At 47.1% G+C, this 70,906-nt stretch overlaps 2 protein-coding genes across 4 annotated transcripts in view; one reads left to right on the top strand and one right to left on the bottom strand.

Moving 5' to 3' along the window:
- The window catches only part of LOC128406186 (retinol dehydrogenase 16-like), a 12,941-nt gene extending 3,028 nt beyond the window's left edge, over nucleotides 1–9,913 (top strand). For both annotated transcript variants that reach the window (XM_053373286.1, XM_053373277.1), the window contains exons 2-5: nucleotides 2,309–2,639; nucleotides 4,205–4,463; nucleotides 9,214–9,377; nucleotides 9,614–9,913. In XM_053373286.1, the coding sequence (XP_053229261.1) occupies nucleotides 2,327–2,639; nucleotides 4,205–4,463; nucleotides 9,214–9,377; nucleotides 9,614–9,831 (954 nt within the window). In that variant the 5' untranslated portion in view covers nucleotides 2,309–2,326 and the 3' untranslated portion in view covers nucleotides 9,832–9,913. The remainder of the gene's footprint in view (nucleotides 1–2,308; nucleotides 2,640–4,204; nucleotides 4,464–9,213; nucleotides 9,378–9,613) is intronic.
- A 3,039-nt stretch (nucleotides 9,914–12,952) lies between these two features.
- Nucleotides 12,953–66,224, bottom strand: LOC128406098 (unconventional myosin-Ia-like). 2 transcript variants are annotated; one of them, XM_053373137.1, is made up of 29 exons: nucleotides 66,015–66,224; nucleotides 52,296–52,455; nucleotides 50,731–50,846; nucleotides 50,385–50,479; nucleotides 48,487–48,591; nucleotides 47,714–47,760; nucleotides 46,920–46,983; nucleotides 46,180–46,278; nucleotides 45,294–45,397; nucleotides 42,647–42,794; nucleotides 40,505–40,623; nucleotides 38,986–39,072; nucleotides 37,720–37,785; nucleotides 37,237–37,341; nucleotides 35,500–35,562; nucleotides 32,916–33,116; nucleotides 31,338–31,564; nucleotides 30,770–30,970; nucleotides 29,650–29,743; nucleotides 27,878–28,027; nucleotides 27,186–27,254; nucleotides 26,157–26,243; nucleotides 25,810–25,884; nucleotides 23,345–23,479; nucleotides 21,037–21,143; nucleotides 19,203–19,335; nucleotides 17,460–17,612; nucleotides 15,345–15,472; nucleotides 12,953–14,068 (listed from the first exon to the last, which is right to left on the bottom strand). In XM_053373137.1, the coding sequence occupies exons 2-29, from the start codon at nucleotides 52,413–52,415 to the stop codon at nucleotides 13,945–13,947; spliced, it is 3,222 nt and encodes a 1,073-aa protein (XP_053229112.1). In that variant the 5' UTR covers nucleotides 52,416–52,455; nucleotides 66,015–66,224; the 3' UTR covers nucleotides 12,953–13,944. The 2 variants fall into 2 exon arrangements, with proteins under 2 accessions (XP_053229112.1, XP_053229113.1); XM_053373138.1 differs by lacking the exon at nucleotides 66,015–66,224 and adding an exon at nucleotides 65,527–65,674.
- Between the last annotated feature and the right edge of the window lie 4,682 nt (nucleotides 66,225–70,906).

Here is a 70,906-nt window from a genome sequence, read left to right as displayed (position 1 = left end):
ATAAACAGGTTATCCAGAAGCAATCCATTCACAAAATAGCTACAATCTGGAAGCATTCTGAGAGCTTAATGAGACTTGCGTAGAGATATATAGGATAAATTTCAAGGAGCAAGGAGTGATTGCTACTACGAAAAACAGTGTTCCATTATGAGATGGAAAGACATGCTATTTGGTTGCCACTGGTAAATATTTGAACTAGCATTCTTGAACTAGCTCACAGTACTATCCCTGACCTAATTGGGGGAAAGTGCTTTGGCAGAGTTGTTGCTTTGCATTTCAAATGGAGAACTGTGTCTTTGAAACAGCCCTTGCTCTGCTTGGCCAGTAACAGGCAAACAAAGCTTTTGAGCTGGCATAATGTAGTTGTCAGACTTGTCAGAGTAGGGCTGAGGGTGATCAGGGTTCAATTACTGACTTTGCCACATAGCTTTAAAGTGGCCTTGGGCCAATCAATTGTCTCTCAACCTCTTAAAGTCATTGTGAGATTTAAATTATGCAGGTGAGGAGAAGAACCAGTTATGCTGCCTTGATCTCCTTGCAAGAAAGGTAGGTCACATTTTGAAATCCTTACAAAAAACCTGTAAATAGTATGTGTTAGCATATCAGATGATGAAAGTGGCTGACCAAATTTTACCTAACAAATTCTAGGGCTAGGCGATAGCATATCTCACCAGCTAAATACGTAGTACCTCGGGTTAAGTACTTAATTCGTTCCGGAGGTCCGTTCTTAACCTGAAACTGTTCTTAACCTGAAGCACCACTTTAGCTAATGGCGCCTCCTGCTGCCTACGTGCCGCCGGAGCACGATTTCTGTTCTCATCCTGAAGCAAAGTTCTTAACCCGAGGTACTATTTCTGGGTTAGCAGAGTCTGTAACCTGAAGCATATGTACCCCCAGGTACCACTGTATTGCAAGCGAGGCTTTTTTCAGCCGGAACTCACCAGAACTGAGTTCCTGCATCTCTGTAGCGTTGCAGTGCTATTCCCTGGCATGGCGCTCGTGGCAGAGGAAGTGAGTGGCACAGCGATTGGGGCAACGCGGCAGAGATTGGTGGCATAAGCAGCAGATTGTATTTTTGCTGCATCGGTGGGACAAACGAGTGAAGAAGAAAAGCTTTTTTTTAAAAAAAAAAAGGTCCTCCCCTATAAAACAACTTTGGATGTGTGCTTCCCCCTCCTTTTCTAGAAAAAAAAAGCCCTGATTGTGTACTATTAAGTGCAATACAGTACTACAGTTGTACCTTGGAACTCGTACAATTCGGCTCCCAAATGATCGAAAACTGGAAGTGAGTGTTACAGTTTTCAAACAATTTTTGGAAGCCAAATGTCCGGTGCGGCTTCCGATTGGCTGCAGGGCGCTCCTGAAGCCTACCGGAAGCCGTGTTTTGGGTTTTGAACAGTTCCGGAATTCAAACGGACTCCTAGAACGCATTCTGTTCGAAAACCAAGGTACGACTGTATGCTGATACCTCACGAGGTCTGAAATAAGGATGGAGCTACGTATTGGCTGGCTTCATGGTTTTTCCGGCATCGTGAGTTTTGCATATCACACACGCATCATGATTCACAATATATTGCCAGGTCAAAAATTATGAAACCGATAACATGATAGCTTCAAACCGGTTTTGGATGATATATTAATATAGCGCCCAGCCCTAGCGAGTTCAGGGCAGGGGGAAGATTCAGCCTGAGGGTTTTGCATCTGTAGATCTGTCTCCTACGCCAGCTCTTTGAGAGATGAGGAAGAGCCACAGAGCAGTGGTAAACCATAGTAAAGGGACCCCTGACCATTAGGTCCAGTCGTGACCGACTCTGGGATTGTGGCGCTCATCTCGCTTTATTGGCTGAGGGAGCCGGTGTACAGCTTCCGGGTCATGTGGCCAGCTTGACTAAGCCGCTTCTGGCAAACCAGAGCAGCGCACGGAAACGCCGTTTACCTTCCCGCCAGAGCGGTACCTATTTATCTACTTGCAGTGGTGTGCTTTCGAATTGCTAGGTTGGCAGGAGCAGGGACTGAGCAACAGGAGCTCACCCCGTTGCGGGGATTCGAACTGCCGACCTTCTGATCAGCAAGTCCTAGGCCTTGTGGTTTAACCCACAGCGCCACCCGCGTCCCGTGGTAAAACATATAGCTTGGGAAATGAAGCCTGTCCAAAATCCTGGAAAGCCTCTGCCAGTCAGTGCAGACAATACTGACCTAGATGGACCCAGTGGTCTGACTCCGTATAAGATGGCTTCCTATGTTTCCCCTACTACCACCACTGCCTACAATAAGCCAATATTTGATAAACCACCTTCTTCCTTTCCAGCTGCAGCAGTCTTTGGCCATGTGGCTCTATGTGGCAGCTCTGCTGGGTCTTTATTTCCTTTTCCGACGGTACCGTGAGCAGCAAATCTTGGGCAACCTGACGGAGAAGTATGTTTTCATCACTGGCTGTGATTCCGGGTTTGGAAACTTGTTGGCCAGGAAACTGGACGCTCGGGGAATCCGTGTCCTGGCAGCTTGCCTCACGCAGCAGGGGGCAGAGAAGCTGAAGGAAGCCACATCGGAACGGCTGCAGACCACGCTCTTGGACGTGACCCAAACGGAAAGCGTGGCCCGAGCAGCAAAATGGGCAAAAGGCATTGTGGGAGACAAAGGTTAGGGCAAGGCGCTCTGAATCTGCAGCAGCATAATTTGGTGTTGTTTCTGGAAAGTGTTATCATCCTTGCGGGGTGGATTAGGCTGGGAGATGGTGACTGTGGCCCAAGATTTGCCCGTCTGACCAGGGTCTCTGTGGTTGTTTTTTAACCTCACTCTTCCAGGTCCAAAGCCATCTCTCTTATCTATAATGCCACACACCTGGCAGTCTGCACTTGTTGAGCAATGTGATAGATGTGCTCCCCTCACCCCAATTCCTTACTGTGCCTTCACAGGCTAGCTCAACCTCTATGGCCCAATCATTAGTGCTGCCAGAAAACAGCTCTAAATCAGGGGTGGAGAATCTTGGGCCTGGGGGCCAAAGTTGGACTTCCAGCCTTCTCTAACTATCCCTTGGGACCCTCCCCAAGCTGGATGTGCTGGTCCCCTCACCTCAAAAGGAAAAAAACTTGTTGGAAATTTATCTCAGGTGTGTTGGTCAGAGGCAATCTTAACTATGATTTGTTTGAAATGATCCCATGTTGGCTTGTTTCAATGGCCAGTAAAGATTAACCATTCAATGGCCATTCAATGGCCAGTATAATTAACCATTGTTTAGGGTTTGAACATGGCTCACTATGTATTTTCTTCGTAGCATTCTAACAGCCCACAGATGTAATTTCAGTATTTCTGTTTTAAAGTTTTGCTCAATGTTTTACTGGATTCTTATTTTATTTTGATACCATGTACTGACTTTTTGCTTGTGATTTCTAAATTGAGTGAACCGTTTATAGCGATTTTATTATATTAAGCAGTATATATGTTATTAAAATGAATGGATGAACTCAGTGCTGAATTCAAGCACCGCTTTGGGCAGAGAAAGCAGCTTAAGATTCTCCTTTTGCAGCTGCAGCTTGCAGTTTCAAATGGAGAGTCATCCTCTGCAATCCCAGCTTTAATTAAAGCTGGGCCTGGAAAGGATGGCTAAGATGTTTTCTTTGCATGTAGACCTGATCCTTCCTTTGAAGTGTGATGCCTTTCTGTCAGAAATGATGTGTTACATGATGTTGGGTGGGTGGGGCTTTGGTAAAAGGGCCTTGCGGGTCAGTTTGGAACAGGGCTTGTTAGGCAAGCAGGCCGGAGGGTCACCAGCTGTGGTTTAGGTTGAGAGATGATAACTAGACCATCCAGTGACCCTAATGGTTTGAATCTTCATCTTCTCAATCCTACTATAAACCTGGAGTCACCAGCATGGCGGCACCCATGGAGACAGTGGATTCTCTTCAGGGTGACACCTACACCATACATTTGAAACCCATGGATTTCCCCCAAAGAATCCTGGGCGCTACAGTTTGCTAAGGGTGCTGTGAGTTGTGCAGGAGAACTACAGTTCCCACAATTCTCTGTGTTTTACGTGTGCTTTTAAATGTATGGTGTGGACGAACCCACCTCTGCTTTGTATTCAGAGTCTGTATTGGTCAGGTTGTGCTTTGCAGAGAGTAAGAGAAGGTGCTCAGGAGGTGTGTCCGTATGGATGGGGCTCTGTTCTGTACCTGATCTCCTGTTTCTTTTTTGCCCCCTTCAGGCCTTTGGGGATTGGTGAACAATGCTGGCATTTCAGTCCCAACTGCCCCCAATGAGTGGCTGACGAAGGAGGACTTCAAGAAGATCATAGACATAAACTTGCTTGGCGTGGTTGATGTAACCATCCACATGTTACCTTTGATAAGAAGAGCCAGAGGGAGGATTGTCAATGTTGCCAGCATAATGGGGAGGATATCCTTGTTCGGTGGTGGCTACTGTCTATCGAAATATGGGGTGGAGGCTTTCTCTGACAGCCTCAGGTAACTGCTGCAGGTTGATGTATTTTCTCGTAGCATTGGCTGCAACTCCTTGTTAGTCCAAGGAGACATTTTCTGCTTGGGGGGGGGGGTGACATTGTGCAAACCAGCCTGTGCCAGAAAATGTTTTTTAAAAAAACAAAAACCGGAACTGACATACGACGTTTGCAGAATTCAGCTTCCGTCACTCAGTGTTTGTGGAACTCAACAGATCTGGTACTTGCAGAGGAGCAAACTAGCCTGTTTTCACAATGGTTGCCTTCAGATGATCAAATCTTGGCTTAATAAGACAAATGAGCCTCTGTCTGGGGCAAAAACGGGGCCTACAGTCTTGGCTTGCTAGAGCCACTTCCGGCCTGCCCAGGAGGTGGGGTTGCGGGCTTCACGCCCACCCCACATGAGCGGGGGCTGGTCGCAGCCCCCGCGAGAGCAGGGGAATCCCAGTCGGGTCTGCCCCCCCTAGCCAGCCAATCAGCTGGCTGGCTGGGGGGGCATGGCCTACCCTATTTAGGGCCGGCACGGAGGGGGCTCACCCTCTTTTCGCCGGCTCACCCCCACGTTTCTTTCCAGCATATCAGCTGTTCCTGTTTGTCCGAGATCTTATCTGCCTTGCCTGGAGCTTTCCTGCCTTGCTTCTTTGTTGCCTTTGTTCTTAGCGGCAGGGCACCTCATGCAATATGCTGTAGCTTCACAGAAAAAGCTCCCTTTCTTTTACTGAGCATGCCGGGTAGTGTCCCCTGGCCGCCCCTTTTTTGGGCGATTGGCTAAGCTGTCAGCGGGACTGCGCGCCCCGCAACACCGAGTGCGCCTCTCTAAAGTGGTCAAGTCGGACCTGAAGGTTGGGTTAAAGTTCATGGAAAAGTACAGTGGCATTTGCGGGCTGAAGAGTTCAGGAATCACCAGGTGTGCTTCTGGGCCGACAATCAAACGATTGTCAGTGTCCTGTCAAAGCAATTATCGCACTCTCCTAGAGTGGCAGATCTGCCCCGGACCTTTGTCCTTTTGTGCTTAGAATTAAACATCTATTTCTCTACCAAATTTACCTCTAGGGTTAACAATGACATCACGGATGCCCAGGCGCAGCAAATTGCCACAGCCATTCCGGGAGCACCTTTGGAGCCTTGGGAACCTGATGTCCTGAAGGGAGTATTAGCTTCAGGAGCCCCGTCCACGCTTAGATCTTACAAATAAATAAATAAATAAATAAATAATAAATAAATAATAAATGAATGAATAAATGCTAGGCTTGACACACCTCGAGGCAAATTAGGAAATCCTAGGCTTGACACACCTCCTACCAAGGCTGAAGCTCTGCAATACTTGGTACATTGGAGGGTGCTGGGTCGTGCAGCAAAGACTCTTAAACATCCAGTAGGCGGCCCCTGGTGTGGACTTCTTAGTGTGAGGGGCACTGTAGGGCTGCTGTTCAGGGAAGTTTTTTAATGTGTGATATTTTAGGGTATTTTTGGTTTCTATGGAAGCCGCCCAGAGTGGCTGGGGAGGCCCAGCCAGATGGGCGGGGTACAAATAATAAATTATTATTATTATTATTGTATTATTGTAGGGCTGGCGCAGGCTGCAGCCTCCTAAAAGTGATGGTAGAAGGCCCTTATGACATTCTATGCCAATTCCAAAATAAATAATTAAATAAAATTAAAATAATAAAAAATAAAATAAAATGAGAAGTATCTGTTGGTCCGAGGACAAGGCCCAGTTATTTTCAGCTGCATAGTCCATTGCCTTTGGCACTATGCGCATTGGCGAAGTGGTTTGTAAGGGCCAACCAGAATCCGCTGCCCAGGGTTAGTTTGAGAGACCTGACCTTGTTCAGATCCAATTTAGTCCTGCATGTCCAATGTTCCAAAGCCGATCAGCAGTAAAGGACACTAAACATTTCATGTACGTGAGAACAACCATCTCAGGTCCATTCCTTATGCATTTGGTTGGCTCCCGCCTTGCGCAGCATCAGTCCACGCGCGTTATGCGAAGGGAGATTGCTGCCTGCGGTTTATCCTCAGCTGAATTCGCGGCTATCTCCTTTAGGATTGGGGCCGCCACCACAGCACTGGCATTTGGGACTCGCAGCTGAAAGGATAAAGGACTTGGGGGCAGTGGAAGTCTGATGCATTTAAGGGATATATACGTAAGACCTTGTGACTGTTCACAGTATACCTGACCTGGCTTTGTTACCTTCTTTTGCTTTCAGGTGACGTTGTGCATAATTGGATTATAGGCCCTGCACCGTCCACTGGGATAGAAACCAAGCTGTTAACGGGGACCTAGGGTGCAGGAGCTATGAGGGCGCACATCTGGATAATCGGGCACAGCATTGTGCATTGGGCCAGGGCCCGCGCCATCAATTCCGGTCTCGGGCCGCACCTTAACTACATCAATATATCTTGGAGCTATCGGAGGGGAATGCGCTGGGCCGAAATGTTGCCCGCGATTAGGGCTAGAGCGGCAGCGGAGGGACCCCCAGATGCTTTAGTTATCCACTTTGGCGAAAAGGATTTAGCTTACAGAAAGGTAGTCGACTTGATGTGGCATATCTTTAGTGACTTTGAGGAACTTAAGGCCTCTTATCCAAACATCACCATTCTTGGGGGCTTGTTGATGGAAAGCCGGGTTTGGAGAGAGAGCAGGTGCCCGATAGCCGTAATAGGGCTAGGAAAGCCTTGGATCGGGCGGTGGTGCGTAGAGTGGCAGCCCTGGGTGGGTGGGTCATTGACCACCCGGGCAACTGTGAGGCCCTCTACCGGCTTGATGGCGTGCATCTTTCGGATGCGGGAAATGATATTTGGCTTGATGGCGTGCATCTTTCAGATGCGGGAAATGACATGTGGCTGACTGATATAGCAAAGGGGGTAGGGGATTGGTTTCAGGCATGAGAGTATTGGCGGCGAGCGATTGCTCGTGTGGCGGTAGGCATTGGTAAGAAGGGGTTAAGAGGATGTGGGGGGGGGGAGGAACGCCATCACCTCCCCCCAGCGACCGAAGGGTGGTCCGTTAAAGGACTCCGGGGGGCGTGGCCCTGTCCGAAGCCTATGGAGGTGAGGGCCAAAGGCACGCCCCAGAGCGGTGACCCGGGGGAGCTCCTAGTCGACGTGCCTTGGCAGGAGACTCCCCCGATATAAGGTTAACCCTTCCCCGTGTCTCCAGCAAATGGGCTGGAGCCGGATAGTCGTTAGGACCAATGCCTAAGCCAATGCCTCTCATTCCTGAAATTCAATAAAGTTGTGGCCTAATTCGCCCAATTAACCTTAAATTATGGTGTCTCGTGTCTTTATTTATCCTGGTGGGGGGCGGGAACTCGCCACGCAAAGCCACTTCCGGCCTGCCCAGGAGGTGGGGTTGCGGGCTTCACGCCCACCCCACATGAGCGGGGGCTGGTCGCAGCCCCCGCGAGAGCAGGGGAATCCCAGTCGGGTCTGCCCCCCCTAGCCAGCCAATCAGCTGGCTGGCTGGGGGGGCATGGCCTACCCTATTTAGGGCCGGCACGGAGGGGGCTCACCCTCTTTTCGCCGGCTCACCCCCACGTTTTCCCACCCTCCCTCCCTTTAACTAGGCTTAGGTAGGTCTTTGACTTTGCTATGGACTTCGGTCTGTCGCCGCAAGGGGCATGGTAGGAATTTTTCCCAATTGGCGATTTCTGGCCTTTTGGTTTTTCGCCTACCTCGTAGCAACTCGTCACAACTTCTTGGCATTGGCGGTAGGCATTGGTAAGAAGGGGTTAAGAGGATGTGTGGGGGGGGAGGAACGCCATCACCTCCCCCCAGCGACCGAAGGGTGGTCCGTTAAAGGACTCCGGGGGGCGTGGCCCTGTCCGAAGCCTATGGAGGTGAGGGCCAAAGGCACGCCCCAGAGCGGTGACCCGGGGGAGCTCCTAGTCGACGTGCCTTGGCAGGAGACTCCCCCGATATAAGGTTAACCCTTCCCCGTGTCTCCAGCAAATGGGCTGGAGCCGGATAGTCGTTAGGACCAATGCCTAAGCCAATGCCTCTCATTCCTGAAATTCAATAAAGTTGTGGCCTAATTCGCCCAATTAACCTTAAATTATGGTGTCTCGTGTCTTTATTTATCCTGGTGGGGGGCGGGAACTCGCCACGCAACCAGTCTACAGTTTTTGCTTGATTCCTGGTCTCCACCACTTTCTGGCATGTGTGAAAAGCAGGCTTTTGCACAGCCCTCCCAGGTCTGATGGGAGAGTCTGGTGAGGACAAGTCAGGGAGTATTTAAAAAAGCCCCTTCAATCTTTTTTTGACCTGGGCACATGCAACTACTGTTGTGAACCAGGCATGCATGCATTTGAGCACTCCTTCCCCTTGGCATGCTGCTACCAGTCAGCACAGACAATATTAAGTTAGATGGCGCAATAATCTCATTCAGAATAAAGCCACTTCTCCCATGATCTTGTCAATAGCCCTTTCCTTTGCCTTCTAAAGTAGTTGTTTTCTTAATCGTCCTATATAACGATAGTGAGTTCCGTTCTCCCAGAGTGATCGCTGTGTAGCCAAAAGAACTGTCAAAAGGGGTCATCATCAGTGTATCTGCCAAACTAGTGACAGGAGTTGCTGTGTGCCGTCCTCAGATGAAATTCACTGGCCACTGTTGGGAAAACAGGGTGCAGGACCATTTGCCTGATCTAAAAGGGCTTTCCTATATTTACTGTATCATGTTATTATCCTCTTCACATCTCTATCCCATGGGTTACTGGTACAGAAGGCAACTATTCCTTCCCTTCTCCCTTCTCCAGGCTTGAGCTTGACGCCTTTGGAGTGAAGGTCTGTATAATAGAACCAGGCTACTTTCGAACGGCTATCACAAATGAGAAGATATTGTCAGACAACTTCCAAAGCCTCTGGAAGCAGGTCCCAGAGGAGACCAAGAAAGCATATGGGGAGCCTTACTTAAATCATAGTGAGTACTACCTTCCTGTTGTCTTGAATTTGATTCTGCTTAACAAATAGGCTTCTAGATGTGCTAATCTGTATTTGATAGCTTAGCTGTGGGTGTATGGCGTGAACAGGGACTGGGCAATTTGTATTCCGGAGGAAGGAGTGTGTGTAAGCATAGGGTTGTGATGGAATTAGTCCACACTAATGGTATTCAAAGGTGATTGACCAGCTTCTGGCCTCTTTCTCTTGTTCCAATAGTGCTTGATTCAACCATTAAGATGCAAAAAGACTGCAATCCCAACCTCTCTCTGGTTACCGACTGCATGGAGCACGCTCTGACATCTGTGTACCCCCGTACTCGCTATTCAGCCGGCTGGGATGCCAAGCTGTTTTTTATCCCTCTGAGCTACATGCCAACATGGCTGCCACACTGGATAATGACCCGCTCTTACCCCAAACCAGCACAGAGTTTTTAGAGTGATTGTTAAGTGTGGGAGGGGCTGGAAAGTAGAACCTCTTTTCCAGTAAAAAATAAAAATGTTTAATAGACTCCTTTTATTATTGTTTGTGAGATGCCTCCTTCTCTTGCTGCAATGAAGCCTTGTTTCTGAACTATATCCAAAGCCAGGTGACACCTAGTTTCCTTTTGCAGTTAGCGGGAGGGGATGTTGGACCATCCCTCCTAGTGCTTCCTTAGCCACTGTCTGTTTCCTCTCCCCATCTCTTCTAACAGGTACAGGTGTGGTGGTAGTATTCTGGCTTTGTCTCTCAAGAAAACCTATCCTTGGGCCGTCAAACAATTTCTCTAGCTTTAAGGCCCCTGGCAAACGTCCCCTTTTAAGTCTTTGTAGCTTGAGAGAGTGGGCTGAAAAGCAACAGCGAAATGCACTGACGAGTGTGGGATGACAAATGACTAATAAGGTGATATGTAAACACCCCCCACAAAAAAGCAGAACAGCATGAATGGTGAATCAATGGGTTGTCTGGAGGAGCTCTCAATCTGCTGTTCTATCTAAAATCCTTTGGTGCAAGCTTCCTATTGAAACCATTTCTACATTTGTAGCTTATTGACTGGTTCTTTAAAGGCAAGGAATTTAACCATGCTTAAATGGCGGTTGGGACGCGGGTGGCCCTGTGGGTTAAATCACAGAGCCTAGGACTTGCCGATCAGAAGGTCGGCGGTCTGAATCCCTGCGACGGGGTGAGCTCCCGTTGCTCGGTCCCAGCTCCTGCCCACCTAGCAGTTCGAAAGCACGTCAAAGTGCAAGTAGATAAATAGGTACCACTCAGGCGGGAAGGTAAATGGCGTTTCCGTGTGCTGCTCTGGTTCGCCAGAAGTGGCTTAGTCCTGCTGGCCACATGACCATGAAGCTGTACGCCGGCTCCATCGGCCAATAAAGCGAGATGAGCGCCGCAACCCCAGAGTCGGCCACAACTGGACCTAATGGTCAGGGGTCCCTTTACCTTTTAAATGGCAGTCACGCTGGGTCTGTCCTACACCGTGTGATTCCAGCTTCGCATCATGCGTTCACACACACTTGTGAGTGGTTAACGTGCACTACAACTGGTTATTGTGCACGTTCACCAGGCCTCATGGACAATGTGCTTGTGCACAATTCTGGATATAGATATAAAACTCCCAACAGGCTGTGGGGAAATCTGCAAAGGTTGGCTGCATTGAGCAATAGGAACATTATCTTGTCAGTATGCATAGTCTGTAATTAGCATGCCTTTCCTTGCCTGAGTCTGCAGTTTACAGTCCTTGGGCTAATTGTTGCCCATTGCCTAACCTAATGTGGCCTACAACATACTGGTCCATGGATCAGTCAAACAGCAGGAAAGGGAACTACAGTACAGATAAATATCAAGCTCTTATGCAATTCAGTTCCCTATTCACCTCTCTCAACTGTTCCCCAGTCAGCAGAACCACACGGGTTACAAGGACAGTTTTAAACCTTCCCTTCCCTCTCTCTCCCACAAAAGCACATATTTTGCAATTCAGAGTGCAATCCACTAAGGTTTTTCTTAAGACTTCTGAAGGCAGCCCTGTTTTTAACACTTGATTGGGAACCGCCCAGAGTGGCTGGGGAAACTCAGCCAGATGGGTGGGGTATAAATAAATTATTATTATTATTATTATTATTATTATTAAGCAATCACAACCACAAATGAAACTCCCAGTTGAAATGAGTATCAAGTATGTAGTATGAGTATCAAGTATGTAGCATCTAAAACACAGCTTGCTTAGGAACCAGGGAGTGAGGCCCCTTATCATATGTTCTTGGCCTAACACACATTCAGAGCCTTATTGCAGGTACTACGCAGAGACGCTAAGAGGATCATTATACGCCTTTATTATATACCTTTAGGCGCCAGGCAAAAACGTTCCTCTTTAACCAGGCATTTGGTTGATTTACATCCTATGCCCTTTTAAAATATTTTTTTGTGGGTGGGGGGGTGGTACTGGGTTTCTGTTTTTATTTTTATTAGGTATTTTGTGGTTTTATATCTTGGTTTTATTCTGTGAACTGCCCTGAGACCTCTGGGTATAGGGCAGTACAGTGGTACCTCGGGTTAAGTACTTAATTTGTTCCGGAGGTCCGTTCTTAACCTGAAACTGTGCTTAACCTGAAGCACCACTTTAGCTAATGGGGCCTCCCGCTGCCGCTGCACCGCCAGAGCCCGATTTCTGTTCTTATCCTGAAGCAAAGTTCTTAACCTGAAGCACTATTTCTGGGTTAGCAGAACCCGAGGTACCACTGTATATAAATTATAATAATTAATTAATATTTTTTTTAAAAAAAAAATTAGGATCCAGGAGCAGTGACCTACTTACCCACTGCCACCTGACAGAAGAGGACTCACGTTTCATGTAGCCAGGAAGAGATGGCGCAAACTGAAAAGTTTGAGGCCTGCTCTTGTATCACTAGAAGACAGGCAAGGAAAGGTTGCAGAGGCCAAAATATGGTTCAGCTGAAGGATTTGAGGCCTACTCCTGCAGCAGTCTCTTTGCAGGCCAGGAAGACATTTGTCTCCAAGTCTTTCTTTCCTCCTGTCTGGGTAACCTTCCCCAGCTGTTAAATCTGCAAGTCCCATGGTGCTTGACCACTTACTGCTATCAAGCTTTTTCCTATGCTGATATAGGAGCATATATGGAGGCAAGTTTCCATCAGACCCATGAGATGGGGAGGAAAAACTCAAAACTTTCCCTGCCCTTGTACTGTTCAGCAGACCTGGCAACAGCTGAGAATGGTGAGAAGGAGGCTGAACTGCAGGAAAAAGTTTGTCTCTTATCATTAATTGCTCAAATTATCTTCCCTTTAACATATATAGCTCCAATCCCCATCCAGTTTCATCCAATCAAGGCAAAAGTATGAATCAAGCAGCACAAGGACACAATGGGAAACTGCACTGAGGTATATCATTCCCAGGCTGGTGAGGGCATTCAAACAGCAGTTCACTTTGGATCCAATCAAAATGATGTTCTTGTTGATGATGATTGGAAAAGGAAACTCCAAAATGTTGCAGCTGCTTTAAATCAGTGTCACAATTGAAATGTTGCAGAATAAATAATAGAACACAATGTAAACTCAGCTGTTTGGAGTTAGAAGATTTAAAATACATAACTTTATTTAATGGGGGAATATTGCAGCTACCTGCACATGCTCTGGCAGCTTCTGTGCAAGGTTTGGTGAGAACCTACAAATGCTTAGGGTTGAGATATTGGACACATTTAACCCTGAAAGCTTGTTTAATGTTCTTCTGGGTCTTTACTGTCTAGATTCTTGGAGCTGATCTTCATGGTCTATTAGCAAAACAAAAGCACATCTAGTATCATTCCAGGCTGGGGATTAAAAAAACTGCTCACTTGGGATGAATTCAAGATGGTGGTCGAGATTTTTAAAAAGCTATGTACTTAATTGGTTGTGATTACTTTCTGTTACTAGTAATAAGTCAGAAGCGCAGAGGTATTTTGAAGGATGACATTTGGTCTGATGAAACACAGTGTGTAGAAAGGAGTTTCAGAGAGCTGTTCACATTCCAAGAGAAGCTCCTGGCCACACCTTTAAGAAAACAGATTTGAGGTTGTTGTTTTTAAAAGCATTCCAAGATTCTGTAGGTCATGTGCTGGGAACCTGATGCTCCCCAGATGTTGTCGGACTGCAGTTCCCTGTTATCAACATCTGGAGGGCCACAGGTTCCCCTCTAGCCCAGGGCCTAAGTAAAGAGGCTTTAAATTAGGCAAAAACGGCATTTCATTTCACTGGTGTGTTTTCCTGGTGCTCACTCTATGTTCTCCAGTTAAATAAGAGGCAAGGCTTCTAAAGAAGAGAGGAGGAGTCGCCATTTTTGAAGAGGTCAGTTGTAGCACAGGGACCATTTGTCATTGGCACCTATGCCAAATGGGGAAACTGGCATGTGTTATTGATTATTGAAAGCTTTCAGATAGCTGCCCCTGAGGTGGGATGTGAGAAACCAAGAATATTGAAGCTGCCAGTGAGCCAAATCTTCAGTCACAAATTCCCACTTCCAAAGCCCCCAGGAGTCCATTGTAGTTCCCAGGCAGTATCCTTCGGTCCAGATTCTCCTCAGTGGACTAACACCTCCATTCGATGGCTGCCTTTCTTTCTGCAGATGGGCGCTGCCCCCTGCTTCTCAGCTGTCTCTACCACCTTGACAGTGATGCTGCTTTGCTTGAACTTCACCTGGAACCTGTAGATGACCAAAGGAGTCTCATGTTGAAAAATACACCTGCTCACTCCAACTTAGCAGTAGCACTTGAGCTTGTTTACTAGGCTTTCAGACAACAAACGAAATGAAACAGAAATGGCTAAGAAAGGAGGAAATTTGAAGACATTGCAGCAAGGTTAAACCAGTTTGAAAACAAAAGTGTTGCAGAAAAATCACAGTGGAACCTTAGCCACTGTATTTGAAGTTATGTGGTTTTAAACAAATTTATAAATATATTTATGTAAAAAAAAATTAACGGAGAAAAACATTGCAGCAACTTGCATGAACAAGTCATTGAGGTTTGTACTATAACTCCCATCAGCCACAGCCATCAGATGATACATTTAAGCATGTGACCCCCTGCAAAGGATATTGGGAACTGTAGTTTGCCCCTCACAAAGGTTTGATTTCCAGCACCCTTAACAAACTACAGTTCCCAGGATTCTCTGGTGGAAGTAGGATTATTTCCTAGAAACAAGGCCAGATTATCAGGGGTACAACTGGAGCACTCACTCCAGAGCTGATGTCTGTAAGGGAAGAGGGAGCAGACTCTGAGCTTTCATTTTAAAAAAATAGTCTCTAACCTTCCTGGAAGGAAAGTTATAAATGAAGATGGAGATGGTTTCACCACTACCAAATAGATATACAGTGGTACCTCGGGTTAAGTACTTAATTCGTTCAGGATGAGATTTCTGTTCTCATCCTGAAGCAAAGTTCTTAACCCGAGGTACTATTTCTGGGTTAGCGGAGTCTGTAACCTGAAGTGTATGTAACCCAAGGTACCACTGTATATTTTCTCTGCCTTTGGCTGCCTTTGATTTTGGTATATCGCCAGCACAGATTCCAGTTAAACCCATTGGTAGATCTGTGTTTCTGTGGATCGACACAGTCTTTCAGCATTCTTCCCATTCGCCCCTGCAGAAAAAGAATAATCCCTCACAGCCTGTCAAATAACGTGGTTCTCTCTGGAAAAGGAAGATGAATTTGCAGCAGGGCATCTGCTTTGCATGCAGAAGGTCCCAGGTTCAGTTCCCAGCACCTTCTGATAAGGTTGGGAATGTTCCCTGCCTGAAACCCTGGAAAGCTGCTGTCAGTCAATGTAGACTGTACTGAACTAGATTGACTAATGGTCTGATTCGGGATAAGGCAGCTTCCCATGTCCTTATGATGCTTTGGACAAACTCCCAAACGAGAGCACCAGTGCTTGGTCCAAATCTCCCCCTCCCCTTTCCGCCTACTGCTAACCCTCTAGTCTTACTCATCAGCCACTTGGAGCTTCAGTTTTTGCTTTGTAGCTTCCAGCACGGTCTGGTGGAGCCGGGTGACTAGTTCGATCAAGTGGTCACTTATAAGCAGGAAGTCCCCTTTGGTGCCCGCTGTGGAGGTCTGCAAAAGGAAGAGACATTGAAACCTGATGAAGGCACCATCCTAGTCTTTACTCTAGCTTACAAGCTTTAGCACTTGCTTCCATTATGTTACCTAACCACTGGCCACCTTATAAACCAGCCCAGCATTTCTAAAATAGCTCTGCAGAACCCTGGGGTTCTGTGAAGTAGTCCATGAGGTTCTGGTGGGGAATGTGTTGCAATAACGGATAAGCACACACAAATCGTGATTTCCACTGTGCTGCAGCCATGTAGATTAATAATAATAATAATAATAATAATAATAATAATAATTTTTATTTATACCCCGCCCTCCCCAGCCAAGGCCGGGCTCAGGGCGGCTAACAAGCAATAATAAAAACAAGTTGAATGAATACAACTTAAAAACAAGATTAAAATATTGAAACATTAAAATATTAAAATGCAGCCTCATTACAGGAGGAGAAAGGAAAAAGGAAAAAGAAAGAGGGGGAGGGAATCAAATTGGCTCCAAGCCAAAGGCCAGGTGGAATAACTCTGTCTTACAGGCCCTGCGGAAAGAAATCCGATCCTGCAGGGCCCTGGTCTCGTGAGGCAGAGCGTTCCACCAGGCCGGAGCCAGTGTTGAAAAGGCCCTGGCTCTGGTTGAAGCTAATCTAACTTCCTTAGGGCCCTGGACCACTAGGGTGTTGCTATTTATGGACCTTGAGGCTCTCTGTGGGGCATACCGGGAGAGGCGGTCTCATAGGTACGAGGGTCCTAGGCACCACTCAAGCAATTGTCGTCCTTCCTTCCCTCATTGCACTTTCCAAGGGTTAAATCAGTAGCAGCTAGCAGGTGGCGCAGGCAGGGCAGTGTTGTGCTGGTTACCAAGAGTTAGAAGAGCAAGGCAGCAGTGAGACTGGTGTGGTGTGGGCACAACGCTCCCCACTGCCTTGCCCCTCCCCTTTGCAGTGACTGGCAGTGACACGTGGCGTTGGGAAACCAGGTCAACAAGGCTGCCCTGCCCTGCTACTGGGTTTTGCCACTGCAAAAAAATTCAGAACCACTGAACTAGCCCATCATATGCTTCTGTCTCCATAATAGCTACTTCCTGTCAAGGGAATGGAAAACAAGCCCATCCGCAGGACATTGGCCAAGGAAGTCTGCCCACACTCAACTTTCATTTCCTTTGTGGTGCTTGATAACTGGGACTTTTGGTTCTTTCTGTATACAGGGAGTGGCTTATTCCCCCAAGTGGTCTTGGGAAACCCAGCAATCTTAGCTAAAAGGGAAGGTGGTTTAGGAGCTAGGTATTTTTATGGGATGAACTATTCTCCAATCCTGATCCTCGCAAGTTAGGCCAGTATGGAGGAAAGAAAGGTCAGATATGATTGCAGAAGACCTTTCTAATGGCAGGCGGCTATAAAGCTGGTGGTGTGATTTCAGGACAGGTAGTGATGGGTGGGAGTGGGATGGCAAATCCTGCTGCTGCTGATTGCTTTTCTCTTAAACCAGGCTCTGACACTGCAAACAATCCTGTTAAGAAGAAGTGAGGTTGGGGGCGGGGGGGGGGGGCAACAGGCTGAAGAAGGAGTCCCTGCAATTCACTGATGAATCTGTTAAAAGACAGGGCAATCCATGTTAACTCTGAAGAAAGTTCCACTGTGCTCAGTGGGATTTCCTCTGTTAAGTGCATATACAGGTCTAAAGTCTTTAGAATTCTCTGTTTGAAAAGTGTCTCAGCAGCGTTTCCTTTCATTAAAGTGTTCGTCAATGTGATTTGAAAAAGCTACACTTGGAAACTACACATTCAGAGCTCACATTTCCCGACTTGCGTGACATTTCAATTCAGTTTTGGCAGGATGGCGCTAACACCTTAAAAAAGTAAATCTTGCATTTTCATATTCCCTAACCCTGCCACAGGGGTTTCAGAGGGAGTCACGAAGTAGCAAATTGGTTGCAAGGAACTTCCTGGCCATTAAATTGTATTGGTAGCTGTCAGGCCACCGCCGCCACCTTCCCAGTACCTCTTTAATGTGCAGAACGAAGAAGCCATCTGCATAGCGGCTGACGGAGACACCGTTGATGTCACTCAGGGTGATCACTGTTTTTGGCTGGGCAGCCTTGGGGTCTGCCAGGATGATGTGGCTCTTGGTGAGAAGGAAGATTCGAGGAGAGGCCTGGAACAGAGAGAGGAGGAAGGAAAATTGCCACCTTGAATCCCTCATGACAGGCTCTTAAGGGCAGAAGAAAAACAACCCTGCTGATTCATGCCAAACGTTCACCTAGTACCATATCCTGCTTCGACACTGGTCAGCTCATTGTGTGCAGGCAGGCCATGAAAGCACCAGCATCCCCCCCCATCGTTCATCCCAAGCCCCTGTCAACAGAGGATCTTGCTCACGTATCTGACATATTGAGGGGTGGTGGGTGAGTTTAAGGCAGGGGTTGCCAATGAGTCACTGGTGGGCTCATTGGCACCCTTGAGGTCTTCTCTAGCACCCACAAAGCCTCTGAGCCTCCTCCCCCAAATTCAGTGCCCTTGGTCTGGAGGTGGTGAGGGTGCTTATTTTAGGAAGTACACAGAGCTGAAAGAGAAAGTTGGAAGCGGGATGCTCTGTTCCACAACCTATTTCAGCTTTACGTGCTTTTCAAGGCTCAGATTCACCCTAGCAGATCTGATTTTCATGACGATTCCTTGGAAAACTGAATTGCCAGAAAATAAAAGGCTCTCTTGTGACACAGTTTTTAATCGGGATCCACCAGTATGAGACAGACTATGTTGCGAGATTAATAGTCAGAGGGGGAGGCGAGCCATTGCTCTGTTATCATGATTGTATTCTAAGTTCGACTTGGCAAAGACTGGTTTATGGTGCAACCTGTCTAGGAAAATTAATGAGCAGACGCTTAGATTTTATTTCATCGGAATTGAGAAAGATGGCACCTGCTGCCCGAGCAAGATTTTTGGATCAGCGTGTGAAGATTTACTACAAACAAAAGACTTACCAGCTTTAAAAAAAGGGAGAGCCTTACAAAGTTCACACAGAAGCATAACAAAGCTTACTTTAACTCGCCTGTGGAAACAACTCAGAGGCTATTAAGAAGAAAAAGGATAACGACAGGAAGATCGAAAGATGGGACTGGTGAACACTAAAAGCAGCAGAAATATGAGATGACTGGACCCTTACTGAACTCGAAGCATGGAAGCCCCCAACAAAAATTTATAATTTGGCAAAATATTTGGAGTTTATGATATGTATTGGTATAATTTGGAATAATTAATGTGATATGATTGGATTGTTAAATGGAAAACTTAATAAAAATTATTTTTTTAAAAAAGGAAAACTGAATTGCCTGTGTGTGTGTGTGTGTGTGTGTGTGTGCGTGTATGTCTTTTTCTGGGCAAGGAGAGGTAGGTGCTTTCAGTTTCTAAAAAAAATTCCTAAAAATGGGCCTAAAAAGGTTGGTGACCCTCTGCTTTGAGGTGCAAGAGACAAGAAAAAGGTGCTTTCAGACAGGCCTTAATCCTGCAAACAGGCCGTGCAGGTATTGCAAATAGGTCACTGGCAATGGGGCTTCATTTCATTGTTTTAACGTACAATATTTTTTCCTGGAAAAGGATAAATTTGAATTGAAATTGGAAGGCAGGTGGAAGAAATATTTAAATATGGCAACCCTAGAATAGTGAGAAACCACACACAGGGTGCCTTGCTCTTCCTTTTGTTCTTGTTCCTTTAGGTGCCAGAGAGGTAGGGCAGGACGTTTCTCACCTTTCCATCACCTCGGTTGACCTTCCTCACACTGTCAGCCATGACCATCTTGCCATCAGCTGTGGCTTGGAGCTTACGATACTTGGAGTTCTCCTTTAGACCCAGGTGATCCCCTCTGAAAGGTTGTGGGAGGCTAAAAGACACAAACCACAGGTTGTAATTAGGAAGGGAGGGAGGTAAATTCAGCTTGCATGTAAAGGTAAACCTATTTAATGCACACATTCCCAGAAAATATGCAAACTGAAACACAGCTATCCATTTGAAATCTGCATTTCTCTGAATTTTGCAACGATGTTCTCCAGGCAAGTACTGTGTGCAAAAATGTATTGTTGTTGGGTAAAGTGTGCATAGAAATATATATATTCATGCAAATAGCATACAAAGATGCCTTTAAAATGCCTTTAAAATGTATAAAAGTGCCTTCTAAAATGCAAATTAGGAGCAATTCACACACAAAAATGATGATGGATTTTCATTAGTACCCTCAAACTGATGTGGAAAAGTGGAGAACTAAAGGGAAGTACCATATTTTTCGCTCTATAAGATGCACACGACCATAAGACGCACCTAGTTTTTAGAGGAGGAAAACAATAAACAAGAAAGCAACGCAAAGCCTCTTGAACGAAGAGGGAGGAGCACTCTGGCTGCGCTCAAGAGGCTTTGCGTGGCTATCCCTGAAGCCAGAAGAGCAAGAGGGATTGGTGCGCACTGATCCCTCTTGCTTTCCTGGCTTCAGTGATAGCTGCGCAGCCTGCATTCACTCCATAAGGAGCTCACACATTTCCCCTTACTTTTTAGGAAGGGAAAAGTGTGTCTTATAGAGCGAAAAATACGGTAATAGTTCTGTTCTATTCTGCCTTGGTCAGACCCCACCAGTGTCCAGCTCTGGGCACCACAGTTTAAGCATATTGACAAGTTGGAAGATGTGGAGAGGAGGGCGACCATGATGATAAAAGGTCTGGAAACAGCTTTACAAGGAACAGTTGAGGGAGTTTGCTGTTTTGCCTAGGAAAGAGTAGACTTAGAGATGATATAATAGCTTTTTCAAAGGGCTGTCACATGGAGCAAGCTTGTTTTCTGCTGCTCCAAATTACAAGAAAGGAGAGTCAGATTAAACATTAGAAAGAACTTTCTAACGATAAGAGCTGTTCAACAGCAGAACAGATTCTATCAGAAAGTGGTAGACTCTCCTTTAAGGTAAAGATAAAGGGACCCCTGACCATTAGGTCCAGTCGTGACCAACTCTGGGGTTGCGGCGCTCATCTCGCTTTATTGGCCGAGGGAGCCGGCGTACAGCTTCCGGGTCATGTTGCCAGCATGACTAAGCCGCTTCTGGCGAACCAGAGCAGTGCACGGAAACGCCGTTTACCTTCCCGCCGGAGCGGTACCTATTTATCTACTTGCACTTTGACGTGCTTTCGAACTGCTAGGTTGGCAGGAGCAGGGACTGAGCAATGGGAGCTCACCCCGTCATGGGGATTCGAACCGTCGACCTTCTGATCGGCAAGCCCTAGGCTCTGTGGTTTAACCCACAATGCCACCCGCGTCCCTTAGACTCTCCTTTACTGGAGGTTTAAAAACAGAGGTTGGATGGCCATCTGCCAGGAATTCTTTAGCTCCGACTTCTGCATTACAGGAGTTTGGACCAGTTGATCCCTGGGATCCCTCCCAACTCTACAGTTCTCTGATTCTATAAACGTAAGGTTGGAAAGATGAAAAACACAGAGAGGTAGAAATTATCAGATACACTCATCCCTAATAGTAATCCACAGCAATCCTAATGGGTCAATTCCAGCTCGATTGGGGTGGTGCTAGCTCCTGTCTTTGCACTCACCTTTTAGGGTACAAACTCTTCTTGCCCCGGAAAAGTTCACTGGCACACAACTTGTCCTGGAGGGCTACTTTTCTCTGGGGTGGCAGCTGATCTCGATATTTCTTGCACTGCACCAGGAAAGCAGAGAGCAAAGGTGGGTGCAGATAAGAAGCAAAAGGAGAGTCAACATTGCAAACTCCAAAACATACCCTATTTACTTTAGCAAGGAAGAAACACACGCAAATTTACTTCAGTCACATTTGCTTCCAAAAAAAAGAAAGTTTCAAATTCATATTCTTCTGCTTTGATTGCTTTTGTTTCTTTAAAAGCACTCCCAAATATGAATGTTCTTGCACTGAGGAGTACTTCCCCACCCCTCTATATTTTTTGTTGAATCTGGCAAGCAAGGACATGATTCTGCTTTCTGCTGTCTTGTACTCGAAGGGCAGGAAGAGCATCCAGGCTCAGGTCCATGTCCATTGGTGGCTGCATCATTCTACCTAACAGTAGGGCCGGCCCTGATTTTGTGGCTTGTGCTTGGCAGAAGGAAAACACCGCTAGGTCTCCCCAAGCTTCAAGTGACATGGGCCAGGAAAGCCTGTGATGACTGAGCGAAAGTGATCAACATCAAGTTGACTGCTGGGGCCACTTCAGTCATCTCTAAAGCACCATGTGGTGACAGTGCCCTATATTGAGATTGTTGGGCTGTAAAAATATAGCCACACTGTGCACTGTAATGATGGGAAAGGAGGTAGACACTGGATGCATGTCTGGAAGGCATGGGATCCTCTGCTATGTTGTGATTAGCCCTGCACAGCTGTGTCTTGAAAAGGCAAGGTTTCGGTAGCTGTAGCAGCAACGGTTCTACTTATGTGCAGCACCCACATGCCCTGTGGTGGGATGGGTCCAAATAAAACCTAACATTGTTTGCCTGGAAATTTATCCATAAAATAAAACATTAGTTTACAAAGAAAACTCAGTTAAACTTGCCCAAGTAAGCAAAAGCTCACTCCACACCCACACTGTCACTTTGAACCTTGTTTGGTCTTGCAGAGACAACTCTGGTGCCTCAGCAAAGTGTGTTGGATGTGGAAGCAGCTGTTCTGTGATTCCTGTCAACAACGTGGGCGGCTCACATAGTATCAGAGGCACAATGAGAGGACAGATGAGGAAGAAATTTGTTTCCGTTTGCATTTAAAGGAGACGCTGTCAAATTTGCACTTTCTTTAACACTACGAGGACTGAAACAGCCATCCTTCAAAATTTGTGCCCATTCAAATTTTGCAAGGCAGCTCTCCATCCAATCAGTGTTTACTAAAACGCATACATATATTAGGGGAAAGTATGCATAAAAATGAACATACATCTTAAAAATAACGTACAAAAGTGCCTTCTGTTAAGGAAAACTGCTTGCAGAAACATGCACATTAGTTAAAACTGCATATAAAAATGTGTTTAATTAGGAGAATTTTGTACTAAAATGCTGGTGAACTTCTGCAGAAATGAGCGTAATGGAAATAAAGACTGGAAAAATGAGAAATTGAGAACCAGGATTGACAGATTCTTCCATTTGTAACTGAGGAGGGAAATGAAGAGGCAAATTGGGGATGGGGGGTGGGGAGTCGCCTCCTTTCCTCTTTTCCACTGGGTTAAACCACAGAGCCTAGGACTTGTCGAGCAGAAGGTCGGCGGTTCAAATCCCCGTGATGGGGTTAGCTCCCGTTGCTCGGTCCCTGCTCCTGCCAACCTAGCAGTTCGAAAGCACTTCAGAGTGCAAGTAGATCAATAGGTACCGCTCTGGCGGGAAGGTAAATGGCGTTTCCGTGCACTGCTCTGGTTTGCCAAAAGTGGCTTAGTCATGCTGGCCACATGACCCGAAGCTGTACGCCGGCTCCCTCGGGCAATAAAGCGAGATGAGCGCCGCAACCCCAGAGTCGGTCATGACTGGACCTAATGGTCAGGGATCCCTTTACCTTTAATTATATACACAGAATACCTGCTGCCAGTAGTCTCAAAATTGAGGGCGCTTCCAGACATCTTGCTTATTGCACATTCATCCTGATGCATTTGAGATGAGGTTAGCTGCTGCTGCATCAAAGCCAGGGTTATCGCACACTGCATTTCCGCTGACAATTTCCTTATCACAAAGCATTTAATCATTTGTGGAAGCAGGTTTGCTGTGCAAGGCTTCCATATCGACTATAATTGTGCAACCTGAATTTGTCAGAATGTGATTGAATCCCAGACGAGAACAGTGACAGTCTGGAAGCACCCTCCTTTTCACTCTGAAAGAATTATGGATAGAAATGAGCCATAATCCCGCTCTAACCCTCCAATGGTGGAAGATCTTCTTCAGTTCTTCATTGGGGCCTGAGAGAAACTTGTATGGAGCTGGCGGCCAAGCCTGGTCAGTCACTGTCATGGAAGGGAGGTTGTTCTTCAAGCCCAGGAGGAATTTTTGCACCTATAAGAAGGGAGATAGAGAGCACATAAACCTTCAATGCAATGTTTCCCTAAGTGGGCAATACTGCCCCCTAGAGAGTGCTGGAACAATCCAGGGGGTAGTAGCAGCATTGGCTTCATTGAATAAAAATAAGGGGGCAGTGGAAGCATAAAGAAGAGATTTTGGAGGGGAAATGTGCATGTTTCATCTGTTGTGTAATGACGCTTACTGCCAGGTCAGCCGCCTTTGCAGGATGGTGACAACGCCTTGCCTGGATCTGGCGGTCGTGCTGCAGGCGAGGGGGTTTCCTGCTGTTACGGAAATAAGGGGGGGGCACATCTTTAAAGTTATTAAATGTTACAAATATTATGCCTGAATGTATCTTTTCGACTTGACAGCTCAGCTTTCAAGTTTTAAAAATCATGTAAAATCAACTCCTTTGCCAGTTTCCTCCATTCCAATGCTATTTTGCCCTTGGAAAAAAGAACTTTTTTCCCTGCCACCTCCCCAAGCGTGAAGACATGCATACACAACTCCTACCCCAGGACATGCCCAGAGGTGACAATTGCTGGGCTCATTGTTAGCCAAGGGAAGGCAAATCTCATCACTGGACTTGCCTCAGGCTCCAGACATGCAAAGGAAGTTCTATTGTACTTTGGGTGGTGGGTACTTAAGACATGTTTGCCTGTGCTAATCTTGTACAGTGGTACCTCGGGTTACATACGCTTCAGGTTACAGACTCCGCTAACCCAGAAATAGTACCTCGGGTTAAGAACTTTGCTTCAGGATGAGAACAGAAATCGTGCTCCGGCAGCACAGCGGCAGCAGAAAGCCCCATTAGCTAAAGTGGTGCTTCAGGTTAAGAACAGTTTCAGGTTAAGAACGGACCTCTGGAACGAATTAAGTACGTAACCAGAGGTACCACTCTACTTGGGTGTTGCCCTGACTAATGTCTGTCTGTGCTAATCTAGTGTAACAATCCCCTTTTGTGACATGTTAGTGATGTAACAATGATGTATTGATGATGCTGTGCAAACTGTATTCTGGGTTATGGTGGGAAAGCTTTCAAAGTCAATGCTGCCCCATGCTCTGGGTTCACTGGCTGCTGTTGAACCTGTTGCACAACAATAAAGGATCTAAGTCTACTGACTGCTGTTTTGCTCCAAATTACTTGCCTGGAATTTCATTCTTTTACTGACTGCGTAGACCCACAGGGGAATTGCACCCCGACGAGCTGGGCATTGAGTAGTCTCTCAACCCAGAATTTTCTTTAACACTGGGCTTGGGTGAACCCCTTTCAGCTTCACCCAAGCCCGGGAAATGGATTGCAGCTTGCCTGCCTATTTAGTCATTGGCAAATTTACTATGTTGTAGGACATAGGTAGAAACATAGATACACAAAAGAACACCTATTTGTTACTCAATTTTCTGTTTGTTCATTTAAAGAAAGTAGATTTCCAGGAGGGCTCTGAGTTTTGTTTTGTTTTCTGGAAAGGGGGTGGTAGGCCAAATAAGTTTGGGAACCTCTGCCTCAAGGCATCTAAAAGGGTCGCGTGAACATTATAGTGTGAAGGGGCATTGCTTTTATGACAAACATACAACTACTGCTACCACCTCCTCTAGCCTGAAAGATGGAAAGGCCAAGGATTGTAGCTGAGACCTTTTGCATGTAAATCCATGTGATTTACCACTGGGCTGAGACCCTTGCCCTGAATAAGCACTGTGGGTAATTCTTCCTTACACAGCACATCCATTGCCTGCCTGCATTGATGCTAACAACAGCAACACTTAACATTTAAATTTATTGAGTTCTGCTACCCCTCTGAGCGGGGACGCGGGTGGTGCTGCGGGTTAAACCACAGAGTCTAGGACTTGCCGATCAGAAGGTCGGCGGTTCAAATCCCCACGATGGGGTGAGCTCCCGTTGCTTGGTCCCTGCTCCTGCCAACCTAGCAGTTCGAAAGCATTTCAAAGTGCAAGTAGATAAATAGGTACCGCTCCGGCGGGAAGGTAAACAGCGTTTCGGTGCGCTGCTCTGGTTCACCAGAAACGGCTTAGTCATGCAGGCCACATGTCCCGGAAGCTGTACGTCGGCTCCCTCGGCCAATAAAGGGAGATGAGCGCCACAACCCCAGAGTCGGCCACAACTGGACCTAATGGTCAGGGGTCCCTTTACTTTACCTTTTATCCCTCTGAGCTCAGTAGGCTAGTACCAATGTCACAGTAAAAGGGGGGGACGCCTCCTGACAATCAGCACTTTCATTCAAAGGTTTAAAAGCCCTTTCCCTTTTTTCTAGCTATGTTATTTCTTGCATATAATTTTAGAACTGGGCCAGGAGAAACATACTCACCAGACTCGTGTAGATAAACTTAGTGATACGCTGAGAGGCCCCAGAGCGGAAATACTTCTTGTATTCCTTCCGTGTCTGCAAACAGACAAAAGCCCTGCTTGGTGAGCGTGCTGAAGTCTAAATAACATCTGAAGAAAAGAAGCTGCTGTGTAACAAATAAGGCCATCCCACTTTGCCTATTATTGTCTACTCTGACTGGCAGTGCTCTCCCAAGCATCAGTAAGAGATCTTTCCCTACCTGGTTCACAAGGCCTCTTTTTAACTGGAGATGCCAAAGGTTGAACCCAATACCTCATGCATGTAAAAAAAAAAAGTGTGTTCTACTGAGCCAGTGGCATATTTGTTACCTGATAACCTCTCCAGTAAGCAGTAATGATGGTGGCAGCATGATTGCGGCTCTTTTGTTGCTTCAGCTGCCGTAGGAGTTTACGAGACTGTGGAGGAAGGGAGCGGATAGATAAGAACCCCAAAGGGTCCCAGAAAAAAGGGGGAGGGGGGACAGAGAGCAGCTTCACTAAGACCTACAATTTTCTTGGTCATTACTAAAAACATCTCAGACAACACTGGACATCATATATAGTTATGCCCTGAATTTTTTCCAATTTGGCACGCACACATGTGCAGCAGGTGCATGTATGCTCAAGGATTTGAAATGGCAAGGTAACAAAATCTGGGCAACAGTGTACAAACTTATCATTTCAGCCTCATCTGGCTACTTAGCATCTGAGCCCCTGTTAGCCATTCCTAAGTTGTCTGCAACTGACAAAAAAATTCCAGGCCACTGAAGAATACGTGAGATTTTGTTGCATAAAATGATCGTTGAATATATCATGTCAGAACATTAATTTTTTAAAATAAAAATTATTGCATATTATTTAATTACTTTGACTATATAACTATATACTTTGACTATATAATTACTTTGACTATATAACTAGGGGACGCGGGTGGCGCTGTGGGTAAAAGCCTCAGCGCCTAGGGCTTGCCGATCGAAAGGTCGGCGGTTTGAATCCCCGCGGCGGGGTGCGCTCCCGTTGCTCGGTCCCAGCGCCTGCCAACCTAGCAGTTCGAAAGCACCTCCGGGTGCAAGTAGATAAACAGGGACCGCTTACTAGCGGGAAGGTAAACGGTGTTTCCGTGTGCGGCTCTGGCTCGCCAGAGCAGCGATGTCATGCTGGCCACGTGACCCGGAAGTGTCTCCGGACAGCGCTGGCCCTCGGCCTCTTAAGTGAGATGGGCACACAACCCCAGAGTCTGTCAAGACTGGCCCGTACGGGCAGGGGTACCTTTACCTTTACCTTTACTATATAACTAACTGATCCCTAGAACCTTTAAAGGCCCGGCCGCAACCATATTCTGGATGTCACCTGCCTCACCTTCCATCCTCGGACATAGGCCTGGATAAGAAGAGCTGACATTTTCATCTTCCCATATTTCTTCTTTTGCTGCAAAATAAAACACTCACTTTAGTAGGCAGACAGGCCATGAACAAACAGGGAGTCATCAGTGGTAATTCCCACCCCTTTTGACTGGTAGGGTAGAAGGCCAGGAGGCCAACAGTAGATGGCGCCAGAGCCAATGACAGACAGGGCCAACTAATTCTAGTTTTGCACACACACACACACACACCCCTCTTCTGACCTCTGTTAAGGCAATACTGAGACTAAGGAGGAGGAAACTGACAGCCAGATCCACCCACTTGACTGGTTGCAAGTAAGAAGGCAACCTTGTGAGGGCTGCCACCCCGCCCCGCCCTGTACGACCCTATTGACATATCAAGGCAGGTTGGAACTCGTCTTGGTGTGATTTTCACCTCTTGCTGTCAATAACTAGAACAAATAAGGAATGCAAATATTTCTTCAAACTGCATTGCAAATGCCCTTGTTAAACTGGAGCCAAGTATCACTCTGTCTAACAGCCTTCCCAATTCTCATGGATGCAAGCAAGACGATGATTTAATACTGGCCCATTACTGTTGATTTTGCAAAACACAGAGGACAGTGAGGTCTGCAAGTTAAAAATCACCTAAGTCTGTAAAATCATACGTGTATCACTCGCTGCATCTTACCGCATGGCCCCGGTACCAGGCAGAGATAACGATTTGGCTCTTGCGCATCTCTAGAAAGTTCTTGCGGCATTTCCAGGCCCGGAAGGTTGCTTGGATCAGTGCAACCAGCTCCTGTATCCGCTGCTGGCGTCTCTCCTCCAAATAAAAAAGCTGTGAGGGAAAAGGTTGAAAATCACCAATACAGGGTTCAGACCATGGAAGAAATTACAGCCTGATCTGCATTAACTTTGATGTTAGCTTTGATGTTCCTTCATGCTCCTAGCAGACAAATCCTCAGGGCCTAAAAGGTTAAGCTTTTGCTCCTTGTAGATTTCCTATCCTCCGGTTCCCACATCAACCAAGGGCATTTTGCACGCATAGGTTTGTGTTTTTAAATGGGTTTTGTAAATGCAACTGCAGTGAAGGCTACAGTGGCCAGGCCACACGTTCAGTTGATCTTCTGCAGTCTGTCCTACTTTCCCAGCAGACATGTGTGCCACAGTCTGTGAGTGAGAGGAAGATCACTTCCAGAAAGAGTTGGGGTAGAAATTAAACTCGGTTCACATTTAAAAGCAAATCAAATTTGCACTTTTGCGGCTGCTGAAAACCGCGGCTGCTGAAAAGGAAGAAAAGGGGCAAGCAAGGGCTGCCCTGACCTTAAATGCCCCTTAGTAAGCCCGCCCCCACTGCCAGCCTATTGGCTGGCGCAGCGATTAATGAATATTAATGAACCCGGGAATCCCTGAGTCCCGCTGGGGCTGCAGCCAGCCCCGCGAGGATGCAGATGGGGGCGTGAGCCCGCAACCCCCCCTCCTTATGTCAGGAGTGGCTTTCTGAAACAATATGAGGGCCAAAACACAGCCATCCTTTGAAATTCACACTGATCCAAATTTTGTGATGAAGTTCTCTATGAAAGAGCGTAATAATAAATACCTGAAAATAACATAGACAAAAGGATTATATTAGGGAAAACTAGTTCCAAAAATGGGACGCGGGTGGCGCTGTGGGTAAAAGCCTCAGCGCCTATAGCTTGCCGATCGAAAGGTCGGCGGTTTGAATCCCCGCGGCGGGGTGCGCTCCCGTTGCTCGGTCCCAGCGCCTGCCAACCTAGCAGTTCGAAAGCACTCCCGGGTGCAAGTAGATAAATAGGGACCGCTTACTAGCGGGAAGGTAAACGGCGTTTCCGTGTGCGGCTCTGGCTCGCTAGATGCAGCTTTGTCACGCTGGCCACGTGACCCGGAAGTGTCTCCGGACAGCGCTGGCCCCCGGCCTCTTGAGTGAGATGGGCGCGCAACCCTAGAGTCTGTCAAGACTGGCCCGTACAGGCAGGGGTACCTTTACCTTTACCTTAGTTCCAAAAATGTGTTGATTTATTGAGCATTCATCCTGATTTGTTTTACACGTTTTCCCATTAATCATTTGCTTATCCCACACTTTTCATTGTGTTTTCCATGTCAGTTTCCCAACAGCAAAAAGTCCATTTTAGTTGCCCCCCCACCCCAGTGGATTTGTTGCGCTAAGGTGATGGATAACTTTGAGCACACCTAAATTTCCGGTATGCAGTTGAATCCCTTCCCACAAAATATTGAAAGTCTGGAGGCATCTATAGACGAATATGGTTGGCTATGCAGTGTGGTGACATATATTTTGTCATATCTTTCATTTTGTAACGCACCCGCCTTAAGTGAAAAATATTTGGTGCAACCCTAGGAGCAACATTCATTCCTCCCACTAACTCCAGAAGAGATGGTAACCATTGACCTCCCCTCTTGGTCCTAACATCAGTTGCTCACCGTGCGTGGCGTGCGGATGAAGATCTTGGTGTGCCCATATGCCAGTTCTTTGGAGTCAATGGGCAGACTGCTCAAAAGGGCTTGAACACCATCCCTGCACCAGAAAGGGGAACGTAAGAGATCAGAGATTGCCTAGCCACCACCTGGGCTCACTCTTAATTGGTTGGGAAGGGTGTGGGGGGGAGGGGTGTTACTGCCCATGTGCCTAATGCCAAGCAGCACTGCAGGTCTCCACCACAGACCAGGTCACCCAGCTGGCACAAGCCTGGAACATCCAAAATGCTTATGCCTAGGAAAGCCTGTGCATGTACACACAGTGGGAAGCTGCAAAGTGGGATGTCAGGAGCCAGAGTCAAGTGTAGGTCCACAATGAAAACACAATGTCAATGAAGTTAACTCTTTATTCAAAAAAACCAAAACAGTGCAGGCAAGTAATCCCAACTCCAAAAAGACCGTTGCAAGGACCAAAGATCCTCACCTTCCACTGCTTCCTAAGTTCCCTCCTCAGTAGGGTTTTTGCCAAGCAATCGTAGACTGTGTCCATGCACAATCAATCTCTGCTCTGCTCTTTTCATTTCTCTGCATGTTCCAAGAGACCAGGGTGAAGAGGGGAGCTGGTTGCAGCAGGAGGTGGGGACTCTACCCCATACCTGCCTCCTGGCCCCCCTCCTTTCCAGCCTCTGAGCCTGGACTCTCTGCCCCAGCCTCTCCCTGCCCACTAAACCCTGCTTCCAACACCTCCTCCTCCCAGTCTTCTCCCACCACCAATCCCCTGGCTTTGAGCTTTCTTCCCTTGGGAGTTCCCCAGCTGGTGCCTCCCACCACTCCTCTGCAGCCAGCCAGTTCATGATGTGGGATGACCCTCCAAAACCACCTGCATCTGTCCCCATCACCACACAAATGTGCTACATGTTTCCTTTCCAAGCAAAGCCTAGCCCAGCAGTTGGGGATCTCACCCCCAGCAGCCAAATGCAGCCCTCCAAGTTTCTTTCTCTAGCCCTGTATCAGCATTATTAAACCCTCGGATGATTCCACTATATGGGTATTCTGCTGACCCCTGAATGTAACCACCAGGCTCTGATGGCAACCTCTCCAGCACATCACAGTTTCTGTGTCCTACCTGGCGCTGCCTTTCCACTTTGGCCAAGTCTCCTTGGAGAGCATCTTGTAGCGCTCCAAACATGGGTCATAGAGCTGCCGATAGGCATAACCAGCCCGCCGAACACGCACGTTCTCCAACAGGCCAAGGTAGCGCACTTGTGTCCGAACCAGATCATTTGTGAACACAGCAGCCTTTTTGGTGTCATTGGGCTTGATGCACCTGCAGCAAAGAGGACATCCTTATTGAGTGAGATTTCTCTCCCATCTCTGTCAGCAAACAGGCTGGCTCCAAAGATAAGTCTAGTAGCAGCCTCATACCTAGAAATGCTTGGGAATTCTGAGACATAAAAAAATCAGTGCAGCCTTTAAAGGTTCAGTTCATCATCTTTAGTCAAAATGGTGCTGAATTATATCTAAACATAGATGAAAGCCTGCTCCTTGATCCTAGGAACACACATCACACAAAATTTTGTTATGAGATCTTATAGAAGTGTCCGAATGCACACAGAACAATCAGCTTTCCAAAATTAATAGATGTCTATCCACAGTTTCTCTCTCTCACACACACACATACACACACAAATTACCTGATGTAATTAGGGTTCTTAGAATAGAGATTCTTCATGAGGGTGGCCACAGAGGCTTTGAACTGTGAACCAGCAGTGGGTGGACGCTTGAGTGAGGCTTTCTGGGGGTCCCCTTCAGGGAAGAGGCTGCGCAGGAGAACGTGTTTGGCCTTCCACATGGCTTGTGACAGGTCTCTAAAGAGCAGGTCATTGTTCTTCTCTATGAATCCGACCACATTGTAGGTTACCTGAGTTGGAGAAGACTCAGTGCCTAAGTAGTTCTCAGATACATTCCTAGTGAACACAGTGCACCACACATTGATGGAGGCACATAGAAGGGAAGACTTCAAGTTGAAGATAAGAGAAGAGACACATTCAGATGGAAACAAAGTGCTCTGGCCCACAACCCAACTCCCATTCCGCCGTGGTTCCAAGGGCCTCCCAACCTTTCTGTCTGTGCTAAAGTCCTTCTTAGAGGGTCAAGTTTCTTCCAGGACTGTCCAATTCTCCTTTTACTCAAGGGAAATCCATCACTACACCTTGCAGTATATTTTGCCCACCTGGGACTAAGGTAGTAAGCATGCCTCTGGTCTGCACCACCTCAGACTACAAGTGGGGGCTCACATACAAAAATAGAATAAAAATAAAAATTACATATTTATCCACGTTGAACTAGCACATTCAAGAGAAGGTTAGGTTGAAAGCCTTCTCCCTACTTATATCTAGTCTTAATCCCAGGGCTGTGGGTCCGAGCCCCACATTGGGCAAAAGATTCCTGCATTGCAGGGGGTTGGACCAGATGGGTCGCTTCCGACTCTGCAATTCTATGTTTCTATGATTCTATAATGTATGGAAGTGAGAGCTGGACCATCAAGAAGGCTGATTGCCGAAGAATTGATGCTTTTGAATTATGGTGCTGGAGGAGACTCTTGAGAGTCGCATGGACTGCAAGAAGATCAAACCTCTCCATTCTTAAGGAAATCAGCCCTGAGTGCTCACTGGAAGGACAGATCCTGAAGCTGAGGCTCCAATACTTTGGCCACCTCATGAGAAGAGAAGACTCCCTGGAAAAGACCCTGATGCTGGGAAAGATGGAGGGCGCAAGGAGAAGGGGACGACAGAGGACGAGATGGTTGGACAGTGTTCTCGAAGCTATGAACATGAGTTTGACCAAACTGTGGGAGGCAGTGGAAGACAGGAGTGCCTGGCATGCTCTGGCCCATGGGGTCACAAAGAGTCGGACACGACTAAACGACAACACAACATGATTCTATAAGACCTGGTGGGTCTTCGCGAGGGATTTCACATGGAGGGAGCTCCACAGTTCAGAAACACTTCTCTGCATGCTGTCACGCAGCAGGAGTTTCCTTCACCTCACATGCTCCCAGCCACATTTCCCAAACCATTCCAAGGGATTCAGGCACTTCAGCTTTAGGAAACTATATTTTAACCCAGGGGTGGTAGCTAACCTTTTCCAGCTCAAGGTTCACCACCTTTCCAAGGGCTACATGCCAGCACTGCAGGGGAGCTACCCCTGTTCTAACCTCCTGCGCTCCCCAAACGGACCCGTTTTTGAGAAAGACTCCTGGCGCCAATTACCTTGCCAGCATAGTGGTGAATACGGAAGCAGTTCGCATGCAAGCTGTTGTCCATGATACGCTTGTCATTCTGTGTGACCCTGCTCTCGTAGCGTTGGTGTCCCTTGTAGACTTGGTTGAGTTTGTTCAGGAAGGTGGCTTCGTTCACCTCGCCCGGGCGAAGGCACTCCTCATCCAGCATGGCCAGGATCCCACCTTTGCCCTACGGAAGGAAGGAACACGTAGAACACTGCAGGGGAGGCTGGTCCACTAGGGCAAATGGGGCACTACGCCGCCAACCTCAGTCAGCCAACGCAATTTCTCATACAAAGTTTGCAATGCATTTAACTGAAACGTTTCTTTGATGTGTCTACAAAATCTAGTCTAGATCATTGTCTTCTCCACTGTGGTGAGAAGTGTACAGTCATACCTTGGGTTACAGACGCTTCAGGTTGTGGACCCGCCGAAACCCAGAAGTACCAGAATGGGTTACTTCCAGGTTTTGGGTGTCGCGCATGCGCAGAACGTTCCGCTGCGGGTTGCGAACATGCATCCCGCACGGATCATGTTCGCAACCCAAGTGTCCACTGTAACTTCATGTAACTTCATGTCCACTTTCATTTTAGTTAGTATTTTCCAGATTGGCATCTGTACACATTAACAAGCAAATCCACATTTTATGCAAATCTGCCTTTTCCTTTGCCCTCTGTTTGGCTGGTGCATAAGTGGTTATGATAACACTTCACAGGGAGTAAGGCCCACTGAACTCAGTGGAGCTTACTTCTGAGCAAGCAGACATGGGGTGTCTTCAGCTCTTTCAAAGGCCTGCTCTTCTCTTTGCCGTCTCCTTGCAGATGCAGTTAAAAAAACAACAACAGATCATGGTTGCTGGCCTTTCCAATTCCTTGTCCACGGCCCTTCTTTCTGCTGGGCTTGTTAGCCTGTCTCCTCTGTGGGTTGTTTTTCTTTTCTTAAAAAAAATAAGCCATCTGTTTGTGAAGTACCCAGCCCACTGAAGGGAAGGACAGGAACCTAGAGCAGTTTTCTTCTGTGAAAGGCAAGGCTGTGTTCTTTGGCCTCCTTCTCCACCACTCCACTTCCACACACACACACACACATGGCTGAAGATAGATTCATGCAGGGCTGAGTCTTGACCCTTGTTGGCACTCATAAAGCACTGGACAGAAATGAGTGCAGAGAAGGCCAGATTATCTATGGCGAAAATGCCAGAGTGTGCCAGAGTTGTGAAAGAAAAATGAGGCATTGGATGAAGGGAGGCAGTGGTGGGAAAGGAAGAGTGGAATTTGCTGGGCAAGAGACTGAGTGGTGGTTGTTTTGATCACAGTAACCTAGCAAAAGACAGCTTTTCATTACAGTGGTACCTTGGGTTACATACGCTTCAGGTTACATACGCTTCAGATTGCAGACTCCGCTAACCCAGAAATAGTACCTCGGGTTAAGAACTTTGCTTCAGGATGAGTACAGAAATCGTCCAGCGGCGGAGCGGCGGCAGCGGGAGGCCCCATTAGCTAAAGTGGTGTTTCAGGTTAAGAACAGTTTCAGGTTAAGAACAGACCTCCAGAACGAATTAAGTACTTAACCCGAGGTACTACTGTATTGAAAACCAAGAGGTGTGAGGACTTAGCCCTGCATGGAAACATTGCCAACCACTCTGTTAAGTTTTTATTGTTTATGCTGGGGCAGGGACCAACTGCAGTGGCAAAGTGAGAAGGCACTCTGCACATACTCAGAGGCACTTTTCCCACTTGAGACAATGGTAGACTACTGAAACCTGCCACAAGCTGGGAAGCCGCTTCTCATCCTCCTCAGCACTGCTCACCCCTCCCCATGGGAACATCTCTGATTACATCTATCCTGGGCAGTCTCACCTCCAGGCCCTGAGCACACCCACACCTGCTAAGATTAAGCGAAGGGTTTGCATCACATGCAACTAACGCCATGGGGTTATGCAGCCTCTTTGTCCACCTTGTTCTACCTGTCTTATGCCTAGTTTTTCATTTGTTCTGCCATTTTCCCTGGGGAAACCTGCTGTTTACCTCTGAATCAGAACAAACGTCAATCCGCAGAAAAACTTATTGATGTTTCCTCCGATTCAGTGGTGGCAGCAGGACAAGCGGAAGTATGGATGAGCCCTTAGAGCAGGGGTAGGCAACCTAAGACCCGGGGGCTGGATGCGGCCCAATTGCCTTCTCAATCCAGCCTGCGGACGGTCCAGGAATCAGTGTGTTTTTACATGAGTAGAATGTGTCCTTTAATTTAAAATGCATCTCTGGGTTATTTGTGGGGCCTGCCTGGTGCTTTTACATGAGTAGAATGTGTGCTTTTATTTAAAATGCATCTCTGGGTTATTTGTGGGGCACAGGAATTCGTTCATTCCCCCCCCCCTCCAATATAGTCCAGGCCCCCACAAGGTCTAAGTGGCAGTGGCCCATGGCTGAAAAAGGTTGCTGACCCCTGCCTTAGAGACACAACATGAGCACTGGAAGCGAAGAAAGGCTCTGAAAGGGATGAGGTCTTGGATTTATGGGATTGCAAGTCTTCTTTCTCTCTCCACTTTATTCACCATTGCTCCCGAAACAACTTACATCCTCTATCAAGTTGCAGATTATGCTGTTATCGAAAAAGTCCACAGGAGTCCAAGCGATGCCCTGGGGGGGGGGGAGAGAGAAAGCATGTTGTTAGCAGGGAAAGGGAGGCCCACAATGTGGCTTTCATCACTAGGTAAAGGTAAAGGGACCCCTGACCATTAGGTCCAGTCGTGACTGACTCTGGGGTTGCAGCGCTCATCTCGCTTTTTTGGCCGAGGGAGCCGGTGTACAGCTTCTAGGTCATGTGGCCAGCATGACTAAGCCGCTTCTAGCGAACCAGAGCAGCGCACGGAAACGCCGTTTACCTTCCCGCCAGAGCGGTATCTACTTATCTACTTGCACTTTGAAGTGCTTTCGAACGGCTAGGTTGGCAGGAGCAGGGACCGAGCAATGGGAGCTCACCCTGTTGGGGGGATTCGAACTGCCGACCTTCTGATCAGCAAGTCCTAGGCTCTGTGGTTTAATCCACAGCGCCACCCGCGTCCCCTGGCTTTCATCACTACTGCTTACCAAAGTGCTACAGGAGCGTGGCAGGGTGAAGAAGAAGAAGAAGAAGAAGAAGAAGGAGGAGGAGAGGAGGAGGAGGAGGAGGAGGTGGAGGAGGAGGAGGAGGAGGAGGAGGAGGAGAAGGGGTTTGGACTTGATATCCTGCCTTTCACTCCCCTTAAGGAGTCTCAAAGTGGCTAGCAATCTCCTTTCCCTTCCTCCCCCACAACAAACACTCTGTGAGGTGAGTGGGGCTGAGAGACTTCAAAGAAGTGTGACTAGCCCAAGGTCACCCAGCAGCTGCATGTGGAGGAGAGGGGAAGCAAACCCAGTTCACCAGATTACGAATCCACCACTATTAACCACTACACCACGCTGGCTGGGTGGTTGCAAAGCTCCAAGGCCACCCTGGCAGGAGTGCCAGATTGGCTCCACCACTGCAGCTCCAAACTCACTGCCCCATCCCATCAAGCGGCAGGGAGGTGGCACCACCCCATCACTCCCGATGTGAGTTGTAGTAGTGTAACAGCATCCAGGCGGGGGCCAGAACACAGGTTCTCAGTTCCTCACTCTGTCTCGTTAGGCATCCTGGCTCCCACTTTGCCCAACCAGATGCTTGAGAAGCCCACAGACAGGACATTAGCACAAAAACTCTCTCCCCTTTGGTTGTTCCCTAGCATATGGTATACAGAGGCTTGCAGCCTCTGCTCCTGGGAGTAGAATATAGTCATCACGATGACTAGTAGCCACTGACACCACCTCCTCTTGCAAACAGGAAAAGGGCTTCCACATAACAATGGTTCGTTCTGGGCAGGAAACCTGTTCTGTTGTAACAAATGGACAGGACCATCCCAACTACCCCACACACACCAACATTATACACCCCCACCTCTTTTTACATACTATACTATATTTATATTTCCCTATAAAATACAATTGCTTCTCTGATCTTATGGTGAATTCTGTTGGAAGCCGCCCAGAGTGGCTGGGGAAACCCAGCCAGATGGGTGGGGTATAAATAGTATATTATTATTATTATTATTATTATTATTATTATTATTATTATACCTGCACTGTTTGTTTGTGTACACACACACACACACACATATATATACACACACATACACACACACACACACACACACACACACACACACACACACACAACCTTGTGTATATATAACCTATTCTATTAATACCCTTGCCCCTTGCCTATGAACCAGGCCTGGCTCTGGCAAAATTGTCTACCTCCCGAATGTACTCCTCTTGCTCCTCCTTCAGGGTCAGCAGGATGAAGATTTGCTGCAGCTTCTCGTTGCAGTAATTGATAATGAACTGCTCAAAGCTGTTGTCCTACACAGAGGAGGAGGAGAAAAAAATAGAAACTTTGAAAGCAAAAGACCCCCAGGTAAAGGATGCATACATCCTAGATCGACTCCCACATATAAAACCCTCACCATATAAAACCCTAAGCCTGACTCTCAGCCCTGACGTCTCCTCGCAACATATTGTAAACCCAGTTTATGTTTGTGCTCCTCCATTTAATACACATAAACAAGACATGGAAAGATAGAGAGGTAGCAATGCACACATAACACATGAGCATGCACTCAGAGAGAGCACCTTCTCATATCTGAAGGCACCAGCCTGCCCCAGAGTCAAACCCACTTGCCAAGACCCTGACCAAATACCTGCCTTTAGAAGCAAGGACCAGGAATATCCACTACTCACCTGAAAAATCTCAAAGCCATAAATATCCAGGACACCCATGACTTTCTTGTGCTCAGTCGTCGTCACCTAGAAGAAGAAGAAGAGGAAGAGGAAGAAGGTGTACTGAAAGCATTCACACTTCCCAGTCTCCCCTGGTCATTTAATTGGGGATAGTTATCATCTTGTTTCTGTCTTCCTAATCATGAATACATACTTTTTCCACACACAAAAAATTGTCAGTGCCTATATGAAAATGTATCATTTAGCTCAATCCCATCCTTACTCCAAAGCAGCCTAATATGGCAGGGGTAGTTCTCCAGATGTCGGTGCTGCTGTTTGACTCCAGTTGACATCAACCTCTGCCAGAATGCATAATGGTGAGGGATGATGAAAGATGTGGTCTAGCAACACCTAGATGGCCGCAAGTACTCCACCCCCCATGTATGGGTTCTCTCACTAAGCCAGATATGAAAATAAGGGAACGTTTGTGAATGATGACATTAAAAAGGTAAAGGGACCCCTGACCATTAGGTCCAGTCATGGCCGACTCTGGGGTTGCGGTGCTCATCTCGCTTTATTGGCCGAGGGAGACAGTGTACAGCTTCCGGGTCATGTGGCCAGCATGACTAAGCTGCTTCTGGTGAACCAGAGCAGTGCACGGAAACGCCGTTTACCTTCCCGCCAGAGTGGTACCTATTTATCTACTTGCACTTTGACGTGCTTTCGAACTACTAGGTGGGCAGGAGCAGGGACCGAGCAACGGGAGCTCACCCCGTCGCGGGGATTCGAACCACCAACCTTCTGATCGGCAAGTCCTAGGCTCTGTGGTTTAATCCACAGCGCCACCCGCGTCCCTTTTAGGTGAGTCCTAAACCACTGGGTTAAACCACAGAGCCTAGGACTTGCCGATCAAAAGGTCGGCAGTTTGAATCCCTTTGACGGGGTGAGCACCCGTTGCTCAGTCCCTGCCAACCTAGCAGTTCAAAAGCACCTCAAAGTGCAAGTAGATAAATAGGTACCGCTCCGGCAGGAAGATAAACAGCGTTTCCGTGTGCTGCTCTGGTTCGCCAGAAGCAGCTTAGTCATGCTGGCCACATGACCCGGAAGCTGTACGCCGGCTCCCTCGGCCAGTAAAGCGAGATGAGTGCCGCAACCCCAGAGTCGGTTACGACTGGACCTAATGGTCAGGGGTCCCTTTACCTTTAAACCACTGCTTTAATGCATTGGATGTTGAACTCATTTTGACTGTTTTAAGTCAGGTGGATCATATCCACTGCACACACTCACTTTGATGCTCTCGTTGATCCTGTTAACAAGCCAGTTAAATAGCCGGTTATAAACGTTCTTTGCTAGGGCATCCCGCACATAGTAACCCTAGGAAGCAAGACAGAGATTGTTAGACCATGAAACACACAGCCCCTTCAGGAAGCTGAGAGCCCTGGGCTCAGAACCATCCTGGATTATAGCTATCTGATGGGGGCATGCTTTACACATCCTAAGTATACTGGTCGAAAACCAGTCTTAGAATCATCACTGTAACTTGTAGAATTATGATAATTTAACGGCTGCTCTACAGAACTGCCATTCCTAGAATTGAAAGGAGAAAGTATGACGGGGTGGGCGGGCAAGGGACATACTACATTCATAGGTTGTTTTGTGCCCTACAACAGCCTGGATTTCAACTGGGGATGTCAGAGAGTTCCGTCTGAAATGGAAATTTGAGCAGTGTTCAACCACAGTCAATAATTGAAATCATACAAGTGAATATGTGTGCTATTCACTATGATTGATTTTTCAGTCAGCAAATGTTACATTATACCATATTGGCCTGAATATAAGCCTTAATTTTTTCCAAATTCTGACCATGAAAAATTAAAGGGCAGCTTAAATTCATGACCTTACAAAAATTGGCTTTTATGATATTGCTGCTGAAACAGACGTAAGGTAAAACAGAACTGGTGTAAGTGCCTGCGGAATTTTAAGGGAGCGGCTTATATTCGGGTATTAACTTTTTTTCTTTTCCCTCCTTGAATTTTAAAGGTGTTGCTTATATTTGGTTGCGGCTTATATTCGGGCCAATACAGTATTATTTTCTGCCTTGTTTTTGATGTTTCCCTTCTGTCACAATGCACTGAAGTTAATTGCAAAATTAACAACTTAATTAATTGCGTTACTTTTGACAATAGCTGCTAGCGACACAAATAACATAGGATTGGCCAGAAGCCGAACTGCAGTGGAAGAGAAACAGTGCTGATTGCAACAATCACAGGATGGGACAGAAATCACTGCATCCTTACACCCTTAATTTCAACATCTGCTGAAAGGTTCAATAGTGTCTACACTGATAGACAACAACACTCCAGGATTTAATGCAAGGTCTCTCCCAGAAAATGGTCTAACACTGAGCTGTGGCTCTTCCTGCTTCCATAAAGAGAGTGTCACCTGCAAGAAGGCCCTGCTCCCTGTAGCTATCAGGCTAACTTCAGACTCCTGCACCTTGGCATTTGTATACTGGAGAAAATGAGTTAGCACACCAGTGCTGATATGTCTGCAGTGAGATGCAAAACACAGATTCTAGCATGCAGCAGAATATGTACATAAATGACCTGCCACAGTATGAAGTGGCTGGTAAGAAAAACATGAACAAGAGGGTTATTGAGACCTCCACCCATTGAACTGGTTGAGAGGACAGGCTTGAGTCTCTGTGAAACAGTTTTTAAAAAAATGGAATGGAAATGCAGCAGAACCAACATTTTTGCACGGGAACTAGTGACCTAATCTGCATGCACCTAAACTCCACACTCACCTGTGAGACCGTCAGTGTTGTCACCACCTTCTCCTGATGAGCTTCCACTGTGCGAGAGCACAAAGCCTGCTCCAGGGCAGTTTCACTCAATTGGATCAGCTGACAGATCTCCCGCACCACTGCAAAAGCAAAGCGAGAAGTGAGTTCCTCCCCCTGGTACTGGAGACACATTGCAATGCAGAGAAATCAAGGGAGAGAGGCTCAGCGGGGATCGAGGCAGGAGTTTCCTAAGCTCAGGCTGTCTTCTACCAATTACTGTTCCATTCATTCTAGTGGGCAGGGATGGACAAACTTGCCCATTTCAGCTGTTCTCAGTCTTGTTCTCCACATTTCTACATCAGTCTGGATTACTTTCCCCCCAGTCCTTGTAAAAAAATTGCCAGATTTTAGCGCACATTTATCCTAATACAGTATAGGCATTTTGTCTACAATCTTCAATAATTTTTGTGGTGAGCAATTTCCCCTAAAATAACATTCTTTAAGGGACGTGGGTGGTGCTGTGGGTTAAACTACAGAGCCTAGGACTTGCAGATCAGAAGGTCAGCGGTTCGAATCCCCGCGACGGGGTGAGCTCCTGTTGCTCGGTCCCTGCTCCTGCCAACCTAGCAGTTCGAAAGCATGTCAAAGTTCAAGTAGATAAATAGGTACCGCTCTGGCGGGAAGGTAAACGGTGTTTCCGTGTACTGCTCTGGTTTGCCAGAAGCGGCTTAGTCATGCTGGCCACATGACCCGGAAGCTGTACGCCGGCTCCCTCGGCCAATAAAGCGAGATGAGCACCGCAACCCCAGAGTCGGTCACGACTGGACCTAATGGTCAGGGGTCCCTTTACCTTTAACACATTCTTGAAAACTGTTTTCACAAATATATGGCTTCTTATGCACACCTTCCCCCAATTTGTGCATTTGTTAGCAGCACCAAAGTGACCTCTCTGGGGCACAAGCCTGGGCAACGTGTATGGAAGTCCTGAGCTGCCCAGATGATGAGGCCCTGCCCATGGCTTCGCTGATGTGGTCCAAAGGAAGGCAGAGCAATCGGTTTGGCACCAGCTTGGATGCAGGAGTTGCCAGAAGGAGGCATACAAGGCACCATCCAACCATCTTAGGGACTTCACTTCGGATTTGTGTAGAGCAGGCTTCCTCAAACTTGGCCCTCCAGATGTTTCTTGGCCTACAACTCCCATGATCCCTAGCTAGCAGGACCAGTGGTCAGGGATGATGGGAATTGTAGTCTCAAAACATCTGGAGGGTCAAGTTTGAGGAAGCTTGGTGTAGAGTTTACTCCTTAGCCTTTTCTTCTCCCAAAGATATCCTACAAGGCAGCAGAGGTTTAGAATCAGAGTCTTCCTTCACCTCAATTAGATCAGTAACAGCAGACAACTTTCCCCTAAAAGGTTGTTTGCCTGCTATTATTTTTATTCCTGCCGCATGCAGCAGGTTGTGGAGGGAACTCGCAAAGTGATGACGTCCCATTGAATTACTAAATGTTGCTAAATGATACAGGGCAGCTGATGTTCCAACTGTATTTAGGAAAATCCTTTTAATTTTAAACCCATTATGGCAACCTGGCCACAGGGTGTATCATACTATGGAACTGGGACTATTAAGCCAATGGCACTCAGGCTGCATGCAGCCACATACCATATTTTTTGCTCCATAAGATGCACTTTTTTCCTCTTAAAAACTAAGGGGGAATGTCTGTGCGTCTTATAGAGCGAATGTGTGGTCCCTGGGGCTGGGTGGGGGAAACCCGGGCTTCCCCCACCTGCCCCGCAAGCTCCGGGAGCGGAGGCAAGGCTGCGCGCAACCTTGCCACTGCTCCCCAACCTGTTCTGGGGCCTGGGGTTGGGGAAAACTCGGGCTTCCCCCGCCCCCAGCCCCGCAAGCTCCGGGAGTGGCGGCAAGGCTGTGCGCAGCCTGCCTGCTGCTCTTTGGGGCTGGAGGGAGGGAAATAATTTTTTCCCCTTGATTTCCCCCTCTAAAAACTAGGTGCGTCTTGTGGTCCGGTGCATCCTATAGAGCGAAAAATACAGTAACACCTGGGAGAAAGATTTGGTTCTCAAAATCGTGAGCTACTATGGGGCAATCAGCCCTGGGCCTAACTCTGCATGGTAATCCTGGAGATGACCCATCGTGCCCTGCTGACCTTTGTCATCCTCGATTCCACAAGCTTCTGCTCCACTGGCCTGAAATTGCTGCCCCAGCTTTAAGTTGCCAAGTTTGAGGACGACAGCAGCCACCTCCAGCACCGCTGTGATCTCTGATGGGGAGAAGCCAATGGCTCGCATAGCATCCTTCAAGAAAAGCAGCATTAGGGAACAGGGTTAAACACAGGAAAGCCCTCAGGTGAGCTCCCTATGGACCACAGCAAAGCCTCCTGTTCATGAGCGTGTTGAGATCCAAGGCAAAACCCAATTATACTTTCAGGGACAACAATGGATGTGTAAATGGCGCTGTGGGTTAAACCACAGAGCCTAGGACTTGCCGACCAGAAGGTCGGTGGTTCGAATCCCCGCAACGGGGTGAGCTCCCGTTGCTCAGTCCCTGCCAACCTAGCAGTTCGAAAGCACGTCCAAGTGCAAGTAGATAAATAGGTACCGCTCCGGCAGGAAGGTAAATGGTGTTTCCGTGCGCTGCTCTGGTTCGCCAGAAGCGGCATAGTCATGCTGGCCACATGACCTGGAAGCTGTACGCCAGCTCCCTCGGCCAATAAAGCAAGATGAGCGCCGCAACCCCAGAGTCGGCCACAACTGGACCTAATGGTCAGGGGTCACTTTACCTTTACCTAAGGGTGCTCCCAGGGAGGTATTTAATATGATATCAGTGCTCCTTATCTGTCCACAAGACTTTCCTGGATTCAAAATTCCAGTCCATACTCCCCTCTCCCCATCTAATCCTGGTTTTCCCTTTCTGGGGGAAATTCAACAAAACTGCCGCCAACTTCCTATTTGCAATATCTCAGCGACCCATTTGCAACATTAAGCCCCTGTCTCTGAAAGCACTCTGATTAACTAGAGAGAAGGATCTGGGTTGCACAGGCTCTAATATGCCATAGGGCAGGTCTGTGGATTCACAGGAATATACAAGTGGGACCTGCAACAGAATGCTGCTATGTGGCGTGTGTGCTTCTGTTCAGGGTTCCAGTCACCCATGCCCCTTTCCAGGATATTCTCCACACACACATTTTCCCTCCCCAGTTTTGCACACATACACCAACAGTCAGTGAGGATTTCATAGCTGCTGAACATGCTCATACCCAAAAGGCAAGGTGAGGCGACTGCCTCAGGCAGCAGGATCCCCAAGGGACATCAGATCCCAATGTCAATCTTTATCCCCCCCTCCCTATTCTTGATTTAGATCTTCACTCACCCCTACTTCCCTGGTGGTGGGGAGCACCATTTTGTGGTTTGCCTCAGGTGTCAGAATGTCCTGAGCCGGCCCTGCTCATACTTCATGTTGTGGTGTTCTCTATGTCTCTCATTTGTACTTCTATACACCTTGGGTTCTGCAAGGAGCTAGTCCACACTTCTGCTTATTCCCATGCCTAGAGAGCATGGGTCCAGCAGTTGTCCTATCCTATGTTTTCTAGGCAAGGGTCTGAGCAGTTCTGCCTCTGCCCTGTTGCTTTACCCCAGAAAACCTGCTCTTTAGCGCTAAATTGGAACAAATAGCAATATGTGGAAACCCCAATTGCCATTTGTTCCGATTCAGTGCTAAAATGCAAGTTTTCCTGGGGGAATAGTGATGGAGCAAATGGAAGTGTGAATGAGCCCTAAGTCCAGACCTTCCAAGTGTCCCTATTTTCCCGAGACAGTCCCAGATATACAGAAGCCGTCCTGGTTTCTGATTTGATCCCAGAATGTCCCACTTTTCCATAGGACGACCCTATGGAGAGCCAGTGTGGTATAGTGGTTAAGAGCGGTAGACTCGTAATCTGGTGAACTGGGATCGATTCCCCGCTTCTCCACATGCAGCTGCTGGGTGACCTTGGGCTAGTCACACTTCTCTGAAGTCTCTCAGCCCCACTCATCTCACAGAGTGTTTGTTGTGGGGGAGGAAGGGAAAGGAGAATGTTAGCCGCTTTGAGACTCCTTAGGGTAGTGATAAAGCAGGATATCAGATCCAAACTCCTCTTCTTCTTCTATTTTCATCAGAGAAATGTTGGAGGGTATGGAGTTATGCGACCCCCCGAGCCATGGAGATAAGTAACTATACAACCTTTAGAAGACACCTAAAGGCAGCCCTGTGTAGGGAAAGTGTTTTTTTAAAAATGTTTAATATTTTATTATGTTTTTATATACAGTGGTACCTCAGGTTAAAAACTTAATTCGTTCTGGAGGTCCGTTCTTAACCTGAAACTGTTCTTAACCTGAAGCACCACTTTAGCTATTGGGGCCTCCCGCTGCCGCCACACCACCGGAGCACGATTTCTGTTCTAATCCTGAAGCAAAGTTCTTAACCCGAGGTACTATTTCTGAGTTAGCGGAGTCTGTAACCTGAAGCATATGTAACCTGAAGCGTATGTAACCCGAGGTACCACTGTATGTTGAAAGCCGCCCAGAGTGGCTGGGGCAACCCAGTCAGATGGGAACAGGACACCCCTATTTTCATCTGAGAAATGTTGGAGGGTATGTAAGTCTTCAGAAAACTCCCTCCTGTTCATGGCTGCATGCATATAGGTTACATGAGGACAAATATCATGACCATTACTACCACTACTACATCTTCTGCCACTCACAGACCAGTACAATTTATACCCCAGACCCCACTATGGCACACAGCACAACTCATACCTGAACAGCTCTGAAATTGGCGGCATCATCCATACCGTGCAGGCTTGAAGCCTCCCTGTTGAGGTAACCATAAAGGCGGCAGTCTCGTTGCAGCTTCAGCTGTCCTGTTGAAGAGGAGGAATCATTGTCGTGGCCTCTGTGGTTCTCACCCCTCCTTTATTCACAGAGCCCCCCACCCCTGTGTTAAGGGAGGCCATATTCTGATGCTATGATGTATCCCCCCACTTGCAAGACTCAACCACCCACTCAGAAGTAAATGGCCAGAGCTCTCTTCCCTAATGGGGCCACACACACTTGGCCTAGAATGCAGCCCTCTAACTCTGCCATTGTGTGCTTTAGGCCCCGTCATAGCTGTCAACTTACAGATTTGAAAATAAGGGACCAGCAGCCTTGAAAATAAGGGATCAGCAGCCAAAATAAGGGATTTTCAGAGCACACTCAACTTCTGAGCCCCTCCGAGCCAAAGGCAGAAAGCCCAGCCAGCAGCCAAACGAAGCCTCAAGTGGTGGTTCCCACAGCACAGCAACCCAGCAAAGGGGATGCAGCAAGGGAAATCACCGTCACCTCTCTGCTGGGAAGCGCTGAGCAAAAATGAGTCCCCAGGCAACGCGGCCGATTTGATCGGCACAAGGCATGCAAGCTCCACCCCCCCAGTCGTTCTTAGACTCCTTATTGGGTGAGCAACGCAGCCAAGCAACACAGTTGGAGCCTCCCTCCTCCCTGGCCAGCAGGGAGGGAGGGAGAGGAGCTGCTTCCTTTGAAACCCGGGAAATTTAAGGGACATCATCAATAAGGGACAGCAATGGGACACAGCGCTGGGATAAGGGACTTTCCCGCCAAATAAGGGATGGTTGACAGCTATGGGCCCCGTGGATGAAAGACGTACTGAGCAGCTCGTCCGAGCCTCCAGACAGCAGCTGGTAGAAGATGTGGAAATTCCTCTCGCCCTTGACATGATGAACCACCCGGGATTTCTCTAGCAGGTCTGAGAATAAATGGAAGGAGGAAATGAAAGAGGTAAGTGTTGGATGGGCACCATCAAGGCCAAGCTACTATCTGTAGTGTCTCTGGATATTCCTAGGCTCCTGAAAAATCTTGTAGCCTGGCAATGTGCATCTGAGGATAAACAGAAACACAGAACCTGCTGCCTTGAAGATGTTGCTGGACAGGGAAGCCAATGGGATGTCCAACTCTCCTCAGCCCCATCTAGCAAGGCCAATTGCCAGAGATGGTGGGACCTGTAGTCCAAAACGTCTGGAGAGCACACATTCTAGGGTTGCCATGTGTCCTCTTTTCCCAGGACATGTCCTCTTTTTCATGGGTAGAGTCGTCATAGTGATCATGAGTTAAATGTAGAAGTTGGCAAATGTGTCCTCTTTTTTGCAATATGGCAGCCCTAACATTGACTAGATACTAAAATGTAGGTGTGCGTCTTAAGGTTGGGGAACCTATGGCTCTCCAATGTCGTTGGACTCCACCACCCATTAGCCCCAGACAGCATGGCCAATTGTCAGGTGTGGTGGGAGTTGCAGCCTCTGGTTCCAGCAACTGGCCAAGAGGATGAAATCCCGTTTGTGCCTTATAAATTCTCACAAACTTTATCAGGGTCTGGTATCTCATACTCACAATTGCTGATGACGCCACCCAAAGGATCGCCCTTGAAGTCAAACTCAATATCCATGTATTTGCCCTAAGGAGAAGAAGGGAATGTGGAAAGCAGTTGAAGCAAAATGAGCTGCCTGTAACCCCTGAAGGATGTGATACTGAGTCCACCCACCTTTGGGAATTGAGTTCCTGTTTTTTAATTCATTTTTGCTTCAGAGTAGCCCAATTTACAGTGAAGATATAGGGACTTGGTGATTTAAAATTGACAGATAGCAATGGTCAAACTACACGAGACATGTTTACTTTCCCCAGTGGAGCAAGTAGCAGTTACAGTAGGGATTTAGATCAGGAAAATGGCATTCAGGGGTGGGTGCTTTCCCTCTCTCCCACAACGCAAATGTCTCAAGCAAAACTATGGCCTCTCCTCCAAAACAGCAGCATTTCTCATTTTAAAAACAACAGTATTCTTGCCCTGACAGATGCCTTTGTATCCACCCAACCAACCACATCAAGCAAGATTTCTTCAAGTCAGAAAGCAAAGCTGCACGCTTTCTCATTTCCATGAAGAGTAGAATAACAATAAATGATGTGAAACAGGCGAATATTACCTGGACATTTGATTAACACCATTTATGCAGGTCACGTCAATCATCTTTTCTTGGCATACTATTTGAGTTGTGGAATTTTGATGTAGGCGCAGATTTGAATCCAGAATTCTTGCTCTCTCTTCCCATCCCACCCTCTTAAGTGGCTTGACATAATTCTTGCTGTGACACAAACTCTCCCAAAACATTCATTCCTCGGCAAATACTTACAAATCGTGAGGAGTTGTCATTGCGAATGGTTTTGGCGTTTCCAAAGGCTGCAATAGGGGATGAAGAGGGTTATTAAAAGGGTTGCACGTTTACCCAGGAAAGCCTTGCCCAACCCTCCATGTGGTGGAGAGCCAGTGTGGTGTAGTGGTTAAGGGCCCTGTAATCTGGTGAACCAGGTTCGCGTTCCCGCTCCTCCACATGCAGCTGCTGGGTGACCTTGGGCCAGTCACACTTCTTTGAAGTCTCTCAGCCCCACTCACCTCACAGAGTGTTTGTTGTGGGGGAGGAAGGGAAAGGAGAATGTTAGCCACTTTGAGACTCCTTAGGGTAGTGATAAAGCGGGATATCAAATCCAAACGCCTCCTCCTCCATGACGTTAAGAGGTCTTCTGGACTAGATTGTAGAGGCAACGTATCATGGCAGGAATGGACAAACAGGGATAGAATAGTATAGAATTCAAGGACTTGCTAGACCACAGATTATGAAAACTCAAAGGTTCTCAAAAGCTCAAGGCCAAGACAAGTTGGTATCACTAACGTCACGGGCACTGTCCAATATGTGGCTGTAACATTTGCCCAACTACAGCAAATGCAAATGAATACAACAGAAGCTTTGGCTTCAGTGGGGACATCTGGATCCTTCACAAGTAATGAGCAACAACTGCATACAATTAGGCATCCTTATCAAAAGCGCAGAAGAGCCTTGGTACTTTCCTGTCCCAGAACGCAGCCCTCTTTATCCCATTCACAGAGAAGAAATCAGCATGTACATACCTTCCAGTACTGGGTTCGACTGCAGCAGCTGTTCCTTGACACGATTCACCTGTTCCCCTTTCCCACATACAGCTGCCACGTATGACATCATCAGCTTGCTGGCCTCTGAGGGTACAGGAAAAGTAGGAGGACTAGAGGTAAGAGATCCATTCTTTAAGAGTCAGAAGCAGTATTTCCACCAACCTCAGTGCTGATCTTAGTACTGGAGTGCTTAGATTAGAGATCCCATACACTTTAAGTGTCCTGCCGCAGGTATCATTCAGTGTTAGATAACTAGCACGTGTATATGGTTTGCCCAAAGTGGCTTTGCAGGCCCAATGGAGAGGATTGGCAGTCCTAATTAAGCCTTAGGTCCAGAGGTTCCCGCTTCTGGATTATACTTTTGTTTGGAGATGTGTGCATAATTGTTTGCATAAGCACTTACCGGTAGTTGGATTTCATGCAAGGCAGGAGGGCATTTTCAGCTGTGAACAGCCTATTTATATCTGTCTATGTCATTGTTTCCCAAACTTGGGTCTCCAGTTGTTTTTGGACTACGACTCCTACCATCCCTAACTAGCAAGACCAGTGATCAGAGACGATGGGAATTGTAGTCCAAAACCAGCAGGAGACCCAAATTGGGGAAACTCTGGTCTATGTGAACAAGAAGATTGGGGGTGAGGGAACCGGGTGGAACACAGGCTGTGGTAATTTTTGGATAGTGTCAAGGGCACTTCCCAGACAAAGAATGCACACAGCAGAGAGTTAACTGTTGTCAAAGATATCACAGTCACTTCTACAGCTCTCAAGAACTATGCACACCCGCTTAGTGTCTAGGCAGTTATTCCAATCCCTATAGAGCAGTTTCAGCAATGGGAACCACTCCCCCTCCACCAGTTTATGTACCTTCCCCCGATGGGCTGTGTGCACACAGCTGGAGACTGCACCTGCATGGAAACTTCCTCTGCTCATCCCTCTTCAATCCCCTCCTGGTTCTGGGAGACAGTGGTTCAGCAGAGGGTGGGGAGCACCCAGACCTTCACTTGCCTGGCCTGCCTCTTCCTCTAGCTCTGAAGCTTCCCCTGCCTCCGACTCCTGCTTCCTGGCTGGTACAGGTCCCCACAGACCACTGGCCCCCTCTCCCAAGTCAAACTCCAGCCCCCACTTCCCCTGGCGCTCACTCTTCAGCATCCTGCCATCCCCTGACAGTAGCATGTTACATGATATGAAGCTGTATCAGTCTCTCTAGTGCAGACTTCCTCTGTTGCCCTCCAGATGTTGTTGGACTCCAACCTCCGCCAGCCCCAGGCAGCATGACTAGTGATCAGTTGGACATCGGTTTGGGGAAGGCTGGTCACCTTGACAAACTACATAGGACTCAGCTACATTAGGGGGAAAGTACTGTATTTTTCCGTGTATAAGACTAGGTCTTTTTACTTTAAAATTATGGGGTCTGTGGGTCATCTTATACACAGGGCAATCTCCCCCCTATTTTCTTAAATTGGAATCCCTAAAAATAGGGGGCATCTTATACCGGGGGGGGGGGGCTCTTATACACGGAAAAATACGGTAGTTATATGTTTTAACACTGTGACACCAGATGGCACTGTAGAGCTGAAATCGGAACTTATGAAATTTTCCATTGTGAGCTTTAAGACGGGTTTTTCCCCAGGGTGTTTTTTATAGCTGCGTAGATGCAGCCAAACAGAAACACGCCAACATTACTATATAAACCCACCACTCTGCTAAGGCCTGCCATGTGTCGCTAGACTACAACTCCCATCATCCCTAACCATTGGCCATGCTCACTGGGGGCTGATGGGAATTGTAGTTCAGCAACATCCGGAAGCTCACACATGTCTCCCACCCCTGTTTTATGACGTTCTCCTCCCTCCCTTGAATAACCCTTTCTCACTCACCTGTTTTGCCAGCCCCGCTCTCTCCAGTGATAAGAATGCATTGGTCTTTGTCCTGGTCTCTCAGTGAGCGATAGGCATCATCTGCTATGGCATAGCTATGTAGGCACAGTGAAGAAGCATTAGAATAAGGTTACCAGATTTTTTTCAATGAATCCAGGGACATGTTTCAACTTCAATGGATTTTGTATGGGGACTGATTTGTAAATCCAGGGACTGTCCCCAGGAAACGGAGACGTCTGGTAACCTTACATTAGAAGGGCAGGCTGGCTGGCTTGCTACCAGCATCCCATTCCTCAAAGCTGTCACATACATACACACGCCAAACTCCTTTGGGGGTCTCACTTACATGTGGGGTTTTACCGCAAAGAAGTTACAGTTCTTATACTCCTCCACTATCTCTTCCGTGTAAATGGGCAGCTGCTCGTACGGGTTCACGGAGATCACCACGTTCCCGATGTATGTCTGTCAAGGCAGGAATGTTGCTATTACGAACAGCAAGATGCTGGCAGTGCGCAAAATTGGGGTGAAAGAGTAGGGTGTCCTTAATAAATACCCACAAGCAGTGGCGTAGCGTGGGTTGTCAGCACCCGGGGCAAGGCAAGTAATTTGCGCCCCCTAACCCGTGAGAGAGAGTGAGTGATCCAGGTAGGGGCAGAGAGCTGCGAGTGGGAGCACGCCCCCCCAGATGTTGCGCCCGGTGCGGCTGGCCCCCCCTGCGCCCCCACGCTACGCCACTGCCCACAAGTCCAGCTCCTGAGTCCTCTCCCAGCTTCAGACACGTCATGCTCCCTTGTCACTTCTGAAAAAAGTAGCTAAGCTGGCCAGTACAAAAAGGTAAGGAGGTCAGGGCCTTTTCTGCCTCCCCATAATTCAGGTATTGAATTAACCAGAGACAGTATGGTGTAGTGGTTAGCATAATAGACTAGGACCTGCGAAACCAGGGTTCAAATCCTCAATGGGCTGAAGCTGAGTAAATGAATGAGTCAGTTCCTGCTGCCCCCTCAGCTGACTTTCCTCCAGCTTGTTTTCCCTCGGCCCCTGCTTCTGTTACCACAGCGCCACCTCTCTCTTTCTCCATCCCCTGGGATGAGGATTGCCAAATGATCAGGGGAGGAAACGCTGCTTTGGTCTGTATTGTTGTTGTGCCTTTAAACCCCAGCTTCTTTTTCAGGAATCTACAGGAGAAGCTTTTCACGGCACAAACTTGATAATGTATGTGCATCGTCACTCACTGTGAAAGGCACAGCTACAGAAGCCTGTTGGAAAGTTGGCATGCTTCGTCCTGCACAGCCAGTCAGCTGTGTCTTTGGACAGGAGCTGCAATAGTTGTTGCCTATTTCTCTATACAAAAATACACCTAGGCTGCAAAGCTATACATGTTCTCTAGGGAGCTGACGGGAGAAAATATGCATACGATCGGACTGTGCATGTCATACTGTACAGCGCCTCATGTTTCCCATTCTGAAGTTAAAAATAGGGATGGAGGACAAAACCAGTATGTATATAATGCCTAATATGTCAAATTTTCATTTTCCAAAGCAATACGAGAACTGAAATACAGCCATCCTTTGAAATTCACACGTATCCAAATTTTGCGATGCAGTTCTCCAACGAAACCATGTTTACAAAAAACGCATTATATTAGGGGAATTTGCTTGCAAAAATGTGTATATGTTTGGTGAAACTGCATATAAAAATGAGTTCGGAAAAATGTTCGGAGTCCAAATGAATTTTCATGAGGATTAAAGGGGGGGAGAGAACCATAAATTGCTGCAAAGTGCATAGAAATGTAATTAAGATTTGAAAAATGAGAAACGGAGAGCACCAAAATTGACCGATCCTTCCACCCCAGTTAGAAAGGCTGCCACCCAGTTCAGTTACCACCCCCCCCCCAATCCCTGCCGCTCTTACATAGATTTCCTTATGTTGGAAGCGCTTCTCCAGATTCTGCATTAACGTATCTTCTGTCAATGGGTCCAGAAGCACCAGATCTCCTACCCTACTGGTATCAATTGCAGTATCGGCCTCCATGGCTGTGGGAGAGACAGGAATTCCAGACACGAATGCCTACCTGCAAGGCAATGGAACAGCTAGGTGAGATCTGGATAATGCTGCCACAGAACCAGAAAGACCTCTCCTTAGTGACATGTGAAAAGCTGCCACAGACTCTTGGCTCACACAAAGCCAGTAACAATGCAGCAGGGTCGGTGAGTCTGCAAACCTCCAGATGTTATTGCACTACAGCACAGCTCACCATCCTTGGCCTTGCTGACTGGGGCTGATGGAATCTGGAATCCGACAACATCTGGAGGACCCTGGATTCCTTGCCCTTGCTGTAGATGGGTACAGTGGTACCTCGGGTTACGTTACCTTCGGGTAACGTAATTTAAAGGATACTTTAATGTATACTTCCGGGTTTCGCCGCACGCACATGCGCAGAAGCGCTCTATAGTGGCGTGCGCATGCGCAGAAGCGGCGCCTCCGGATACAGAGTTTTTTGGGTAAGAACGGACCCCCTGGACAAATTAAGTTCATATCCGGAGGGTCCACTGTATTATGCAAGAGACACAAGTGTGTGTGTGTGTGTGTGTGTGTGTGTGTGTTGCTTTCAAGAGCAACTGTGTACATAAGACCATCTGCATTGCAGGGAGTTGGACTTTATGATCCTTGGGTTCCCTTCCAACTATGGTTCTATGATCTATGCTAGATGGCGGTTGATGGGATTTGGAGTCCGACAACATCTGGAAAGCCACAGGTCAGTCACAGTTGCTCTTAGATATTTTGGGGGGAAATATCTAATTATTGAGAAAATAAACAGAGGTGAAATCCACAATGTGTGCTACAGTTTAAGTAAATATCTTGGAGACCCTGCTTCTGTTTTTATGCAGTGGCGTAGCGTGGGTTGTCAGCACCCGGGGCAAGGCAAGTAATTTGCGCCCCCTAACCCGTGGATTTGCCCTAACCCCAGATGTTGCGCCCGGTGCGGCCGGCCCCCCCTGCACCCCCCACGCTACGCCACTGTTTTTATGTTCCATTATCTTGTTTCAGATGAACTGAAAGCACCCTCCCTGTTACAATGTAGTGAGATTACCGCCTGATTAGTGTGAGTGGGTCTATTACGACGGTTTTACGAGAAGTGGCTCCAGATGGGATTTGACACAAGAGAACAGCTAAAATGTTCTTTAATGGCTATGTATGTTCATTTCCAGAATGGGCCACTCACTCACAGAGTTGAGATTCAAGACCAGTGTCTGTTTGGCAGATTGTATTTGAGAAACAGCAGCTTTTGGCAGCTGGAATAAGCAGGGAAATAGAGTGCTATTGGTTGGGTGAAGATGAGGAACGGCGAGGCCTGGACAGAGTATCTTTCTCTCTCTCTCTTACTGCTTCCAGGCGTCTTGCTTATTGAGCATTCAACCTAGAATCATAGAATCTTAGAGTTGGAAGGGACCCAAGGGTCACCTAGTCCAACCCCCTGATCTGTTTGCAGGGAGATTAGGTGACACTGGATTGTTTACAGGGAGGTTAGACAGAATTTCTTTGAAGAAAGTGCTGCCCCAGACTTTCCACCACTTTCTTCCACCCCAAAAACAGTGACAGTCTGAAAGCACCCGCTTTTTTTTAGGTCTGATATAGGACTCAGCTACATAAATAAAGACACAGCTATTTGAATGTGCCATAAACATGCAACACCAGATGGCGCCAGAGAGCAAAAAAATTTAAAACACAATTTCCCATATATATATATATTTCTTTCGTTATAACTATCACATTTCTGACTTATTTATAGCGTTTTCCCCCTATGTGTAGATCCACCCATAGACTAAAAGACCAGCTGTTTTACATGAGTGCCCTTTTACCTCTACTTAAGCCTCTCCGTTTGCAACAAAGCAATAAATAGTCAGGGGTCCAGGCTCTCTATTTTCCTTATTCAGTGAATGCACATGTGGCAGGGCGCAGCACCACAGTGCTACAATTCCCAGAGTTCCATGAGAAGAGGCATTGGCTGTCAAACTACCCAGGGAATTGCAGCTCTGGGAGACGAACACAGCTCCCTTTTGGGGGGAGCGGGGAGCCATGATTGCTTAAAGTGGTATCACAGGGTTCAAAATGAATGCTGTGAATGTAGCCTCTATGTTGCTTCAATTAAACACAAAAACAAAGCCTGACTCTGAATATCCAGTCTGTGCTGCTCCGTAATGAAGGGAAGCAGCAACAATAAGGGAAGCACATGCAGGGAAGGCTAAAAGGTTGCCAGCTCATAAGTGCTTTGTGAGGAGATGCTGAGTGCCTTCCCGACCACCCCCACCCTTCCATCCTGCCGGGTGCCATTGATTCCTAGGCCAGCTGACAGCTGTTGGTGGCCCAACTTCCTGCTCTGAGTCACTGGTGTCCTTGCAAGCCTGGGGTGGTTCTTCCCAGTGGTATTAACCTCTTCACGGCTAGTTCCAAAGTCTAACCTAGAAGAGAGTACTTTCCTCCCCGCAAGCCAAACTCACGGCTGCAGTTAAGTTGGCAATCCTATGCTTCATTTACTCGAAAGTAAGTCCCATTAAAAACCAGTGGGACTTCTAAGTAAACATGGCTAAGAGCAAGCTGCACAAATGTGACTTGTTTCAGAACCCAAACTTTGCACCACCGCTGCCTCGGCGCTGGTGCAAATGTCCATGGATTTGTCTAATCTTTTTAAAAAGTCATGCAAGCTAGCAGCAAAGGGCAGACCGTGTTAAGGAATATTTAGGGGGAATAATGGGCTTTAAATGGGCTTTAAATGCAGGCATGTCTTTGTGTCCTGCTGCCCTTCTTTTATGGGGCTCCAAGGTGCAGTTTTACCTTAGAAATAAGTTCACCTGAGAGGCAGTGACTTATAAGAGATGGCGTAGCTTAGGAGCTATGATTCTGAGCTATGAATCAGAAAACCCCTGGTTCAAAACTTGCTGCTTCTTTCTTTCTTTCTTTCTTTCTTTCTTTCTTTCTTTCTCCACCCCCCCCAACTCAACTTTAATTGTACAACCTGAATTTGCTGTTATGGGATTGAATCCCACCTGAAGATTGCAAAAGTCTGGAAATGGTGCATTTATGTGTGTGCATAAGAAGGAAGAAAAAGGTGTGTGCCTGGGAATAGGGTTAAAGAGCTTCTCTCTTCCTGTCCCAGTCTTCCACTTAAACCTGCAATCTCAGCGGTTGCATTGTACTAACAAAAAACCAACAGCCCCAAAATGGATTGCATGCCCTCCAACATTTCTCTAATGAAAATAGGGACGTCCCATTCCATAAAAATAATTTTACTATTTAGACACCACCCATCTGACTGGCTTGCCCCTGCCATTCTGGGTGGCTTCCAACATATAAAAAAACATAATAAAACATTAAACATTCAAAGAAAAATTTCATATACTGGGTTGCCTTCAGGCAGCTCGGGGGTCAGAAAACTCCATAAAGGTAAAGGGACCCCTGACCATTAGGTCCAGCCGTGGGGTTGCGGCGCTCATCTTGCTTTATTGGCCGAGGGAGCTGGCATACAGCTTCCGGGTCATGTGGCCAGCATGACTAAGCCGCTTCTGGCGAACCAGAGCAGCACACGGAAACACTGTTTACCTTCCCGCTGGAGTGGTACCTATTTATCTACTTGCCCTTTGACGTGCTTTTGAACTGCTAGGTTGGCAGGGGCAGGGACCGAGCAATGGGAGCTCACCCCTTCGCAGGGATTCGAACCACCGACCTTCTGATCGGCAAGCCCTAGGCTCTGTGGTTTAACCCACAGCGCCACCTGCGTCCCTTAGATAACTCCATACCCTGCAACGTTTATTCAGTGAAAATAGGGACATCCTAAGGAAAAGTGGGATATTTTTAGGATCAAATCAGAAACTGGGTTGCCTTCTGTAAATCCAGGACTGTCCCTGGGGAAAAAAGGACACTTGGAGCATTTGGATTGCAGAGCCACACATAAAGTCTTAGCAGTGCTGTGCTTCTGCTAGTCATGCTTCTGGCTGAGGGTGAAGCTGGGAAGCCAGCGAAGACTCTTTCCTGGCACTGGCCAACAATCCCTTAGCAAAGCATTATGTTGTTGTCTGAGCTACTAAATTGCTGTTTGCCCCCAGAGTAGACTCAGCAAGAAAACTCAATGAAGCTGCATCAGCAGCACTAATCGAGGAGTTCCTGTGAGCGGCAAGATCGTTAGCCTGACTATAAAAGAACTTTATGGCCGGGAAGGAGTTGAACAGCCTGGATGCTTTACTTTCTCCTTTGTATCTCCCGGGTGAGAGCAGAAGGCCCAACTGTGATAGCATCTCATCCTAACGTAGGTGGGTAAATAAACAGAGGCATATGGCCAGTGGTTAGTATTCAGTCCATTTATGGGGAGCCAAACTTGGAACAGAAGCTGGTATAGATGCACTGAGAGCCAGAGCTCTTGGGTTGTCCAGGTGTACTTGATTCTCGCCTTAACAGTCATTGTGGTGCAATGGTTAGGCTAGTTTGTTGTCTTAAGGGTCTCTCTTCTGCTTTTCTTGTTTATTGTGGGCTGCCATGGTTTCTTATGGCTGCCACATGGGAGGACACCAATGTTAACTATGTGGCTACTGACCAGAGAAACTGTAAGCTCACACTAGGGAGAAGCTGGGGGTTTATCTGAAGTCCTCATGAGAAGAGACCAGCTGGATCAGGCAAAAACCCATCTAGTCCAGCATCCTGTTCTCACAGTGACCAACCACATGTCCATCAGAAGCTCCAAGGCCAGACCCAAGTGCAACAGCGTCCGATTTAGATATTAGCTATGAATCAAGGGCGGTCGGATGAAGGGGTTTATACTTCCAATAAGATTTGTTTTGTTTACCAGATTTATATCCCCCTTTCCCACGAGAACTTCCCCAAGACACGCAAGTAATAATATGGGATGGTAGCCAACACTCACAGATCCCGTTGATTTCAATGTGTACACTCTGAGTATGGCAAATGTTGGCTATTACCCATTGGTTCTTGTAAGACCACAGGGATTCAAACCCAGGCCTCCCTTGTCTAAGTAAAATACACCAACCCAAGGCTAGGGAATGTTTGGCCCTTCAGATGTTGTTGGACTACAGTTCCCATCATGCCTGACCACTGGTCATGCTGCCTGGGGCTAATGGGAGTCCAATAACATCTGGAGGGACAGAGCTTCCCTAGCCGTGCTTTGTTTGAAGGAAAATAATATACATAACAACCATGCAGGAGCAGCAAATGTGGTGCTCTCCAGCTCCAGATGTTGTTGGGGTTGGTGGGGTGGTGCTTTCCAATTCTGATTGAAGCTGGTTTGGAAGAAAACACATCAGAATGTAGAACTTCATAAAAAGTGACAGAGCAGGTGTGGCTTGCAGTTTATGATGTCTGGACACACCACTTCTCAAACCAGCGGTGGGAACACACCACATGCAGGGTCAATGGGAATGTGTGCACACCCCAAATGTGCTCATTGCTAAGTGTTTGGGGAGTGGGTAAGAGGGACACTGAGTGATGGAACAGAGTATCCTGGAGAAGATGGAACACTAAACAGTGCTGCAACATTTTGTTGCAGATCCCACTTGTTAACATTTACAGTGGTACCTTGGGTTAAGAACTTAATTCGTTCTGGAGGTCTGTTCTTTACCTGAAACTGTTCTTAACCTGAGATACCACTTTAGCTAATGGGGCCCTCAGCTGCCGCCGCACCGCCACCGCGCGATTTCTGTTCTCATCCTGAAGCAAAGTTCTTAACCTGAGGTACTATTTCTGGGTTAGCGGAGTCTGTAACCAGAAGCGTCCGTAACCTGAAGCGTCTGTAACCCGAGGTACCACTGTATTAATTTTTAAACTATTCTTTTGATAATGAGGGATTCAAATACACTGAAACAATGTCGCATTAGTAGGAAGTTCCACAAAAATCTATCTTGACATTTTTATTTCCACTTCACAAAGGCTACCTTGGATAAGAAGAGAACTACTTTCCTCACAAATGGTTGCATTTAAAAGAAAAACAGCTTCAGGAGGGCTCACTTCTGAGCAATGGGGGAGGGGTAGGGGTTGTTTGTGTCAGTGTGCTGCTCATGTTGTTTGCCCCCAAGTATTCCTGTTAGCTGTTTCATTCAGCCTATTTATAACATATCATCTAAGGGTGAAAACCAGAACTTCCTCCGGCCACTTGTCCCAATTCCCAGGTATTCTTATGGGTAGGAAATCTTGTCTTCCTTTAATTTAAGCCCTCAGTGTTGACAGAAAACGATTAGTGGTTGTGCTTCAGACTGCAGCAGCCTACACTATTGGAAAAGTTAACTCCTTTCCCAGATGGTGGAACACTATCTGTCCCTTCTGAATTTTCCAGCGGCTTTTGCATTCCAAACAATTACTGGGCTTGGTTGTCCTCCTCTGAACCCATCTGATATATCTTGAATGGTAGTATCAAAAAGTACATGCAGGATTACTCTGTTTTTCTTTTCTTTTTTTTACTCACAGAGCTTAATTCGTGATATGGGAGGTGGCAAGGCAGGAGAAGAAGAACGCCTATTGAGGAGGAGTGGCTTATTAATTTATTTAGCTGTACAAAGTACAGTGTGTGTGTGTGTGTATACACACACACACCATATTTTTTCCATGTACAAGACGCCCCCATGTATAAGATGCCCCCTATTTTGGGGGACTCCAAATTGAGAAAACACCCCTCAGCATGACCTGTGTATAAGAAGAGCCCCAATTTTAAACTTATTTTTTTTTTGTTAAAAAAACCCCCTAGTCTTATACACGGAAAAATACGGTATGTATGTTTGTTCTGACCTAAAGACCTGGTTTTCCCTGGGGAAAGTGTGGGCCAAGGGGGAAATGGCTCGAACCTGTGCCTAGAAAGCGCGGGTCTAGTGGAAAACCGCTTGGACCCATGCTTTCTAAGCATGAGACAACTGCAAGTGTGGACAAGCCCTGAATCAGACCATTGCTCTCCCATGAAGCCAGGTTTACAACTAAAAAGCACTCTGGAGTAGCTCAAGCAGAGATCTTTCCCAGCCTGAGATCCATTTAGCTGGAGATTTCAGGGACTGAACCTGGGACTTTCAGCATGAAAAGCCCGTGCTCAGCTGCTGATCTATGCCCCTTCCATCAAACTCAGCAGAATGAAGCATGCACATAACGGAAAATGCATGAGTCAAGAACGGCACAAGGGCACTGAGAGACAAACTGTGTGTAAATGACACGGGGTACCACTTCACAAACCCCCTAGGTGGAAAGCAGCTCTGTGCAAGATGTAGCATGCAACCCACCTGCTGATCATCACACATGAAAACTGCATAGGCGTGTTCATGCTATGTACATTCAATGTGAAGTCACAGGCAATCATGGCAGCAAACTTTGCCCATGCAAGATCCATGAACCTCTACTCTAGTAACTTCTACACTACAGTGCTTTCCCTCTGAGAATGGGGCATAGTATTTAAATGTGCCTTATAAATTGGTAATTGCTCTGAAGCACCATTATCTTGGTTACACTAACTCTATTTGGATTTGCACCAGATCTTGCATCTGTATATAATAGTTCCCTATTGTTAAGGCCCCCCCCCCCCGTCATTAAGATCAGGAGATCAGTAGAACATCAGCTTCTTTTTAAAAAGTAAAATTAAACACCACCAACATTTATTGCACTTTATAAAACACCCAACCTTCACCTTTGATTTATAAGGCTGCCCATGGACTCTGCACCACCACCATAAAATCTCAATATCCTTATCAGTCCTGCTTGAATAAAGTTCATATCTGAAGCGAGCAGTTTTATGTTCACTCTGTTGGTATACTGTATTAAGGTTGGTTCAAAAGAGGATACGAATGACGACTTGGGTGATAAGGTAGCCATCTGTACCCAATTTGCAACCAAAACGCTTGCACCTTTGCAAGTTATGTTATGCTGCGGTTTATCTGGCTCAAAGGACCCCAAAGCAGGAAACATGAACACAACAGAAAGACACAATAAAAATGCAATAAATAAGTGGGAAGTTAAACAATGTAAAATAGCAAAATCACAAAATACACTGTTTTTGTCTTGATGAGCTGCTTCTATGCTCTCATCACCATTGCAGACAGAGCTCCCCAGCATTGCACTTGCAAAGCAGGTTAACTACATCCCCACCAATCTCTCACCTAGGAGCAAGCCCATCAGCAGCCAATAGCCTAGAGGATACCCCTTGCCTTTGTCACACCCTCGGTCACTCCTTTGGGGTTGCCCCACCAAGGCTAGCCTGCCAGCAGCAACCAACCACCAATAGCAGCACCCAAATAAATAGGCTTTTCTCCTTGGAAACTAGCTACAGCTGTGGCAACATTCTTTCCTTTTCACAGGAATCCCTAGTTGGTCACTCTTTCCTGCTCCCACCGGCTGCTGTTGAAGATACTTATAAACCAACCCAGACCCTGTGACCACAACCTGAGGCCCTTCTTTGGGTGCCTCCCCCACAATAGGTCCTGAGGGTGGCAACATGGGTACGGGCCTTTTCTGTGGTGGCTCCTCATTTGCGGAATGCACTTGACCCAAGTAGGTTCGCTTGGCACCTTCATCACATATCTTTAGGTGCCAGGCGAAAACAGTTCTCTTCAACCAGGCATTTGACTGATTAACATCCTATGGCCTTTTAAATGTGTCAGGGGGGGATGTTATTGTTTTGTTTTGTTTTTGCTCTATTATGTATTTTGTGGTTTCCTTTTGTGCTTTTACGTTGTGATCTTCAGATGAAGGGTGGTACTTGCACTGGTGTGCTTTCGAACTGCTAGGTTGGCAGGAGCTGGGACAGAGCAACAGAACACATGCAGAACCCTCACCTTCCTCCATGAAACCCAGGAAGCAGGCAGCCATGACATCCTGCTGAATCAGGCAGGATTACATATGAAGTTGCATTATACCAGGCATATCCAACAGGCAGACTGCGATCTACTGGTAGATCATGGGGTGTTCCCGAGAGATCCTAGCAAACCTCTGGCCTCTCAGTGATCTCCTTCCAAACAAACTGTGGCTTATAGCCTTTATGAAAAAAAAACAATACTCTCTGGCTTCCTAAAAAAAATCTCAGTAACTTTGGCTATCCCCAAAAAATTTCCCCAAAAGCTCAACAAGTTTAGCTTCCTAAAAAAAGCTCAACAATTTAGATTCCAGCTTTCTTTTAGTGCAAGTAGATCGCAGTCTATTGGGAGTTAGACGTCCCTGCATTATACCAAGTCAGATCATTGCCTCCGTCTAGCTCAGTGGGGTCTACTTGAGAGGTGGAAGACTTGCAGCCCTCCAGATGTTGCTGGACTCCCAACTCCCACCATCCCTGACCTTTGGCCACTCTGGCTGAGGGCTGATGGGACCTGGAGTCCAACAACAGCTAGAAGACCACAGGTTCCCCATCCCTGGTTTACTCTGACTCATGACTGTACTCTAGGTTTCCCAGGTGGTAAGCTTTCCCCACCCCTTGTACTTCGCACCGTGTGCTACGGTGCCTCCCACACCTTTCCCAGTCCTACCATATGAGATCCCTTAAGGGGAGATGTCATGAGGACCCCGTGCATGCACAGCACATGCTGTACCACTGAACTATGATCTCTTCAGCTCCTAGCCAAGTTTGTGTCAAATGTCTACTGCCTGGGCCCAGGGCCAATCCTACCGTTAGGAGGAATGACGAGAGTGCCACGGATTGCATATTCTGGGAGGCGGTGGCACACCTCAGCTCTTCCTCCTGTGCTCATTTTCCTGTCTTCAAGGGTGAGATTTGGAGTGGTCTGGAATGGGGAGGTGGCAAAAGCCTTTTGTCTAGCCCCAGGTTGGGTCAGAGCCAAGGGAAAGGTGTGGGGTTTGTTTAGGCACCTAGAGCAAGGATGGAGAACCAGATACAGTGGTACCTCAGGTTACATACGCTTCAGGTTACATACGCTTCAGGTTACAGACTCCGCTAACCCAGAAATAGTGCTTCAGGTTAAGAACTTTGCTTCAGGATGAGAACAGAAATCGTGCTCCAGTGGCGCGGTGGCGGTAGCAGGAGGCCCCATTAGCTAAAGTGGTGCTTCAGGTTAAGAACAGTTTCAGGTTAAGAGCGGACCTCCATAACGAATTAAGTACTTAACCTGAGGTACCACTGTATTGCTAGACTTCACCTCCTGTCACCCACTAGCCAGCATGAGCAGGAATGATGGGAGTTGGAACCCAGGAAGGAGCACTGACAATCTCCGCCAGGCCAGGGTGCTCACACACTTAGCAACCCACAGTCACAGTGATCTCCAACAGTCACAGAAGCCAAGTGCATGTTTAGCAGGTTGCAGACAATGGGTGCAGGGGCATCTAAATATTTGACAAGGGACTGGGATGGGGGCGGGGAGAAGGATTTCCTGCTTGAAGAAATGGAGTGACTTATGGGAAGTCAACAAAGATAAACATTCATTCATTGGTGGGTACTATTTTAACAAGTCATTTGCCTCCAGATGGTTGGTATCACCTTTCCCCTGTGATTATTTCTGTTCACAAATACAGTATCACCACTGTGCCAAATTGGCAGGGATGGGGAAAGAAATTTAATTGCATTTGCATCTATAGGTGAACCTACCTAATTTGCATTTACTGAAGCAATATGTGAACTCAAACACAGCCACACTTCAAAATTTGCACTTCTCCAAATTTTTGCAGCGTAGTTCTCCAGCCAAGAAATGCACACACCAGGGTAAACTGTGCATATATTAGAGAAAGGAACATACAACAATGAATTACATTGGGGAAATGTTTTTGCAAAAATGTGCATATTGTGCAAAGTTGCGTAAAAAAATCACACTAGGAGAAACTCACTCTAAAATGCTGATGAATTTTCATAAGGACTTTAGAAAGAATTCAAACTGATGTGGAAATGTGGAGAAAGGAACCTAAGATTGGAAAAGTGAGAAATCAAGAAAAACTGGATTTGACATCTTTGCCCATTCCTACAAATTGGAGATAGTATTGCTGTTATTGGGCCCTGAATCTGTAGAATGCTTTGCTTCATCTTTTTAAGCCTGCATGAGAAGCCACTGCTGTTCCCACTGCATTCAGTGGAACCTAAAGGTGAAAATTAGTTACAGTGGTACCTCAGGTTACAGACGCTTCAGGTTACAGACTCTGCTAACCCAGAAATAGTACCTCAAGTTAAGAACTTTGCTTCAGGATGAGAACAGAAATTGCGTGGCAGCGGCACAGCAGCAGCGGGAGGCCCCATTAGCTAAAGTGGTACCTCAGGTTAAGAACAGTTTCAGGTTAAGAACGGACCTACAGAACGAATTAAGTTCTTAACCTGAGGTACCACTGTACTTGCAAAAATCTCCCCCCTGCAACTGACTTACCTTCCAGACAACCTGTTTATTGAGCATTCATCCTGATTTGTTTACAGGGAGATTAGAGGACCTTGGCTATTTACTGAGCATTTATTCTGATCTGTTTGCAGGGAGGTTAGGCAACATTGTGTCAAGCAATGTTTTTCTGTGCGTTTTACTGTCACTTTCCTTATTGCAAAAAGCCCAACCTTCTAGGGCAGCGGGTTTGTTGCACAAGAACTCCAAATTAGCTTTAATTATACAAGCTGATATTGCTGGTTTATGACTGGATCTCACCCAAATCAAGGGTCTGGAAACACCCTGAGTCCAGTGCAAAGGGCTCCTAAAAAAACAATTCAGATTTCTTCCCTCCCTTCACTGGGTCACACCTTCTTCCAACAGTAGAGGTGGGAAAGCACTACTTTCTGTGTTCAGCTGGCAGTATCTAGTGCTGGAGTATAAGGTTTGCCAGCACTCAGCCCCAGAATCCCTTTTCAGTGCCAAAGCTGATTCCAGGAGTATGTGAATAAGTCTTGCACATTCTCCAATAGGCAAAGTTCCAGGGATATTGCTGCTTCAGTTTAAGGTTTGGGGGGGGGGATGTTATGAGAGAGCACTAGAGATTTCTGGCATTTTTGTAATATTTGCCTCATGTACAAGTATACAAGCAGAACACATGTGGAGACAAACATTATGAGTAGGTATGTCTTGAAGGCGGAAGATCCACTACCCACATCTGATTCCAAGAGAGAGACTCTGCAACTCAGCATGCCTTCAGCCAAATCACAGCATACTCTCTTCTGTTCTCTCTCTTTCTAATCTGCAATCTGCAACACATGCATATTTGCCCCCTCCCCTCAGGTGGAGCGGTATCACCTTCTCCAAGAGGTCTCCAGCTGCCAGGGGACCATGTCCAGTCCCCTGAAGATCCTGGACTCTTAGTCACCTGTCTAAGAAATTAATCTTCATCCAGCAGCCATAAAAATAATATAAAGTGTCTCTGGGAACATGCAGAGTGCTTTTACCATGCCCCCCATGCGACTGCAGCCTGTAAAGGTAAAGGGACCCCTGACCATTATCCAGTTGTGGCCGACTCTGGGGTTGCGGTGCTCATCTCGCTTTATTGGCCGAGGGAGCCGGCGTACAGCTTCCAGGACATGTGGCCAGCATGACTAAGCCACTTCTGGCGAACCAGAGCAGTGCACGGAAACACCGTTTACCTTCCTGCCGGAGCGGTATCTATTTATCTACTTGCACTTTGATGTGCTTTTGAAATGCTAGGTTGGCAGGAGCAGGGACCGAGCAACGGGAGCTCACCCCGTTGAGGGGATTCGAAACGCCAACCTTCTGATCGGCAAGTCCTAGGCTCTGTAGTTTAACCCACAGCACCACCCATGTCCCTTAAAGAATGTTATTTTAGGGGAAATTGCTCTGGCGAACCAGAGCAGCGCACGGAAACGCTGTTTACCTTCCCTCCGGAGCAGTACCAGTTTATCTACTTGCACTTTGACATGCTTTCAAACTGCTAGGTTGGCAGGAGCAGGGACGGAGGAATGGGAGCTCACCCCGTTGCGGGGATTCGAACTGCCAACCTTCCGATCGGCAAGTCCTAGGCTCTGTGGTTTAACCCACAGCGCCGCCCGCGTCCCACATAAAATGCGTCTCTGGGAACATGCAGAGTGCTTTTACCATGCCCCCCCATGCAACTGCGGTCTGTACCTATGCAATAAAAATTAAAGAGCAGAGTTTCAGGCAAGCCTGAACCTCAAACCCCCTCTTTGGGGTAAATGAAACACAGTCCAGTTCTAAGAGCTGCCCTGTGTGTCCCCACCCCCAACATATACCTTTCTGTGTTCTCCACCTCTTTTCTTCCTCTGCCAACTCTTGTTTTGTTTTTCTTTGAAACTTCCGTGTCCGCAAACAAAGAAGAAAATGTCTTTGTCTTGGCATTGCCTCCCAAGAAGCATTGGAGATTGGGTAAAGGGTGGGGATTAGAATAAGTTTTTCGGCACATTTCCTCTCCAAATCAGGAACAAGGCAGACTTTACAGGAGGATTTCCTACAGACAGAAGCCGTCTCCCTGAAGGGGAGAGGGCTGCTTTTTGTAATAACACAGATAGGATGCCTGCCCAGAAAACAAACAATGTCTCAAGGATGTAGATTTCCTATTTAGCCAGCCAGCGGGGTGGGGGGGGGGGGTGGCAGAGGTATCAGGCCCTGGTGTGCAAAGCCCTGCAAAGCCGCAGAGTCTCCTACTTTGCAAGCAAGAATGAAGTTGGCCGGGAGGGAGCCATGCACTGTGAATAAAATGCCAAGGCAGGTTCCTACTCACCCCCTGAACAGGGAGACGTCCCACAGCTCTCGCAGTCGCACACCCAAGCCTTTTCTCCAACGTAGCCCAGGGTTAGAACAAAAAGAGCAAGGAGGTTGATCCAGCTCAGCAGGAGCTGTCCATGGTTTGTCTCTTCTGCACCGTCCTGCTTGCCGCTCAGCAGTTTCTGACTGCCACACCTACTTCCTCCCCGCACTGCCTGCCACCAAAGGATCTCCTCCTCCTCTTCTCAGATCACAGGGCTGCAAAGTCAACAGGGTTAATCATTAGGTTGCTAGCAAAGTGCCCATCAATTTGATGGATGGAAGGAGTGTGTGTGTGTGTGTGTGTGTGTGTGTGTGTGTGTGTGTGTGTGTAAGGAGGAGTGTGTGTGTGTGTGTGTGTGTGTGTGTGTGTGTGTGTAAAGAGAGATTTGCAAAGAACTCCTGCATATTTCAAAAGCCTGTGCACTCTGTGCCTATAGAGCAGTGCTTCCCAAACTTTGGTTCTCCAGCTGTTTTTGAACTACAATTCCCATCATCTCTGACCACTGGTCCTGCTAGCTTGGGATGATGGGAGTTGTAGTCCAAAAACAGCTGGAGACCCAAGTTTGGGAAACACTTCTATAGAGACACAGTGGACACTCATCCCACCAAGGCCTCTGTCACACTACCTAGTGTGAGTGACTGAGAGCAGGTTTGGGCCTCAACACAGTTCTGAGTGCTTTACTTCTCCCCGCAGTGGAGAATGGCAGTCACTCATTTACAGTGGTTCCTCGGGTTAAGTACTTAATTCGTTCTGGAGGTCCGTTCTTAACCTGAAACTGTTTTTAACCTGAAGCACCACTTTAGCTAATGGGGCCTCCTGCTGCTGCCGCGCTGCTGGAGCACGATTTTTGTTCTCATCCTGAAGCAAAGTTCTTAACCCGAAGCACTATTTCTGGATTAGCGGAGTCTGTAACCTGAAGCGTATGTAACCTGAAGCGTATGTAACCCGAGGTACCACTGTATATTCAAAGAAATGAAAAGGTGCACTTGGAGATGCCATATAGTGGGGCTATGGCCCTCCACAGGCTCTCCATCCATGATCTACAGGACAGATGACCAACTGGTGACCCTTGATGGACCCTTAACGTTGTCCATCTTTTGCTAGTTCCACCACATTGTAAAAAAAAAAGCTGATTTTTCTTAACGTGCAGTTTCACTTGAGAGGAAAATAAGTAATGAATTGCTGCACATATTCAATATATGTTTTGTAGTATTCCCAGTTTTGCACACAGAGAGAAGGACCTGCTTTTTAAAAATATTTTTATTAGGAATTTAAACAAAACATATCTTAAAACATATCATCCTTAATCCCCCCCACTTTCCCCACTCTCCCCCCATAAAACACCCCCCCGACTTCCCTCGGTCCCCCCCCCGACTTCCCTCAGTTGCAATCTCTGGTTTCTCTATAAATGCTATTCTCTGCATGTTACAAGATTGTATTAATTTATCTGACTGGTTATTATCAATAAAAAGTTTGTGAGTGTTTATTCAAAGCCTGCTAAGGAGTCCAGTTCACTTTGTTGCATCTTTAAATACTTTGTAAAAGGTTCCCATTCATCTTTCAAGTCACAATTATCCTTGTCCCGTAGTTTATGTGCCAATTTTGCCAGTTCTGCATAGTCCACCAGAGAGAAGGACCTGCTTGAGTTGATCTTTCAGGAATTTCAGCATCCTCCATAACAAATGTTCTCCATAGTAGGGAATCCAGGCCCGGGCCTCCTCATGAGGCAGGGTGAAGCACCCACCTCACTTCTGGCGAGAATTCTCCGGAAGCTGCTGCCAGCACTTTGTGGGTGCTGCTGTGCAACGCAGGCACCAGCAGTGGGGTGGCAATGAGGAGGAGGCATGTTCCTGCATCACCTCAAGTGGCGCAACGAGGCGCACCACCCCTGAGTGAATCAGCTACAGCTAGTTCAGGGTGGTCCAACATGCAGCCCGCGGGCCGCAAGTGGCCCTCAGCAACGATGTCCATACCCACTGTGATAGGAATTTTGAGGTCTTAGATATATGTTAAATGTTCATAAGTGTACCAACCAAGCACGTACATAGATCAGCGCAGGAAGATCGACCTGAAACCATTTTTGATCCCAAACTGAGCAAATGTTTTCTCTGCAAGGTCAAAGGAAAATGGAAAAGCCTCCCCATTGTCTTTTCCTTCACAAATCCTGTCATAAGGGCACATTTAAGATATGAATAGGGTGTGAGCCTGTGACCTGGCTCAGGAACTAAGTATTTATCATTACAAAAGACTGGCCAGGCTCCCCAGGCAGTCCAATCAAGTGACCATTAAACAGGTAACCTGGCAGACAGGAGGTAAACAAAGCACTCAGATTTCTGCTGTAGACCACCCTTTCTGTGATGTAGGTATGATGTATCTGGGGGGTGGGTCTTGAGCTACACCCCTTCTGTGATGTATGTATGATGTTTCTGGGGGTGGTCTTGGACTCCAGGGAGGGAATTTAAAATGTCTATACAGTATAAGGGCAGGCACACTTTTGTTCTGGGTTCCTCCTCCCTCCTGCGTGTGGTGAGTGAGGACCCTGTTGCAACAGATCAATAAAGATCAGGCTTATTAGCTGCTTTGCTTCTCAATATTCTCTGATTGGCCTCTGTTATTTTCTCCTACCAATAGGGAGCCTACGTAAGGACACTATATGGGCTCTTAGATACCCCATAAGGGGAAAGGGCAGATTTTTGTTTACAACACCCACCTCCACACAGTACCCCCCACAATCCCATCCCAGCTAGGTCCGGATTTTGCAAGCTCCGCAGCAGGCAGCAATCAGGGGCTTCAGGGCCACATGGCAGCACACAGGGCCCCCATAGGCAGAGCCACCATATGTCATCAGCACAGACTGCCATGCAAGAGAAGAGAGATTGACAGGGGGAGGGGTGACTTGGCTTGGGGGGGTGAGGCTGAGGTAAAAAGTGAAGGGGAAAGAGAGCATGACCTATAAATATTGTTATGTACTGAAGTTCTCACCCTGGGCCAGCAGGGGGATACTATAGATAGTTTTCACTCAGGTCCACACATGCAAATAAGGGATTGGATAGTTACAGAAAGTTGTTACAGTTGCGTTGTACTGGAGCTCTATATAAGCAGGCTGGCTGAACCCTTCAGTTCAGTTCTGTTCTGGCCTGTGAATAAACAAGAGCTGTTTGAAGAATCGCTGTGTCGTCTGATATGTTCACCCACAACTTAATAAATATAACTGTGTATAAATAGGGGCGAAGGCTGCAGTTAGAGAGAAAAAAGGAATGAGTGACCCAAGAGATGTGGAGGCAAAAACAAGTGAAGCGGGAAATGCTGAGGTAAAAAGCCAAGGGGAGGAATGGGCTAAAAACAAGGGGGGCTGCACCTGAGGGGAAATGGTGTGAGGGGGCAGGTTGAGGTAAAGAAAAGTGTTTGAAAGAAGCGCAAGAGTGCAAAAATGGGAGATACTGTGAGCTGCGCCGCTCACTGATGCTGTATCACATCCTCCTTGAGCCACTTAAGGTCAAATCTATGAATTTTCTAAAACAATATGAGAACCGAAACATACCCGTCCTTTTAAATTCACACTCATCCAATCTGTGTAACCAGTTTGGCAACCATCCAATGTTTACACAAATGCATATATTTGTTGTTGTTTAGTCGTTTAGTCGTGTCCGACTCTTCGTGACCCCCTGGACCAGAGCACGCCAGGCACTCCTGTCCTCCACTGCCTCCCGTGGTCTGGTCAGACTCATGTTTGTGGCTTCGAGAACACCATCCAACCATTTCGTCCTCTGTCGTCCCCTTCTCCTTGTGCCCTCCATCTTTCCCAAATATCAGGGGGAAATGTAATCTCAAATGCATATATCAGTGAAGATAACGTACAAAAGTGCAATATATGCGGGGGAATTGCTTGCAAAATGAGAAACAGAGAGAAGTGTAATGGGCAGATCCAGCCATCCCTAAGTGGGAGTGTGTTGGATGCAGAGTGTGTACATAGCCATGGTGTGTGTCTGGGCCTTGCCAGAGTCTTGTGACACCTAAAAAGCTAACAAATTGATGGCAGTATGAGCTTTGTTGAACTGGTGTCCATCAGATGCACAACGTTGGCAGAGCTGCTGGTATACATGCATATAATGGGCCCTGCAGGGGTGGAGATGATAAACAGAAATCCTACAAGGTCTGAGGAAAAGAAATGCAGAAAGGATGAACACTGACAGTGACCCTTCTTAACTGGCACCCTTCACAAAGCAGGGCAGGTGGTAACACAAAGTTCCCTGGCTTTGTAGCAATGAAAAGAGGGGTAGCCATGTGGCAAGTCTCTCGCAGCAAACACAACAAAAGAGTTTTGTGGCACCATCAAGTCTTTAAGACATTACCTTGGCATTGGCCAGCTAATTAACACACATGTGGAGAGAAGGAAGGAGAAACTAGCCCAAGGTATTTTGCTGCCTGAGGTAGAGGGCAAGATGGCGCCTCCCCCACCCTCCATCCCAGTTACAAAAGCTGTCTAGTTGAATCTAATTGAATCTTTTGTTGGAGTTTACCATCTGCTGTATTATGTATCTTAGATTCAATAGGGTGGTTGTTTTTAAAAGGTTCTAAACTCTTTGTGTGGAAACTCACTAACCTATTTAGCACTAACCTATTTTGTATTTAACTTGCCTTTCTGTTGTAACCTGCATGAATCTAAATAAAACTAAATAAATAAATCTGAAGGCGGCACTGTCAATGGGACAGCTTCTGGCACCTGAGGGCAGCAACCTAGCTTAGGCTGCGCGTTCCCGCCCTGCAAGCTCTGTCTACTCATTGTCCCTCAGCATCTACCGCCTGAGGCAGTTGCCTCACTTTGCCACATGGCAGAGCCAGCCCTGGCAGGTCTGTCACATGCT

This window comes from Podarcis raffonei, chromosome 2 (genome assembly GCF_027172205.1).
Source record: "Podarcis raffonei isolate rPodRaf1 chromosome 2, rPodRaf1.pri, whole genome shotgun sequence".
NCBI lineage: Eukaryota > Metazoa > Chordata > Lepidosauria > Squamata > Lacertidae > Podarcis > Podarcis raffonei.
This window is presented reverse-complemented; position numbering and strand designations above follow the sequence as displayed.

What these genes read in the sequence shown, in the direction of transcription:
- LOC128406098 (XM_053373137.1), bottom strand. Translation starts at nt 52,415, where the DNA reads ATGGAGGCCGATACTGCAATTGATACCAGTAGGGTAGGAGATCTGGTG. An exon ending in CAACACTGACGGTCTCACAG is followed by an intron (nt 39,073 to 40,504) that starts GTGAGTGTGGAG and finishes CTTGCTTCCTAG; the next exon opens with GGTTACTATGTGCGGGATGC. An exon ending in TCAACCGAGGTGATGGAAAG is followed by an intron (nt 17,613 to 19,202) that starts GTGAGAAACGTC and finishes TCTCTGTTCCAG; the next exon opens with GCCTCTCCTCGAATCTTCCT.